At 39.4% G+C, this 72,089-nt stretch overlaps 3 protein-coding genes across 6 annotated transcripts; all 3 read right to left on the bottom strand.

Moving 5' to 3' along the window:
• Window positions 1–29,374: 29,374 nt before the first annotated feature.
• On the bottom strand, window positions 29,375–33,524 carry LOC109214073 (fructose-bisphosphate aldolase, cytoplasmic isozyme 1). The gene is made up of 4 exons (XM_019377954.1): window positions 33,411–33,524; window positions 31,223–31,603; window positions 30,714–31,015; window positions 29,375–29,914 (listed from the first exon to the last, which is right to left on the bottom strand). The coding sequence occupies exons 1-4, from the start codon at window positions 33,436–33,438 to the stop codon at window positions 29,552–29,554; spliced, it is 1,074 nt and encodes a 357-aa protein (XP_019233499.1). The 5' UTR covers window positions 33,439–33,524; the 3' UTR covers window positions 29,375–29,551.
• Window positions 33,525–34,336: 812 nt separating this feature from the next.
• LOC109214072 (uridine kinase-like protein 3) lies at window positions 34,337–43,917 on the bottom strand. 3 transcript variants are annotated; one of them, XM_019377951.1, is made up of 15 exons: window positions 43,759–43,917; window positions 41,790–41,953; window positions 40,329–40,420; window positions 39,709–39,778; window positions 39,123–39,241; window positions 38,426–38,522; window positions 37,705–37,784; window positions 37,081–37,275; window positions 36,860–36,943; window positions 36,683–36,743; window positions 36,129–36,189; window positions 35,278–35,371; window positions 35,084–35,156; window positions 34,855–34,937; window positions 34,337–34,707 (listed from the first exon to the last, which is right to left on the bottom strand). In XM_019377951.1, exons 2-15 carry the CDS (start codon window positions 41,935–41,937, stop codon window positions 34,558–34,560), a joined length of 1,407 nt encoding a protein of 468 aa, XP_019233496.1. In that variant the 5' UTR covers window positions 41,938–41,953; window positions 43,759–43,917; the 3' UTR covers window positions 34,337–34,557. The 3 variants fall into 3 exon arrangements, with proteins under 3 accessions (XP_019233496.1, XP_019233498.1, XP_019233497.1); XM_019377953.1 differs by lacking the exon at window positions 43,759–43,917 and adding an exon at window positions 43,609–43,737; XM_019377952.1 differs by lacking the exon at window positions 43,759–43,917 and adding an exon at window positions 43,605–43,737.
• A 17,138-nt stretch (window positions 43,918–61,055) lies between these two features.
• LOC109214071 lies at window positions 61,056–71,668 on the bottom strand. 2 transcript variants are annotated; one of them, XM_019377950.1, is made up of 15 exons: window positions 68,617–71,666; window positions 68,400–68,528; window positions 68,072–68,263; window positions 67,927–67,979; window positions 67,479–67,818; window positions 67,252–67,321; window positions 66,959–67,120; window positions 64,782–64,895; window positions 64,246–64,430; window positions 63,920–64,135; window positions 63,559–63,834; window positions 63,244–63,391; window positions 63,005–63,138; window positions 61,989–62,075; window positions 61,056–61,912 (listed from the first exon to the last, which is right to left on the bottom strand). In XM_019377950.1, exons 1-15 carry the CDS (start codon window positions 71,329–71,331, stop codon window positions 61,826–61,828), a joined length of 4,908 nt encoding a protein of 1,635 aa, XP_019233495.1. In that variant the 5' UTR covers window positions 71,332–71,666; the 3' UTR covers window positions 61,056–61,825. The 2 variants fall into 2 exon arrangements, 1 of the variants encoding a protein (XP_019233495.1); XR_002066105.1 differs by lacking the exon at window positions 61,056–61,912 and having other exon boundaries at window positions 61,997–62,075; window positions 63,527–63,834; window positions 68,617–71,668.
• Between the last annotated feature and the right edge of the window lie 421 nt (window positions 71,669–72,089).

Consider the following 72,089-nt stretch of genomic DNA (forward strand, 5'->3'; position numbering starts at 1 on the left):
GTCCACGCCCTTCATGATCGAGGGCGCTCCTGGAATTTGATCGACCTTGGAGTTGTAAGTCTCGACCTTCTTATCGTTGGCTTCTATCATTTTCTCGCCCGATTCGATCCTTCTAGTGAGGTCCTCGAGCATCTTTACGATGACGGGATTGGCTATCGACCCATTATTGCTCGATCTCTCTGGTACCTGTTCGGCCGGGGGAGCTGTCCCCGGTGCTATCATGCTAGGAGTTTTCTGGTGACTTTGCAGCTGAGCAATAGCCAGCTGTTGTGCCTGCAACATTTCAAAAATAACATGAAGGCTGACTTCCCGTTCTTCCCGAGCTGGGGTTTTTTGGGCTTCCTGCTGGTCGCCTTGATGTATGCTCATGTTAGTGTGGGAGCTTATTTCAACGTGTCGAGCGTCGCATGAGACTTCGTCCACCGGAATCGGTCTTTGTGTGTTCTCAAGGTTTTGTGGTGGTTCACCAACACCTGGAACAGCCATACCATTCTCTCCGTGATTCTCAATATTGTTGTTTACCGAATCAGACATTACGACCTGAAATCAAAGATCTTTGGACAACAAAAAGCGTGAAAGTTAACTTGCGTTGTGTAATGAAACCAGCAAGAAAATAATCACTATTATTTTTAGCCCTACGGTGAGCGCCAAACTGTTTACCGTGAAAATGGTAATGACAATTAAATTTGTTGATGGGACTCTAAAAATACGTGATCTATTTTTATGCTAGTTGTTAAGCAGATGATGCTATGTGTATGAAGTTTAGAGACGAAATAAGAGCTAAAGATGAGGTGATAATCAAACCGAGAGGCTAACAATCGAGGCCTCGAGCTTGTCGTATAGGGACCTCGGGTCAATTCAGTGGCTCGATAATGAGCTATCGGGGGCGATCAGGGTATGATTAACAGTTATATCGAAATTAATAAAGGCTCTTTATGGCCAATGATAAGCAATAAATGATGAACAAGTATGAAGATAATAAATGAAAGCAATAATAACAAGAAAGTATGTTAGAAAGCAGAGAGAATTTTCTTTGTATATTCGTGTGGAGTAACTGAAGCAACAGAGGTTACAAATATGACAAGGATCCCCTTTATATAGGAGAGGAATCCCAACATAATACAAAATGCATTAAGTACAAAGATATGGAGATGGGACAGCTGAATGACACCCCGACTCGGATTCGAAGTAGATCAGCAGAATCTGTCAGCCCTAGGCGCGTGCCTTGGGAACTTCCCATTTCTACCACTCCCGTGATCATTGCTACTATACCACTACCGTGATCATTGCTACTATGGGGTCGAGTGTCGATGACCCTCAAGGGAAGATGCTCGATCATGGCCTCGAGCCTTCGAGATAACTTTCCTGAGCGTTTTAATGACGAGAAATTGGACCCTCCGATTTTGCCGTATACAACTACGAGACCGATTTTATCCGTATACAGATAGTCCCCTCATTTTTCGGAGAATGAGTTGATGAGAAACGACATGAGATTCCTGGTTCCTTCTTTGGGACGTCGTATCAGAAACGACAAAAATGCGAAACGTCTCATCAGTCATATCATAATAGCATTAAATGCCTGCCAGCGCCGGTCGGCTACCCCTGAATGCGAAGCGTCGCTGAGTTCCTATAAATACCACCTCCTTTGTTCATTTTTACTTTACATCAAACCTTCTGCCTTCGAGCTTTAAAAATTTCTGCACTCCTCTAGCGTTTTTACCTCCGTTACCCAGGGTCCTTTGCAAAAAACATTCACGCATCTTCTTCCCAAGCCAACAAGTCTAATTCTTCAACTTTTTTTCTTTCTTCATCTTTCCCAGTTTTTCCTCAACTTTACTTTCCAAAGAAAAGGCAAAGACTTCCAAAACTGTCCCCCAGAAAGAGAATCCTTCTACTTCGCGGCCGGTCACTAGGGCCGAGGTGACCGCTCCGGGCATAACAATTTATGAACCGGTGGCTGAACCTCCCTTGAAAATGTTCATCCTCCGAGGTTGTTCGGTAAATAACGACTTCAAAGTTGAAAAAAATTCCTCCGTACTGGGTCGGTGCGAAGACTTCTCGAGATACATATGTTCGATCACTGAGGAGATCTTCCCTACGTTTTGGATAGATAGCAATTGGGCCAATAAAACTATAGTGGTCCCCGAACCCGAGGAGGCCATTACCACCTACGTCGAGGGATACCTGAGTGTTTACACTTATCCCTTCATATTGGGACCGATGGACCCGGTCATCATAGATTTCTGCAAGAGGTACGAAGTCTGCCTTGGTCAAATCCATCCTTCAATGTGGAGGATCGTGATCTTCCTTCGGTTCTTCGCGAGCAAAATTGATGGTTTTCGGCTCACCGTAGATCAGCTACTTCGTCTGTACAGTCCCCGACTATTCCGACAGGGGATGATAAAACTTGTGCATCAGGCCAGCAAAGCCTCATTCTCTAGTATCGATGAGGACCGGGATCGAGGCTGGCAAGGCCATTTTGTCCGAGTGAGGACTTCGGACCTGATTCCGACAGAATTCATGCCGTTCCACTAGAAGTGGAATACAAGAACTAAGTGGAACTTTCCTTCTAGTGTTGATTTTATGTTTACTTTTCTTTTTCTTATTGGTGTTTGTGGTGGTTCAGCCGTTGCTCGGGTTCCAAATGTTGTTCCTCGACTCAAGGAGTGGGTCGAGGGTATCATTTCTTAGATGCCCTACTCCGAGCGTTCATGGCGCAAACTCTCGAAGGGTCGTTGGGAGGCCCGTTCCCATGGTAAGATAACTTTTTCGATCAGGTCGTGTTAGGCCTCTCCTTTTACTATCAAGTTCTTATTCCCTTTACTTTCTTTCTCAGGTTTGCCTAAGGATGTCGAGCTTAGGCCTCTGGTTGTTGATGAGGAGTTGCCCGTTGAGTCTCCTGCTCCAGGGCAGGCCGGAGAGAAGAAGAGGAGGAGGGCTTCGAGCTCCCCGAGCTCAGAGAGAAGTAAACCAAGGAGGAGGCTGGACCGCAAGCCAAAAGAAACCTCCAGCTCCCGAGTACTTGATCGGACTCCCTCAACCGGCTTAGGGACGAGTCCGATGGGGATGAAAATTTAGTGGCTCGAGATCCATCGGTCCCTGAGGAACGAGCATCAGCCGAGGGGGGAACAATAGAGGCTAATCCCCTCCCAAACTCAAGAGGCCGATGCAAAAGTGAGGGTCAATAACCCTCAAGACGTCGGTTTTGCTCCACCCCATATTATTGACATAACGGGATCACCTTTGTTCATGGACTCGATGTTTGGTGAAGCTGAAACGAAGAAGGAGCGATCAAATGAGGGGGTCCAGGGAGCGAACGATCCCCTCCAATGCTTTTTTGATGGCGTGGATTCCACTGCCATGGAGGATGTCACCGGATTGATTGACTTGGACGTACCGAGGAAAAGTCTGCCCTCAGGGGCGGATAGGCCTAATTCAATCCAGACGCTGGTAAATTGCTTCCCTGCTTCGAGTGTTCATCCTGGTCAGAATCGGTCGATCATTATCACCATTCCAGAGGATGCCCGGGTTCTTTCCACACATGTTGAGGTAGCTAGTTACCTCTGGTTCTTAGTGGCCGAAGACGACCAGGCAAAAATGAACAAGGTGGATTCCCCATGCCTATTCAACGAAGCATAATAGGTGCTGAACCGGGTAAGGTGTCACCGAACCTTTTCATTATTCGATTTTGGTTAATGATGATATTAACATTTCTTCTCATAGTTGCAGGCCTTGGTGCTTCACCACGAGACCTTTATCCGATATAGAGAAGAGTTGAGCCAACTCGAGGCATGCCAGAGAGCTCACTAAGAAGAGAGACATGTACAAACTTCTCAGTGAGAAACATGAAAAAGTGGCTGAGATGCTTCGAGCCAAGTTGGACGTGGCTCAGAAAGAACACGCTGACCTGGTGGGAAAGGTAAAAAATTTTGAAGTTAGTGATGACGAGCTAGACACGGTGACTAATAGTCAGAACCCGCAGGTCCAACAGAAGCTTGATAGGATCGACCAGCTTCGAGCAGAGATGGACATGATAAAGGTCGAAGCCGAAGAATGGAAAAGCAAACTAGATCGTTGGCCTCGAAAAAGGAAACTGCCCGGGCACAATTGGCTCGGTGGAGGCCCAACTTCGAATGATGAGATAGAAAGCTGAGGCACAGTCTCAGAAAGTCGAGGAGCTCCAATCTCAACTGAGCTCGATTACTACCGATCGGGGGGCCCTCACAAAAGATCTTAAAGCGGCAAGTCGGTAGCTAAAATAACCAAGGTCGATGCCGACGAGATGGTGCCCCAATATAGAGCCGATGCCAAGGTAGCCCAAGACCACTTGAAAGACATTGTTGAGTATGAGAAGCGACAGTCCCGAAGGCAGGCCCACGAGGAGGTTCATGCTCAGGGTTTTGATTTGTCGACCAAGATCGAAAATGCTTAAGAGGCTCAAGGTCGAGGCCAAGAATTTGGCTTACCCCGAGGATGACAAAGAAGAAGATTCTGAGGGTTCCGGCGGATCCGGCGGTGGAGAAGACCCCGATGGTCCCGGTGATGAGGAGGGCTCCAGTGAAGACTAGTAGGGCTGGGCATATATCGGGTAAAACCGATAACCCGAACCGATAATTATTTATTGGGTTATCGGTATCGGGTTATTGAGTTAATGGTTCGGTAGTGGTTTAGAACTTTTTCACTATTGGATTATCGGTTCGAGCCTCGGTTTGCCAATTTTGTTAATAGTTAATCGATAACCCAATAAGAATTAATAAAATTGCGACTTTACCCTTAAGTATATACATATGCTAGGGTTTCAGTTGATTCTCTCCTATTCTTTCTCAGCCACACTTTTCAGTTGCTTCATCTTCATCTTCATAGACCTTACTAGTTATTCCCAGCGTAAGTCTTTAGTCTTATACATTAGGCTTTTAATTTCTATAACAAAATTCATCTTCATATAGGGACTGCTCTATGGTTTCTTTTTTCAGGCTAGGCATTTGACAAACAACATCCAGTTTATCTTTGACTGTTTGAGGGCTTCAACGCTTGTGGAAGTGCAGGTATTGTGTGAAATAAAAATTCTAAATTAACTATTGTTGTTATCATATGAGAGGAGGCAGCTAATGCCTTAGAACATTTTGTGGGAATTGGTGCAGTTTGATAAGTATTTATCCACTGATATTTTGGTGATGCCTATAAGGATTGAGTAGTTGTTAACTTGTTAACTTGAATTTGAACTGTTAGTACTATATGTTTGGACTTGTTAATTTTAAGGTGAAATTGCTACTACTTTGTATTATTATTATTAATGTATTTGGACAACTGTTGTTGAAGAATTAGTGCTATTCTAGTTGTGGCCACTAGACAGAACGCAGAAATGGGTAGTATACTATATGTGAATTCTTCTTTTTTTTTGCTTAACTCCAGTAAATTGTCTTCTCTCTTTTGCTTAGCTATAGATTGAGTTATCTTATCGGGTAAATCGATAACCGAACTGACAATGATCGATAACCGATTAACCGATACTCTATAACCGATATCTTATCGGTTCGGTTATCGGTTTATCAAATTTGTAAATCGATAACCAATATGATAAACCGATAATATTCATAACCGAACCGAACCGACCGATGCCCACCCCTAAAGACTAGGTCACTTAGATGCCTCGCAGATGTTTTTGCTTTTTTGCTTTTTTGTATTATCTTCCTTTATTTGTTGAGGCCGTTTGGCCTTTGTAAAAAAATTTATCGAGGCCGTTTGGCCCTTGTAAAAATCTTTTGATATATATATATATATATATATATATATATATATATATATAAGGATTTTCCCCTTCAACAATTTCCAAGCTCTTTTTTTCCTTTTACGATTACAAAGATATCGAATGCCTTAGCACGTTACAACTAGGTCTTCTTCGGAGATTCGAATAGGCCTTGTTCTCGATATTATTTCGCTTTAAAGCCCGTGGGCGGCTCGATATGACCGGGAGCTATCCCCAAAGTACTTAGAATATTTTGGATTATAGTTTGCCAGGGGTAGCCTTTTCGAATCGGTTTAGAAATCTTAAAGGGCTTATGTTTTGATTACGGTTCTCGGACATCTCCGAGCCGTTCTAGGACAATCGTAGCTTTTTGGTTCGGGTGTTGCCCAATGGGCTTATTACCCCAAGTCATCCGAGCTTACCTATGATATTGTTCCCGAATGATGATGGCCGTAGCCTTTAAAGTTCGAGCAGTACCTAATAGGCTTAGTGCCCCCGGGCTTTGTTATCCCGAGTCCTTCGATCTTATTTTGGACGACAGTCCCCGAGTGAGGCGGCCCTTGGGCTCGATGTTTTTAAGGGACAAAATGTAAGAAAAATTTTTTAAGGGAAAAGATATTTATCCGCAAGATAGAAACTTCCTTTCATTCCTGCGAGAAATATACGAGGTTACATATGTGTACAAGCTTTGGGTCAGGGCTCGGGCGGTCTATGCGGGCATGGTTCATTCGACCGTTTGGCCCTTACAGTGAATCCTATCGACCAATCCTAGACTATTCGAGCACAAAGTTTCTTCACTTACTAACATCATTATCCGAGGGTGATGCCCCTAGTGTACGAGGCCAATCGTAGGGAAGCCTCAGACACTATTGATGTGATCTTTGACACCGATTCATAACCGATCTTCGATTCTAAGTTAGCACGATCCACTGTTGCCTCATTAAAAACCTTGTCGGAAAACCCATTTGGGACAAAACTGGTTCAAGGGAAAAAGAGTGCAACGCGTGCTTTTAGGCCTAAAAATTATATCGTTCCTTGTCGGTTACCTGCAAGTGTTAGTTCAAAATATAAATAAAAGAAATGAATGGGGTCGTACCTTAGCAGTAATATCGTTTTAGGTGAGTTATATTCCAGTTGTTCGTCGTTTATCGCCCCGAATTATAGGATCCCTTTCCGGTGATCTCGATAATCTGATACGGACCTTCCCAGTTCGGCCCCAGCTTTCCATCGTTCGGGTTCCTTAGTGTAACCTTCCTTAATACCAAGTCCCTATTATTGAAGTGTCGAAGGTTGGCTCTTCGATTGTAATACCTCTCGATCCGTTGCTTTTGGGTGGCGAAGATGAGGGCGGCTTCACGCCTTTCATCTAACAATTCCAGGCTCGTACTCATGGCCTTGTTGTTTGACTCTTCGGTTGCACATCTGAACCTGAGACTCGGATCTCCTACTTTGACAAATATTAGAGCCTCGGTGCCATAAACCAGTGAGAACGGGTGGCCCCGGTACTGGACATCGAGGTCGTACGATAGGCTAAAAGGATTTCGGGCAAGATTTCTTTCCACTTTCCTTTGGCGTCGGTCAATCTCTTCATGAGGTTTTGGAGTATCGTTTTGTTCGTGGACTCCTACCTAATGTCGCCCAAAATCACACCACAAATATAGGTAGTGAGGCGGTCGAAGTAATAATAAAAACCCAACGCAAGTCGGGGTCGAATCCATAGGGAGTTAGAATTGGGATTAGGTATATATTTAGTGTAATTGGTTGATATGCCTCAAATTACACTTCCTCATTCTTGTTTGTTGTTTCTATTTCTACTTTAAGCTATTGATTGCAATTATAAAACTAGAAGACAATATTTTTGGTTTTGGTTGTTTTTCAAATGATAAAAGATCTAGAGTCGTGACTTCCACCTAGGTTGTTACCTAACGGGTTGTAAACTTAGGGCAAGTTTGATTGGTCGGGGTTGTAATATAGCAATCACACGCAATTATCCACTCTATACCTTAGTTTGAGTGATTTTGCCCAATTTGGATTTCTCAAGTCCAAATGGGTATTGCACCAAAACAAGTAATATATGCTCAAGTCGGGTCTTACTATCTCTAGATTTGACCCTTTGATTGGGGCTATCAATTTCTTGAGTTCACCTCAATTTCTTGTTAGCCAAGTTTTCCTAGACTCAATCTCTCTTTCTCAAGTAGAGACTAAGTCAATTAGGCATGAATCAATATTTGCAATCATTAATTCCTGAATTCAAGCAAGAACTAGGCTAAATATCACTAACCCAATCATAAACAAGCCCTAAATCAAACACCCATTAAGTACACACACTAGGGTTGGGCCACAACCCTAGCTAGAAATTTAGCTACTCATGAAAAAAGAAGAAATTAAGATAGAATGTACAATAATATATTAGGGAAAGAAAATCTAATGTTGAGAAGCTAATCTAGTACAATATTACTCAAAGCACTAAAGAAAAACGGCTCAGGTGCTCTACACTAATACAACTTAACCTAAAAATGATAAAAAGTTCTATTTATACTAAGCTGAAAATATCTGATAAAAATGCCCCTACGGAGGTTGTGCGGCCGCAAAATTTTGTGTGCGGTCCGCACACTTGAGCTTGATTGGTCAACTGGCCTTCTGCGGTCGCATAAAAGTGGGATGCGGCCGCACTTCATTTGATTGTGCGGACCGCATAATTTTGAGTGCAGCCACACACTTGAACCTGGATTGGAACATGGCTCTCTGATTCTTCTCTTCTGCGGACCGCATAACTGTGAGTGCGGCCGCACTAGTTATCCTGCGGCCGCACAATTATAGTGCGGTCCGCATAGCTTCAGCTTGCCCAAAAACTAACTCTCTGAATCTCCTCTTCTGCGGCTGCACAATAATTGCGCGGTCCGCATACTCTGAAGGACATCTGACAATGCTCTTTCATTGTTCTGCGGCCGCACACAATATTGTGGGGTCCGCACTGTGGGCCTTCTTGCCTTGTTTTGGTCATTGTCCACTTTTGACTCCTTTATGAGTTGATTTTGACTTCTTTGTCTTGTTTCCCAGTATTCCTGCACGAAAGCACATTTTATTAGTTCTCGGGAATACCTTTAAGCATTTTTTAGCTAAAACACAAGTAAAAGAGCATAAATAAGCGGTCAAAATCCCTACTTACCAACTCCCCCTAACTTAAGCTTTTGCTTGTCCTCAAGCAATTAAGGCAATTCCCACCTCTACTAGAAAAAGGGATATTTCAGCTGGCCTAAGGTGAATCTATCACACATCAATTGGGACCAACAATTACCCACAACACGTATGAATTATCAACAATGCAATGATTTGACTTTTTGAGTACAATAGTTCTAATGTGACACTAGAGCATCAAGAGTTGACTTTATTCATCAAGGAAGCTCGCTCTTTCACGTAGGTCATTGTGGATCCCAAACTCCTCCTCCTTTACTCTCTGTTAGCAAATCTCACTTTAGAATGTAACACTCGACGCAAGGATTGTGAAAAGTTCGCTCATCTCTCTCAAAAGAATGTCACAAGTCTGACTCTAAATACCATAAGCTTGCCCCTTATGTAAATCACCACTAATGCAAGCTCACTCAACTTGAAATCATGTAGAGCTATTTCGGAATGTAATGAAGGCTTTTTGGATCAAGGTAGGTCTTGATGAGATAGATTGGGTTCATCTTTCCTTAAGCACTCCATTTTCTCATTTTGGCTCATACTTTGTCGACTCTTTGAGTCATTTTTTTCCTCGGGGGAACTAGAAACACGTAACTTCACTCTTTCTCGGTCATGACATTCATTTTTCTCCTTTTCTATTCACTCTTCCCTTTGACTTTCTACCTTATTCACTTTCTTTTTGGCATTTTTCTTTTTGTTCTTTCTTTCTTTTCTTTGCCTTCCCTTTTCTTCATTTCTTTCTCTTCTTTGTACCTTTTATCATTTTCGAACTCTTCGTCTCTCCCCCAAACTTATGTTTCTGCAATTATTTCTCAAGAATGCTAAGGAAAGATCGGGTGCCAAGAGAGGGTCATTACAAAATGGATAAAGGCTTGTAACGTGGTTATTGAAAGAAAAAGGGCTTAGGCTCAAATGGGTTGACTAGGGATATCACATTGGTAGGCTATGGAAGATTTTAAACTTCAAATCGGATCAAGGAGAGCCTACATTCATTTCTCAAGCCAAGCTACACTTAGAATTTCGCCTAGAAAAACATTCGGGGCAAATTCTAGACTATAAGCACGGGTACTTGGACTTGCAATTCAATACCTCACCTCTCACGCTGTTGGATTTCTAAAGAGAACGGAGTCGAGGGCCGACAACAACCCTAGTTAAGATTGAGAATCACACATGGCTCGACTGAACCACTCGATGACTACTTAAGTAAACACAAGAGTCAAAAGCTCACAACTAGAACTATTTTCTGCCAACAGCTTTGTTTTTTACCATAAGGTCGTAGGTAAATGTGTTGATACCAAGTGAAGCATGCTTGAGACCCTTTTTATTCATTACTACTATATTTGCCTAAACATAAAGAAAACATACTCAATACCTTAAGAAGGTTGTCACGCCATCCATCGTTGGAAAGAGCCACCCGGTTCACACAAAATCCACCTTTGGAAAGAACCGTGGCATTAAGAAAACCAAAGGCTGATTGTTCACTAAAACGAAAAAGAAGCTAACAAATCAAAAAGAAGCTACTAAAGCAAATAAGAAGTACTACTAAGAAAAATAAACTAAAGAAGCTATAAAGTAAACTACAGAAAGTAAGACAAATGAATATACAAACCAGAAGGAAATGAATATATACATAAGGGGAATAAATATATACATCAAATGAGAGAGAAGAATATATACATAGCCAAAGAGAAAATAAAGATAAAATAAAAAGAGCATAAGAGTTATTACAGGCCAAATGCCAATGTCAATCAATCAAAATAGACCACCCCCGAAATGAAAATAAGCATGTCCCCAATGCTTAACAAAACTAAGAACAGGGAAAGGGTAGAGAGTTAAGAGAACTCCCTATATGGTCTCAGTCTGCATGGGATCAGCAGCACCCTCGGTCTCCTCTAGTTGTATCTCATCATCACCTGGCTGAGGGACAACAGGGTTGCTGAGCATCTGAATCATCTCCTCAGCGATGTGGGCAGTCGCAACCGGCTCCTCAGGCTGGCCGGCTGTTGCCTCTGGTGCCTCGGGTACTGTTGGTGCTGCCTGTGCTACTAACTCCATGAGCAGGTCCAATGGTAGATCTCTGGCAGATGTAATCTTAGAAATCTCTTTTCTCAACTTCTCCACTGACTTCTTTGACTCCTGAGACCTCCGCATCTTCTTTGTTTGCTTTCCCAACTCCTCAATGACCTCCTCATGAACCACTAGAGTCTCCATAATGGTCTTCCGGTTGTCCAGAATCTTCTTTAATATTTCCTCCACTGACGAAGGTACCTGTGGCTCTGCTGGGGCTACTGACTGTGCTGCAACAGCACTAGATATGTCAGACGGCTTTAAAGTAGCTGCCTGCATCCAGTTGTTGAGACTCGCCAATGTTTGGGAGACTCGCAGCGCAGTTTGTGGATAAGTGGATGAAGTTGGCACTGATAATGAAACTGGTGGTCTAGAAGACGAAGGTGGCATGGCTGCTGTCCTTGTGGAAGGATCAGCTGTTGTGGAAGGCATGGCAGCTGTGTCAGTAACTACTACCGTTGGCTCGTCAGACTGGCCAGCGGAGGTAGTTGCCTTACCCTTGAACTTCGGGTTGCCACTACCCTGTAGGTAGTACCATGAGAAAGGCTTCTTGGCCTTAACTTCTGTGTCATATTGCCTCGGCTCCACCTTTTGATCTTTGAAGTATTCTGTGAGGAAGTTCGGGTACGAGTAGGATCTTTCATCTTTTTAGACAACAAGAGTGATGTCGGTGGACATGATAGCACCCATATTAATCGGGTACCCAGCCATAATTGAGGCCACCAAGACTGCACGGGGAATTGGGAGGTTGTTCTCATTGAGGCACGGATTAATGCGGCTGCACACGAATGTCTGCCACCCTTTTGCTTCAAAGTTTAAGGTGGCCTGGACTATGGGAACCCCTGCTGTAAGCCATGGAGGTGTTGATCCTCGAATAGCCAAAATATCAGCTAGCCACGGGCGAGCTGCAACACCCATAGCCAGCTTTTCCAAGTATTGGACTGCCTCTACTTCTTCAAATCCCACATAAGAGTTCAAAGCACAGGAGTCGAATCGGATTTTCAGATTTCGCACTTTTGTCACTTTGGTACCCTTCTTAATGTGAGCCACATTGGCGTAAAATTCCTTAACCAAGTGCTCATTTGCATCGAGGACGCTTTGGGTGAACCATTTCCATCCTTTTCTCTCCTTGAACTGTCTGAGTACATTTGGGTTGTGCTTGTCCAAATCCTTCATCAAGAATTTTCTCTCAAGAGTGAGCGATCTCTAGGGCCACCACTCTCTAAATCTTTTGAAGGCTGCCAAGCTGACGAATCTGTCTTCCCACATCTCCCTTCTCCTCGACCTCTCTAAACCCCCACTGTAGTATTACCCCCTCTACCATCGTCTGGGACATCATCATCATCGTCAACATTGATTGGTGCGGCCGGGGAATGTGAGGAAGAGGGCTCAGAGTCTTGGCTACCCTCTTCCAAACCTTCCAAAGAGCTAGCAGCAGAAGATGACTCATCTACCAAGTGGAATCTATCCGGGACTTATTGTGATTGGGCTTCCAGCTGTGCTTGCAAGGAGTTACCCTCAGAAGCTTTCCCGGATGGGAGATACTCACTGGTCTTAGAGGGTTCAGGAGCTCTGTTAGCGGTTGCTTTCTTGCTTATGGCTCTTTGGATTGCTAGTGGTAGGTTACTTTTGCCTCGACCTCGGCCTCGGGAGGGTTCTGCCCTCCCTTTTGATGTATCTCCTCTACCACGTGATCTAACCATCGTCTGTAATTCATAACAATAAGAATCAGTTAGAGTACAGGTTCATAGGACACAACTATATGCATGACAGTTGCAGGCCAGTTATGGAAAACCAGTCCTAGAAGAGGCAGTGCGGACCGCACAAAAATGAGTGCGGCCGCAAACTGCCAAGTGCGGACCGCACAAAAGTGAGTGCGGCCGCACAATCAAAAGTGTGGACCTCACAATTATGAGTGCGGCCGCACAACCCCAGGTTCAGAATACCGGGTTCTCTGATCATTCATCAGTGCGGACCGCACAATTTTGCTACGAACCGCATAATTTTTACTGCGGACCGTATTTTTGAGTGTGGTCCTCATAATTCCAGCACACAAATGCCCTAAGTTAAAGGATTGCGGACAGTACAGAAATGTGTGCAGCCGCACAATTTGAATTTCAGAGGCAGTAAAGTAGGGTTCATCCAATTTTTCACAATTTAGACATGGTTTGCACAAATTGACAAGCTTAGTGGTCTACCCAATCCCTAATTAACACATACGAAGCTACCCACATGATTTTGAAGCACATATTAAGCACATTGGACATTTATAGGCCTAAAAATAAATAAACTAATCAAAGAAAGCAAGAACATAATTTAAGAAGAAAGAACAAAAATCTAACATGGATTGAACATACCAGTAGTGAATGATTCAGGTGAGAATCTAACTTGATGAAATGAGAGAAGATTTGAGAGAAGATATAGAGCTAATGGAGTGTGCATTGTAGTTGCTTAGGCCCGGGAGTTCAGAGGTCAAAAAGTGTGAATAGTGCATGAAATTCCTATTTATAGGTTGACCCAAGTGGGCCCAGACTTACTTGAGTGCGGCCGCACAATTTTGAGTGTGGTCCGCACTCCTTACCTGTACCTTTGAAGAATTGTTGCGGTCCGCACAAAAGTGAGTGTGGCCGCAGAATTTGTGCGGACCGCACAATTTTGTGTGCGGCCGCACTTTGTTAATGAACTTTGACAGGCCAAACTTCAGAGAGCATGCACTTTTGGTCTTTCAGATGTGCGACCGCATACAGAATTGTGCGGTCGCAGAGTGATTGTTCGGTCCGCATAATTCTGGTGCGGTCCTCACTTTTGTGACACTTAGCCAATTTTTCTTGCACAGTCCGTACAATACACACCCATTCCTGTATACACTTCAAAAATAGTTAGCCCAAAACAAATCCTATCTAATCTAAAAAAGAAAAACAAGAAAAAGAAAAAGACACATGGGTTGCCTCCCAAGAAGCGCCTGATTTAACGTCGCGGCACGATGCAGATTACCAATCACTTGAAATGAAGAACCGCCATAATGTGGCCATCATCAACCTTGCCATGATAATGTTTAACCCAGTGCCTATTAACTCTAAACACCTCATCATTCTTATTTTTCACATCTAGAGCACCAAAAGGGGTTACATTCACCACTTCAAAGGGGCCACTCCATTTTGATTTCAACTTGCCCAGAAACATCCTTAACCGGGAATTGAACAATAGCACAAGATCACCTTCTTTAAACTCCTTGTTGTGGATGCACTTGTCATGGAAGTACTTCATCTTCTCCTTGTAAAGGGACGAACTTGTGTAGGCATGATACCGGAATTAATCAAGCTCATTCAAATGTGCCACCCTTAAGTTTGCAGCGACATCCCACTCAAGGTTCAACTTCTTCAAAGCCCACATGGCCTTATGCTCAAGTTCTACCGGAAGATGACACGCCTTCCCAAATACCAATCGATATGGAGACATCCCAATCGGCATCTTGTAGGCCATCCTATAAGCCCAAAGAGCATCATCAAGTTTTCTTGACCAATCCGTCCGGTTGGCATTCACAGTCTTTGACAAAATACTCTTGATCTCCCGGTCGGAGAATTCAACTTGTCCGCTTGCTTGAGGATGGTAGGGGGTCGAGACTTTGTGAGTGACACCATACTTGGTGAGTAAGGTATCAAAAGCCCGGCTGCAAAAGTGCGAACCCCCATCACTAATAATGGCCCTTGGGGTACCAAACCTTGTGAAGATGTTCTTTTTCAAGAATGCCACCACACTTCGAGCTTCGTTGTTGGGTAAGCCACGGCTTCAACCCATTTTGACACATAGTCCACAGCTACCAAAATGTAAGTGTTCCCACAAGAGCTCACGAACGGTCCCATGAAATCAATACCCAAACATCAAAGATATCAATTTCCAAGATGGTGGTGAGGGGCATCTCGTTCTTCTTAGAAATCCCAGCGGCCCTTTGGCATTCATCACAACGCTTGACAAGCTCACTAGCGTCCTTGTAGAGAGTAGGCCAATAGAATCCACAAATCAACACTTTTGTTGTCATTCTCGCTCCACCATGGTGACCACCATATGGTGAAGAGTGAAAAGCCTCAAGAATTCCTATTTGTTCTTCCTTCGGCACACATCGTCGGATCAAACCATCGGTACATATCCGGAAAAGATACGGCTCATCGCAATAATTATAGTCAAGGAAATCCCGTTTGAGCTTCTTCCTTTGGTTCGAAGAGAACTCATTCGGTACAATGCCGCCCACAAGATAATTGGATAAATCGGCAAACCATGGCATCCCGGTCGTTTAAATGGCTAGGAGTTGCTCGTCGGGAAATGAATCATTGATCTCAAGGCCGTTATGTGGCCTCCCCTCCTCCTCCAATCGGGAAAAGTGGTCCGCCACTTGATTTTCACTACCCTTGCGGTCTTGAATCTCTAGATCAAACTCTTGCAATAGAAGCACCCACCACATTAACCTTGCCTTATAATCCTTCTTACTGATCAAATACCAAAGCGCTGCATGGTCGGTGTGAACAATCACCTCTTGTACCCATCAAATACGGGCGAAACTCCTTCATAGCAAAAACAATAGCAAGTAGCTCCTTTTCGGTCATTGTGTAGTTGACTTGGGAATCATTCATGGTCTTGCTAGCGTAGTAGACCGGGTGGAAGATTTTTTTGATTCTTTTCCCCAACACTGCTCCAACTGCCACTTCACTAGCGTCACATATGAGATCAAAAGGCAAGCTCCAATCCGGTACGGTAATAATAGGAGTAGTAGTCAACTTGAACTTAAGCAATTCGAATGCCTTCATACAATCTTCGTTGAAATGGAACTTGGCATCCTTTTCCAAAAGTTTACTCAAAGGGTTTACCACCTTGGAAAAGTCCTTGATGAATCGGCGATAGAAACCTGCATGAACCAAGAAGCTCCTCACTCCCTTCACAGATGTAGGGGGAGGGAGTTTGGAGATCACCTCAATTTTGGCCTTGTCGACCTCAATACCATGCATTGAAATTTTGTGGCCGAGGACAATTCCTTCCTCGACCATGAAGTGACAATTTTCCCAATTCAACATCAAATTTGTCTCCTCACATCTAGCCAATACCCTATCCAAATTCTTCAAGCAATCTTCAAAAGAATTCACAACCACGGAAAAATCATCCATGAAGACCTCACGAATATCCTCCACCATGTTGGTGAAAATAGCCATCATACACCGTTGAAAAGTCACCGGTGCATTACACAAACCAAATGGCATTCGCGAGAATGCGAAAGTACCATAGGGACAAGTGAAAGTGGTCTTCTCTTGGTCCTCAGAAGCAATAAGGATTTGATTGTAGTCGGAGTATCCATCAAGGAAGCAATAAAAAGCACGTCCGCCCAACCTATCAAGCATTTGATCAAGAAATAGAAGCGGGAAGTGGTCTTTCCGAGTGACTTTGTTGAGCTTCCTATAGTCCATGCACACTCTCCACCCGGTGACGGTTCTTGTGGGGATCAATTCATTCTTGTCATTTGTTACCACAGTCATTCGCCCTTTCTTTGGGACACATTGCACCGGAGAGGTCCACGAGCTATCGGAAATGGGGTAAACAACCCCGGCATCCAACCACTTGATTATCTCCTTCTTCACCACCTCTTGCATCGCTTCATTTAGCCTCTTTTGATGTTCAACGGAGGGTTTGGCACCCTCCTCCAAAATAATCTTGTGCATGCAAAAGGCGAGGCTTATGCCCTGGATATCTGCCAAAGTCCATCTGATTGCTCTTTTCCTCCTTTGTAGCACCTCCAATGTGGACTCTACCTGCATGTTAGTTAAGCAAGAAGAAAGGATAACCGGTAAAGTGGAAGAAGGGCCAAGGAATTCATACCTGAGATGTGGAGGCAATGGATTTAACTCCAAAGTGGGAGGCTCCTCCATTGAGGGCATTGTTGGAGGAGTCTTCCGGTTTTCAAGATCCAAAGATAGCTTGCATGGCTCATAAGTGTACAACCCCATGCCCTGCAATGCATTCACACACTCCACATAGCCTTCTTTCTCCTCAATATCATCAAGATTGACCAAAAAGGCTTCCAAATTATCCTCAACATTCATTGTGGCACTAGCATCGTCAATAATCACATCCGTCACCAAATCCACGAACGAACAAACTTCATTACTATTCGGTTGCCTCATAGATTTGCACACATGGAAGACCACCTTTTCGTCACCCACTTGGAAAGTGAGCATCGGCTTCCACATCAACAAGAGCCTTACCCGTAGCGAGGAAAGGTCTACCCAAAACGATAGGCACCTCATAGTCCACTTCATAATCAAGTATCACAAAGTCCGCCGGGAGGATGAACTTGTCAAATCGAACCAACACATCATCAATAATGCCCAAAGGTCTCTTCATTGTTCAATCCGCCATTTGCAACCTCATGGATGTGGGTCTTGGTTGCCCAATCCCCAAAGTTTTGAACACTAGGCATCAAGTTGACACTCCCCCCTAGATCACATAAAGCTTTGGCAATGTCAGCACTCCCAATAGTACAAGGGATTGTGAAAGCGCCCGGATCTTCCAATTTTGGAGTCATTAAGTGCACAATAGAACTCACTTGATGTGTCATCTTGATGGTCTCACAATTCATCGGTCGTTTCTTGGTTACCAAGTCCTTTATGAACTTTGCATATCTCGGCATTTGTTCCAAGGCCTCAACCAATGGCATATTAATAGACAAACTCTTCATCATATCAATAAACTTTTTAAATTGGTTCTCACTATTTTGCTTTGCAAGCCTTTGAGGATATGGAGGAGGAGGCCTTGGCATTGGTGCATTAGCCTTTGGCATTACCGGTTCCGGCATGTCAATCACATGTTCCCTAGACGGGTTAACTTCTTCTTGTGTCTCCTCCACACTTTCATCAATATCAATTCTCACTTATTCATTGGCTTGAACCACATTTCTTGGAATTTCATCTTCTTGAACCACAACATCTTCATCCACAATTCTTCTTTGATTTGAGGTTGTTGCATCTCCCAGTAGTCACAGCCAAAGAATGTCCCGTATTATTCCCACTCTTCGGATTCACCACCGTATCACTAGGTAGTGCCCCCTTAGCACGAGTGTTCCAAGCTTGCGAGATTTGGCCTAATTGAACCTTCAAATTGTGAATAGAAGTGTTGTGAGAGGCTAGTTGAGCATCGGAGTCAGCATTCTTCTCCATCATCGATTTAAACATATTCTCAATTCTAACCATCTCATTTTTAGAAGAGCTCGAACCTTCAGAAGGATAGGGAGGTGGATTTCTCGATTGTTGGAACATCGGGGGCCTTAGAAGACCCGGCCCCCGATTGTTGTTGTTGTTCCACCCTCCTTGGTTATTACCTCCTCAATTGCCTTGATTGTTGCCACCCCAATTGCCTTGATTATTACCTCCCCAATTGCCTTGGTTACCTTGATTATTCCAATTGCTTTGATTATTATTACCACCACTCCAATTGCCTTGGTGGCTTTGGTTGTTCTAATTTCCTTGTGACTGCCATTGTTGTTGATTTGGTCCTTGAGCATTGTTTCTCTGGCCTTGATAATTGTTGACATATTGAACTTCTTCTTCTTGCTCATTGAACGAATCACCTTGATCCTAACCACTTTCATCTTGCATGAATTGTTCCGGACGGCTTTGCATTTGTTGACCTTGTTGCCATCTCTTGTTCATCATCATATTTACACCTTCTATCGCATTCACTTATTTCGGCCCTTGAACTTGTTGAAGCTGAGCTTTGGCCAATTGGTTCATTGTAGTTGTCAACTCGGCAATAGTTTGCGCATGATCATGTAGTTCCTTGTGTAGGTGAATGACATTAGGGTCACCTTGAGGAACATTGGCTCTACTTTGCCATGTCGATGAGGTATCCGCCATGATTTGTTGTGTTGATCCCCCTGTAGAAGGTTTGTTGGATCATGGCCTCGGTCATATCATTATTCGGTCACTCTTTGACCATGGTATGATATCTTTCCCAAATCTCGTGCAATGGCTCATTGGGTTCTTGCTTGAATGCAAGAATCTCATCCTGCGTGTCGCCATGTGTCCTGGAGAGAAGAATTTGGCAATGAATTTCTCCGCCAACTCATCCCATGTATGGATGGAATGATTGGGCAATATCTCTAACCAGTCCAATGCCTACCGTAGAGAAAAGAGAAATAGCCTCAACCGTAGCGCATCCTCGGAGACATTTGTTTGCTTGGTCCCCCAACAAGTATCGACGAACCCTTTGAGATGCTTGTAAGCACTTTGACTCGGAGCCCCGGTGAAGAATCCCCGTTGCTCAAGTAGTGTAAGCATCACATTGGTGATTTGGAAGTTGCCCGCCCTAATACGGGGCGGGACTATAGCACTTGCATAACCCTCGTTCGGTAACTATCAGTGAGTTGCTGCTATTGGTGGAGGTGAGGGGGGGGGGGGACGGTAACATTATCATAAGGCGGGCGGCCTCATCTATTTGCTTGAGGTTCAAGAGGAACCTCATCAACTTGGTCATCGTTCACTTCCTCCCCCAATGGCACATTTTGATGGGCTCGTTGTTGAGAGCCATTCTCGTACCTATAATCAATTAATAAACAAAGTTAGTGACTCGGAAGGAAAAGAAGACAAAACACACAAAAATCTAGATATATAGCTAAATCCGTTTAACTCCCCGTCAATGGCGCCAAAAATTGATGTCGCCCAAACTCACACCACAAATATAGGTAGTGAGGTGGTCGAAGCAATAATAAAACCCCAACGCAAGTCGAGGTCAAATCCACGGGGAGTTAGAATTGGGATTAGGTATATATTTAGTGTAATTGTATGATGTGCCTCAAATTCCACTTCCACATTCTTGTTTGTTGTTTCTATTTCTAATTTAAGCTATTTATTGCAATTATAAAACTAGAAGACAATATTTTTGGTATGGTTATTTTTCAAATGATAAAGATCTAGGGTCGTGACTTCCACCTAGGTGGTTACCTAACGGGTTGTAAACTCAGGGCAAGTTTGATTGGTCGGGGTTGTAATATATCAATCACACGCAATTACCCATACCTCTCGGTAGTTTGAGTGATTTTGTCCAATTTGGCTTTCTCAAGTCCAAATGGGTATTGCACCAAAACGAGTTATATATGCTCAAATCGGGTCTTACTAACTAGGGGTGGGCATTCGGTATTTCGGTTCGGTATTTAAGAATTTCGATTTGGTATTTCGGTATTCGGTTTATCAACTATACATAACCAAATACCGTACCAAATTATTTCGGTACGGTTTGATATTTATTATTTTATTTCGGTACGGTTTCGGTACGGTTTCCGTTTAATATTTTCTAAATAAGCTAACACAAAGTTGGACAGTGTGTTCCCTAATCCATTCTGTGGTTCAACAATAATAGATGAGGATGAAGACCAGATGTTATATTCAGATGAGTTCAAATTGAAAGGCCTCAAGCTTTTAGAATAATTGGCATATTCACATTCTGGGATTAAATTGTATAAGGCTCTGTTGGATAAGGGAAGTCCCATTTTAAGTCTTTAACTAAAAGGGTACTATAAATGATACTTTTTCATCTTCATTTTATTGGATCAAGCTTTGCTTAACAATTTTTGTGTATCTCTCCTAGACGAAAAAATTGTGGAATTTTTAAATATCTTAGCTGAAAGTTGAAAAATAATTTTAATTTCAAACAAGTACCAAAAAAAAAGAAGAGGAAAAATCTACACTTCTTCTTTTCTTTCAGATTGTGCCAAATTTCAAAAATCTCGTGGTACATGGTCACGCTCTGAGTGGGTTTTAATGCCTTTGCATTGTTTTTTCTCTTCCTTTATTTAATATTCAAAACTTCACGGGCTTTATAGATTCAATTTTTTTTATTCACTTATTTAATTAAAAAAAAGTGAATCAAATATATTCCTATAGTCTAGTATTAGTATGTCTTTCCTAAGCAAATTGCAGGGGGAAAAAAGAAAAGAAAGATTTGATTTGTTGAATGTAAGAGTATAATAATCGGGCACTTCTCGATAACCAAAAAAAAACTCATTGCTCTTTCACAATTTCGTTTTTGGAGTTACTTCCTCTTTTAGGTTTAAAGAAGTGTGGGCTTGGGCAGTTGGGCTTGAGGTAGGGGTGGGGCGATGGGAAATTGGGAATTAAATTATAAAATTGGGCTTGGGGCTGGGCAGGGTCCAAAAAAAAGGCTTTAAAATTTCGGTATTTCGGTATACCGAAATTTCAAAATTCTAATACCGAGAACCGTACCGAAATACCGAAATACCGAAAATGCAATACCGAATTAGACCGAAACCGAAATACCGAATTAATCCGGTTCAGTTCGCAATTCGGTTTTTCGGATTTTATGCCCACCCCTATTACTAACTCTAGATTTGACCCTTCAATTTCTTGAGTTCACCCCAATTTCTTGTTAGCCAAGCTTTCCTAGACTCAGTCTCTCTTTTTCAAGTAGAGACTAAGTCAATTAGGCATGAATCAATGTTGACAACCATTAATTCTTGAATTCAAGCAAGAACTACGCTAAATATCACTAACCCAATCATAAACAAACCCTAAATCAAACACCCATTAAGTACCCATATTAGGGTTGGGCCACAACCCTAGCTAGAAATTTAGCTACTCATTAAAAATAAAGAAACTAAAGAAGAAATTAAGATAGAATGCATAATAATTGATTAGGTAAAGAAAATCTAATGTTTAGAAGCTAATCTAGTACAATATTACTCAAATAAGTAAAGAAAAACGGCTTAGGTGCTCTACACTGATACAACTTAACCTAAAAATGACAAAAAGTTCTATTTATACTAAGCTGAAAATATCTGACAAAAATTCCACTGCGGAGGTTGTGCGGCCGCACAATTCTGTGTGCGGTCCGCACATTTGAGCTTGACTGGTCAACTGGCCTTCTGCGGTCGCATAAAAGTGGGATGTGGCCGGACTTTATTTGATTGTGCAGACCGCATAATTCTGAGTGCGGCCGCACACTTGAACTTGGACTGGAATATGGCTCTCTGATTCTTCTCTTCTGCGAACCGCATAATTGTGAGTGCGGCCGCACTTGTCATCCTTCGGCCGCACAATTATAGTGCGGTCCGCATATCTTCAGCTTGCCCAGAAACTAACTCTCTGAATCTCCTCTTCTGCGGCCACATATTAATTGTGCGGTTTGCATACTCTGACGGACACATGATAGTGCTCTTTCATTGTTCTACGGCCGCACACAGTATTATACGGTCCGCACTATGGGCCTTCTTGCCTTGTTTTGGTCCTTGTCCGCTTTTGACTCATTTATGAGTTGATTTTGACTTCTTTGTCTCATTTTCCAATATTCTTGCACGAAAGCGCATTTTATTAGTTTTCGGGAATACCTTTAAGAATTTTTGAGCTAAAACGCAAGTAAAAAAGAGCAAATAAGCGGTCAAAATCCCTACTTATCATTACCCGTTCCCACTAGGGTGATAAGGTGTTGAGAGGATCCTTTTGATCTTATGATCTTCGTAAAACTTGCTTACTTTGCTGCCGATGAACTGTTTTCTATTGTCGCACACGATCTCGACCGGCATTCCGAACCGGCATATTATATGGTCCCAGATGAAATCGGTGACCTCCTTCTCCATGACTTTCTCAAACGCCTAGTTTTCCACCCATTTAGAAAAATATTCAGTCATAAACAATATAAATTGAGCCTTGCCGGGTGCCCATGGAAGGGGGCCAACGATGTTCATCCCTCGTTGCATGAACGGCCAGGGTGACAAGACCGAATGTAACATCTCCCCAGGCTAGTGAATCATCGGAGCATGCCTTTGACATCTATTGCATTTTCGTACGAACTCCTTCGCGTCCTTCTCCATGTCGACCCAATAGTAGCCGACTCTGATTATCTTCCGAACTAATTATTTGGCACCAGGTGCTTTTATGGACTTCCCTAACAACATACTCAGTGTCTCCCGGTCCTAGGCATATTGCGAGTGGACCATCGAACATTCTCGGGAACATAATACCGTCATCGGACAAGCTGAACCGGGTTACCTTCGTGCGCAGAGTTCTTGATTCTTTGGGATCCGAAGGCAGTTTTCCGGTCTTCATATACTCTTTATTTATTTCTCCAGTCCCAACTTAGGCTTGTTGAGTTTATCTCGGCGTGACCTTCTTCCACTACCGATCTCATGAGTGTTACGACCGCCCCCGAGCTGAACTCATCACCGTCGACCGATGATCCCAAGTTGGCGAGAGCATCAGCCTCACGGTTTTGGTCTCGAGGCACGTGTTGTAAAGTCCACTCCTTGAACCAATGTAATGTTACCTGGAGTTTATCCAAGTATCTTTGTTTTCGTTCCTCTCTGACTTCGAACATCCCATTAACTTGGTTCACCACAAGGAGGGAGTCACACTTGGCTTCGATCACTTCTGCCCCCAAGATTTTGGCCAGTTCGAGACTTGCAATCATGACCTCATACTCGGCCTCGTTGTTAGTCAATTTTACAATCCTAATAGATTGTCTAACTATATTACCTGTTGGTGGCTCTAATACAATGCCAAGTTCGGACCCCTTTGCGTTCGAGGCACCATCCGTAAAGAGGGTCCAGATTCCCAATGAAGTCCCCGAGTTTAACAGCAACTCTTTTTTGACCTGGGGTATAAAGGCTGGTGTAAAATCAGCCACAAAGTCCGCCAAAATTTGAGACTTGATGGCGGTGCCGAGCCGATATTCGATATCGTACCCACTGACTTCGAAGGCCCATTTGGCCAATCGTCCCGAGAGCTCGGGTTTATGCATTATGTTTCTCAATGGGTAAGTAGTTAATACACATATAGGGTGGCATTGAAAGTACGGTTTTAGCTTTCTAGAGGCGCTTAGCAAAGCGAGCACCAATTTCTCTAGGTAAGGATACCTAGTTTCGGCCTCGCCTAGAGTCCTGCTGACATAATGGATTGGAAATTATATACCTTCTTCTTCCCGAACCAGAACTCCACTTACCGCTACTTCGGATACTGCCAAGTACAGGTACAACTGTTCGCCCGTCGGAGTGTGAAGTAGAGGCGGGCTCGAGAGGTACCACTTGAGTTCCTCCAAGGCTTGTTGGCACTCCGGAGTCCATGAGAAGTTATTTTTCTTTTTCAATAGTGAGAAGAGTCGATGGCTTTTGTCGGAGGATCTCGAAATGAATTGACCCAAAGCAGCTATGCGTCCGGTTAACCTTTTTACGGCCTTGATGTTGTCCACTACGGTAATGTCTTCTATGGCGTTGCTTTTATCAGGGTTGATCTCGATACCTCAGTTAGACACCATGAATCCGAGGAATATCCCGGACGCAACTCCGAACGCGCATTTTTCTGGGTTCAGCTTCATATTGTACTTCTTCAATATGTTGAAGGTTTCCTGCAAATGTTTCAAATGGTCCTCTGCTTGCAGGGACTTAACTAATATGTCATCAACGTAAACCTCCATTGACTTTCCTATTTTTTCTTCAAACATACGATTTACTTTGCGTTGATAAGTGACACCAGTATTTTTTAGTCTGAATGGCATTCGCTATAGCAGTAGGTACCGTACTTAGTGATGAAGGATGTCTTTTCCTGATCATCCGGGTCCATCCGAATTTGGTTTTACCCCGAATAGGCATCGAGAAAACTGGGGATCTCGTGGCCGTCCGTCACATCGATATGCAATCGATATTGGGAAGAGGGAAAGAGTCCTTGGGGCATGCCTTATTCAAATCTTTATAGTCCACACACATTCTTAATTTATTCCCCTTCTTGGGGACTAACACTATGTTTGCTAACCAATCCGGGTATGTAACCTCCCGAATGGACCCTATTTTAAGGAGTTTAGATACCTCGTCCTTGATGAATGCATGCTTGACTTTAGATTGAGGCCTCCTTTCCTGTTTGACCGGACGAAAATTCGAGTCCGGGCTCAGCTTGTGAGTGGTTATTTCTAGCGGGATCCTTGTCATATCAAGGTGGGACCAAGCAAAACAATCTATGTTAGCAATAAGAAATTGAATGAGTTTTTTCCTGAGCTTGGGGCTTAACCTCGTGCCCAGGTATACCTTTTTATCGGGTAGATGCTCGATCAATATGACGTGTTCCAGCTCCTCGTCCGTCGATTTAGTGGCGTCAGAATCATCAGGGGCTATAAAAGACCTGGGAACCCAGTAATCACCGTCTTCATCAGCCCCCTGCTTCTCCGGTTGGGTCGGGCCGGTGTCGTTAATTGTTATTAGCTTCTTGCTTTGTGACCAAACTTGGCCCCTTTGTCGTTGCAAGTACGGATATCGAAATCGCCTCTTCGACCGCAAACATTTCCTTTGCGGCTGGCTGTTCTCTGTAGATTGTTTTATCCCTCCCGGTGTTGGGAATTTTAACACTTGGTGCAGAGTCGAGGGCATTGTAGATCCATGGCCTCCCGAATAGAGCGTTGTACCTCATATCTCCTTCGATCACATAAAACTTGGCTTCCTGGATGGTCCCCGCGGCATTCACCGATAATGTTATCTCCCCCTTAGTGGTTTCACATGACATTTTGAATCCGTTTAGAACTTGGACTGCAGGCACGATTTGATCTTGTAGACCGAACTGCTCTACGACCCTCGATCGGATGATGTTGGCCGAGCTACCTAGATAAATTAACACATGCTTAACTCGAGATTTATTTATGAGTACAGATATTACCAGTGCATCATTGTGGGGATGTACAATCTCTTCCGCGTCCTCGTTGTTGAAAGACAAGGTTCCTTCCGGTATGTAATCTCGAGTCCGTTTTCCCCTCGTGATGGATACTTTGGTGCGCTTCAACATCGGCCCCTGAGGGACATCGACCCATCTATGATCATATTGATGACGTGTTGAGGTTCTTCTTGTTTGGTTTGTTTATTAGAATGCCTATTCCTGAAATGATTCTTGGCTCGGTCGCTCAGGAATTCTCGAAGATGCCCGTCGTTGAATAACCAGGCTAATTCCTCTCTTAACTCTGTTCTGTGGCCGTGAGTGCCATGATATTTGCACATCTGGTTAGGATTTGGGCTGGATCGGATTGTAGAGGTCGAGGCCATTTGGTATCCTCGATGCGTCTGATAGATGATACAATGGTGGCAGCATCGACGTTAAAGTTGGATTCTGATAACCTCAGTGCTTCCTTAAGCTGATAGGCCAGTCGAAACCGTTCTTGCTCATGAGTCCTCAGTTACTGTGACCTCGATCACTTCTCCTTTCACTTCTTATGAGGTTTCTCCCGGATCCATTACCTCTTCAATTCCCATTGTATGGTTGATAACGATCCTTGCTTGATCTCGGTTCACGATCAATGTTCTCTTGGCTCTATCGACGGCTCTGACGGGATAAATGTACCTCGAAGGGGCCCCAAGTTGATCATGTTCGACTTTGAGTTTTGATTGATACCGGTTATGCACGTTGGCCCAAGTAACAGCCGGATATTCTATCAGATTTTGTTTTAACTGCTGTGAAGCCACCGAGCTTCGAACATTGAGTCCCTGGGTGAAATCTTGAATGGCCCAATCGTCCGGAATCGGTGGGTAAGTCCATTCTCTCCATTTAAAATCGGGACACAAACTCTCTGAGCATTTCATTATCCCTCTGTTTTACTTTGAAGAGGTCTGACTTCCTGGTCTCGACCTTGATAGCTCCGGCATGTGCTTTTAAGAAGGAATCTGCAAGCATAGCAAATGAGTCAATAGAATTAGGAGATAGGTTATGGTACCATATCATGGCTCCCTTGGATAGAGTTTCCCCGAACTTTTTCAGCGGGATAGACTCGATCTCATCATCTTCCAAATCATTCCCTTTGATGGCACATGTGTAGGAAGTCACGTGCCCGTTTGGATCGGTCATACCGTTGTACTTAGAAATCTCGGGCATGCGGAACTTCTTAGGAATTGGCTTTGGAGCGGCACTTAGAGGAAAAGGTTTCTGAACAAACTTCTTGGAGTCCGGGCCTTTCAATATCGGTAGTGCTCCTAGGATTTGATTAACCCTGGAATTGTAGGTTTCCACCTTCTTGTCATTTGCTTCGATTCTCTTCTCCCCCGATTCTATCCGTTTCGTTAGTTCTTCGAGCATCTTCATGGTCTCGGGGTTGGTCCCCGACTCCTTTTCATTCGGTCTCTCTGGGGTCGGTTCATTTCTGTGGACGTCTTCCCAGGATGGTTAGGGCTCAATCCTGCTCGGAGCACGGCTCTGGTTATGGAGTTGGGCTATCGCTGCCTGTTAAGCCTGTAACATTTTGAAGATTACCCGCAATTTGATCCCACTATCTTCGCCATTGTGCGTGCTTTGTGCAACCGATCGGACATCTCTGCGGATGTTGTTATTTGGATCGGTGGGCAAATTTGTATTGATGGCCACATGCAAGCTAACGTCGATCGGGTCTGCGACCGGGACTCCGCCGAGGTCGGCTGGGGGCACCTCGTTTCCGGGTGCCACGTTGTCATTTTTGCCATGGTGGCCGGATTCAGCGTCTACGTCTAGAGGGGCTGACTGGGAATACGACATTTTAGATTTTGGCCTGAAATCAGAGACACTTCAAAGAACAAGTGTAAAATAGGGTGTGTTATAGAAGTTTGTATCAAATAGCCACTATTATCCTTAGCCCCACGGTGGGCGCCAAACTGTTTACCCTCAAAATCGGATAACAATTAAATTTGTAAGTTGGTTTTAAGGATACGTAGTAAAATTCGACACAAAACAATTGATGAATTAAATTACAAATAAAGAAAGACAGAAATAATTCAAACCACACGAGTGAGATAGTTCCAATCTCAGTGAAATAATTGAACTCGATCCGAGCGCACTACGATCAGCAATAATGAACAAGAAAGATAGCTAATAGCATAGGAAATAATAATATATTGCCTTGAAGTGCGAGTTACCTTGTCTTTTACAAAAATCAGACCCCTTTTATATAGTAGGGGAATCCTACATTTGGTACAATTTTATAAAAGGTAAAAATCTCCTAATTAACTGATTGCCAATTTCTTCTCGGTACGTGCCGAGATCCCCGCCGTGATATTCGATCGGTCACAGATATCACGGTCTTCTATTGGCCGTGCTCGACCTCCTGACAATGTTCCTCGAAGTTAATCAAGACTAGAAACGATCCCGAATCACGACCCTAATATCCTTGAGGGTGGGTGTAATGGTCCAGACTCCGAATTGGTGAGATCTGTACCTCGGTCTAGGCCCCCCGTTACCGTATCTTTAGCTTGTCCTATCATGTCGGAGACCGGGATGTACTACGAGACCGATTTTATCTGTATACACTACTGAAGGAAGAATAACTTGAATATATGTGTGGAATTATACGTACCTTCTCCTCGGATATATGTCATAATCAATTGAACTCTACATTCAGCCATTCAGGTACATGTAGGTCGCGTCTTGAAACTAATTATCTAAGGGGAAAAAAATTCCACAACTAAATTATCTGAATCCTATGATTGAGAGAGGACCACATCCACAAGAGCAAAAGAGTTACATAAAATGATAATGCATGAAGTCCATCCTGTAACTCATATTGCAACAAATCATAAATCATCCTGTGGCTTTTAACCAAGCTCTTACCTTCAAACTCCTCGGTGGTAGGATTTCACATTAAAGTTTGTCACCCCATCATTCCCTCCAATACCTGCAGCTGCATCCTAATAAGATATATGGATTTAAGTAAAATATATTTATTTACGCTGTCAATAAATTTTAACATGTGGTAGTAGTTTAGTTATTATTTTTACTAGATTATCAGTTAATGCTTTCAAGAGATTTACTGACAATAACCTAATGAGTGATCTATAGTTGTGTAGATATTTTTACACCATTAGTGCGTAGAACTTGAACTCATTAGAAATATTTTAAAGTTCCAACTCAACAGGTCTCGGCTCCTTATGGAATCTACCCCCAAATTCTCATCCATTTATTCCCAAAGCACCAACATCAAGCATTTTTACTGAATCTCGATTATAATTGGAGAATACTTATTTTTAGTTTAGTGAAATGAAATTCTTTTCTATATGGGCTTAGTTTTTAACATGCATTGAATAATTACAATTTTTCTTTATACAAAAATCTTGCAATATATTCTTCTTGCTGAAGCTTCCCTACAAGGTATTATTCACTGAAAAATCCTCTAATATACTGTAGCTTCCTGGAAATTCAGAAAACTAATTTGCCTGATCAATAGTGAACTTTCTGGGCTTATTGAGTCACAAGTATAAATGTATAATATCCTCCTTATATAGCAAAAATAGTTACTCTTAAAACAGCGTCATTTTTTAAATTCTCATGCGTGCATTTACTTACAAACTTCACAATGTGTGTATCAAATAAACATGAAACAACTATAACCACAAAATGAGAGATCAGTGAAATATATAGCTTTTTTACTTTATTTTTCTGTTAAGTGAATATAAACTTTGAAAAGAAATTTACAGAGTGCCTTCCAAAGATGTCTGAATTAAAAGGACACAAAGAAGTTACTAATTTAACACATAAGAAAATAGTATAGGCTGTTATCAACTGCAATTTGCCCCTAATATTTGTAGCCAGAAACAAAGAGACTCTCAGAAGCAGCTCCAGTGGCACTTCCACCAGTGTACTTTCCAAGAGTGGCATCTGAATTGGCCTTGCACCTTGCCAAAAATGCCTGTTGGGCTTTGCCAACATTTTCCTGTTTTCCAGCCCAAGTCTTAAGTGTACTTTGCTGCAGAGCTCGACCAAAGGAAAATGACAGTGTCCAGGGCTTCAGCACTTCCAATTTGTTCATTGCATTTAGATTCACTGTTGCCTCTTCCTCACTCTGTCCTCCTGACAAGAACACTATCCCTGGCACTGCTGGTGGCACTGTCCGGCGCAGCGCTGTAACTGTGTATTCTGCTATTACCTCTGCTGCAACCTAAGACAAGTAACAAGGGTATATTATACTGTCAATTTATTCGGATTGATTGTACATATGGTCGTCCAACTTTAACAACTCAACTACGTCTACATATCACAGAAAATGAAAATGCTGAAAGATGTTAAATCTGTTTCGAAGCCTGTTACTGTGTTACATGCATAATACAATGTAGGCATAGTCATGTCATCAGCTAATTTTACATGATATCATGATACCATTTAAACACACAAAAAGAAAAAACTCATTTTCCGAACCACTTTAAAAGATAAAAATAAAAACTCGTGATCTGCCACAAGGTGACAGAGGTATTAGCTAGATGAGTCCGGATAAAAAAAGAGCAGTACGGTGCACTAAGCTCCCGCTATGTGCGGGGTCCTGGGAAGGGCCGTACCACAAGGGTATATTGTATGCAGCCTTACCCTGCATTTCTGCAAGAGGCTGTTTCCATGGCTCGAACCCGTAAGCTCCTGGTCACATGGCAGCAACTTTACCAGTTAAGCCAAGGCTCCCCTTCCAGATGAGTCCGAAAATAAATTTTAAAACTTTTTTTAATGCCATCACAAGGATATCATGTAATTGTGAGGTAACCGACTAAATTGAATAAGTGATAGGATAGTTGTGTTTCTGAAACCTGATTTAAATCCTTTTTTTTAACATTTTTTATATTTTGTAATATATAGAGTATCGACATACTTGAGTTATTTTTCCTTACTAAAGCTGGATAACCACCCAAGATACTAAACACATATATTTGACATGCAACATTAATGCAAGCTAGCACAGTAGAAATGCTTACCTTTGGGCTATCAGAGCCAGGAGTGACCATGTTGGGCTTCAAGAGAGTTCCTTCAAGAAGAACATGGTGGTCATTGAGAGCCTTGTAAACAGCTGCAAGAACAGTTTCAGTAGCAGCAGCACATTTCTTGATGTCATGGTTTCCATCAGTGAGGATCTCTGGCTCAACAATTGGCACAAGTCCATTCTCTTGGCAAATGATAGCATAACGAGCTAGTCCCTGAGCATTCTGCTGGATGGACAACTCAGAAGGCTCGGTGGGTCCAATTTTCAGCACAGCTCTCCACTTGGCAAATCGAGCACCTTGTTGAGACATAATATAATTAAATCATTAAAACTGATATCAGAGCAGACAAGAGGTCTCAAAAAATAGTTCCACGTGTTTGGCTCATGAAAAAGGAATCACGGCAACACTCATGAGGGGTATGTTGAGATGTAGTATAACTAAAAGTGTGGTTTTAGTAATAGCTTAAACTTTAAAATGATATGATTACAGAATTCAGCACATACCTGCTTTGTAGTACTGTGCGCAACGTGCGCCCAAAGAGTCAAAACCTTGAGTTGTAGTCTCACCATTGGTTCCTGCTAATTCCACTGTGCCCTTGTCCACCTTTATGCCGGGAACAACATTATTTTCTTGGAGAACTTCGACAAAAGGCTTGCCATCCGAAGTATTTTGGTAAAGGGTTTCCTCAAAGAGGATGACACCAGAGAGGTAAGTGAGAGCATTGGGAGAGGTGAAGAGAAGTTCACGAAGAGCTTGACGATTGGACTCAATGTTCTCAACGTTAATGCTAGCTAAACGTTTTCCAATAGTGCCGGTACTTTCATCAGCTGCCAAAATACCCTTCCCTGGTATTGCTATGTACTTGGCGTTCTTGATAAGTTCCTCTGCATATCATAATTAATGTGAGATCAACTATTGTAGGAAATATATAGCACACAGAAATAATATTCATGATAGTTAATAGGAACAAAAATGAACGCCAAAATACATGAGAATAAAAAGAAAAGAGATAATTTTATCCATGGTCATTGAACTTTTGTGTTTGTTACCCAAAAGTACTTTTCTTTTTTTTGTTACGTAAAAATCATTCAACTTTGTGTTCATTACACAAAAGTCACTTTTCTTTCTTTTGTTACACAAAAATCATTTTATTTTGCTCTAGTTATCACAAAAGTCACATTTTTACTTGAAAAGTCTATTATGCCCTTGATATTATATAAACATTCATATTTATGTAATACCTTCTATAGTATATATATACTATACAATATAATTTTAACTATGTATTTATTTATTATTTTTATAATATATTCGTATATTTAATTTTTTTTCTTAACTTTAATTTTCACGATATATTAGTAGCGTTAAAAAATAATTTTTTTCAGCAATTCTTTTTTTTGAATTTAATTGACCGACCGAAGTTGGTCGGTAATTTCTGACCAACTTTGGTCGGTATGCCTTCCAACCTTCAAATACCGACCACACGTTAATGGTCGCATTTTGGACGGTTATTGGCCATCACCGCCAACTTGGTCGATTTTTTGGACGGTTTTTCCCGAATTTCTAGTAGTGTAATTTTCTAAATACCAATTGCCCAGGTAAATCCCCAAGAAAATATCCCCAACTAAACTTTGCATGTAGTACCTAGGGATNTATATTAAAGTTACTGACAAATTTAATAATGCTACTAATATATTTTGAAAATTAACGTTAAGCAAAAATTAAATATATGAATATATTATAAAAATAATAAATAAAATAACATTAAGTTATTTTATTTATTAATAAACTACATAGTTAAAAATATATTATATAGTATATAATATAGAAGGTATTACATAAATATGAAGGTTTATATAATATCAAGAGCATAATAGACTTTTCAAGTACATGTGACTTGTGATAACTAGAGCAAAGTAAAATGATTTTTGTGTAACAAAAGAAAGAAAAATGACTTTTGTGTAATAAACACAAAGTTGAATGATTTTTATGTAACAAAAAAAAAAGATTGACTTTTGGTAAGAAACACAAAAGTTCAAGACCATGGATAAAATTAACTCAAAAGAAAAACAAGGATGCTTGGGATTTTGATATGGAAATCCCTTCTCAATAAGGAAAAACAACAGTAATATACTATTACTACAGTAGGAAATATTTACAATTAGTAGTCTAGAGTAAAGTAATCAAGAGACTATTACAAACTTGAAAGGCAAGCTCTCTTTGGAGATGCACACTTCTAACTTTAAATTATTTTTCTCACACTGTCTGTGAAGAGCGAAAGAGCTCCCCTAACTATACAGGTAGATTATCCAAACCACTTTTACGAGTAACGCAACCAAAACAGTTTGTTGCATTAGTGTTCGATATCGAGGATTGGATTATAAAGTGGACGCCTAAAGGAGACAGTACATGAATTGTTGAACAAATATAGCTAGATTCTACATGTTGAATACAACCAAACTTGCATGACAATCATTCACGTAATATCCTATCTTCTTTAATATATAATTGCATAAACAATGAAAACTATAGATAATAACGTATGTATGGCTTTGCATGCTAGCAAACTAATATAGTATATGTAATTATATGCTAGGCTAGTCTCTCTTATATATATATAGTTGTATATATACTGCTTAAATTACATTTTGGCATGGAATAAAAGTAAGAGAGAGTGAGAGAGGGGGTTACCAGCATATTTTCCAACAAAGGCAGACATGGTTGTGGATTAGTAGTGCTAAAAGGATAATACTTGGATAAAAAAGCCAACTGAGAACGGACGAGAACCCAAAAGCTAGGAACCAATCTATATAGATGACTTTGGAGTGGATATTTCTATATGATCCTTTCATGACACGTGTCAACAGATTAGCCCAGCAAAGATTATCGTCATGGTTTAGAGAAATGAGTGAACATCAATATAATCTCACTGCCAAACGTCGCCTTTCTGGCCCTTCTATCCTTATTGTGAGGCAAATTTTTGTGGGGAAGCTGCTGCCTCATCTCCAATATTTTGTTTCTTTCCAGATTAAGATACGGAGCCCAAAAGACCAACTTTATCCCCCGAGGGCTCTCGAAACACTGTCATATGTAAGAAGCTGTTTACTTTCTATTTTGAATTCTTCAATTTTGTTGCAGCACAAGGAAATCGGAAGAGGTGAAGAAGATGGGAAATAGTGAAAGTCGAATGCATATAGAAGAAGCTTCCAAGTTCCACCATAGGCTATTAAGTCTCCATAAGAAGCTTGTTCATTAATAATCATCCATATGTTGTAGCCTCTCAAATCCCTCCAGTCTCATCAAGCAAGGGGGTCGATACACACTTGTATTAATATTAAATTGCACGAATTCCTCACCAACAACAAGTACTTCATATCAAATCCATCTTTAATGCATCTCCTGATTCAGAGATAGCAAAAAGGGTTGCGCCATAGGGATACATACATAAGGCCACCCTTTTTTGTAAACTGTGTTCATTGACTAATAAAAAGCTTGCCTTATGAAAAAAAATTACACTTGTTTAGACCATACCCCTGAAAAATGTTACCTTAAGTCGACTTTGTGATAGATCAGGCCACACTAGGTTTAATGGCCTAATATGTGTAGTAAGCTAGGTGTCGATGTGCAAAAATTACTGTAAATCACATTTATAATGCCTGTATAGTCAAAAATGTTCCAAAATGTCCATTACCCGGTACATAGTGGTTCGTCGTGCTCACCTTGACTCTCTTCTTTTTAATGATTGTCAAAAAAGAAAAAGAAAAAGGGAAAATTGAATTGGAACTGAAAGTACATCTCTCATGTGATTGCGGGGCATGGAAGGGCCACAACTTTTGGTTCAGTCGTCGTCTGTGCCAAAATATCGATCACCGAACTCGCCCATCCCAGGAATAACACGAAAGTCATCATTTAAACCAATTTCAATCTCAGATGTCACAATCTTTATTCTTGGGAATCGCTTACAGACCACATGCACTCCTTGGGGTGCCTAGTTAAAAAAAAATAACAGCAGTTATTATTCCACAGAAGCGTTGCAGTAGGGTAGTCCACAAATTGAACACTACAAGAGTCAATTGTTGACGAAAGGTGGCTTCGAAGAGGTGCAAATCCTAACTGGATAATTCAGTGAACTTACAGAAATGAGATTGAGGAATAAAATGTTGGGCTCTGGGACACCCTTCTTTAGCAGTAAAGAAATAGCTTGAACTGCTGAATTCCCTGTTGATATAGACACATAATAGTCCTTGCTTACACAATCTTTTGTAAAGAGATCATCATAAAATTCTTGATCATGTAGATCAACCATGTTTTAATGGGCTCGTGGTCAGTTATCTGATATCCCAGGCATTCTTAAAAAGACTAACCTGTTCCGAGGATCGGATCCAACAACAGGACATGTCTTTCTGCAATATCTAGTGGCAGTTTCTCATAGATCAGCTGCATCATTATTAAGGAAATGACATTATTTTTATAAATAAAAATAAAAGAGAGCAAAAGCCAATATCTCAGGAGGGCGTAAAAGATGTAACGACTCAGGAGGACCCTGCAGATTGCTAACCTGCTGACCATTGTCACCTTCTCTGTGAATAAGGATCTTGCCAATCTTAATACCTTTACAACATGCTCGCAAGGCATTCTCCATGCTCTCCCCACTGTGCATAATTAGAAAATTTTATGGTTAACAAACAGAATCCAGCAATCCGATCACTTTGGTGAAGGCAGAGAAGACAAGAAAACAAACACTTGTTAAACCAGACCATGGGATGATGATTAGGGAATTGTCCTGGACGCATTTCACAATATTATGAACCAGTTAATTCGTGATGAATAGCAAGCATCCCCAGTGAATGACAATAATTTGACATTAAGTTTAAGACAAATTTAAACTGCAAGCCTTCTCTGGGGTATATTTTTGCCACTTGAAGAAAATGAAACCCCCATTAATATAGACCTTTACGAAGGCGCTAACTCTTAGCATCAGAAATCTTGATCCTGTCAGCGTAACAAGTATTTATCCTAAAAATGCAAAATGAAGCTTTGCCATCTTGAATATCTCAAGTTTCCGATCTGTCATTTGTTATCTTCAGTCTTAATCACTAACAAGATGCCATGATGTTCCATGTGACAGCTTTAAACATATGTATCGGAGTCTCGCACATGCATGGACCCTTGCATTTCCCTTCACTAAACAGCCCAGTTTGGAACAAAAGTACACCAAATAGAATAAGTGAACAACATAGCATTGAGGACATGGTCAACCAGACAATCGATTAAACAATGAAATACATTTGAGAAGAGTTCCCAAACTACATGCACCAACATATGGTAAAAAGCATATCGTACAAAACAAATTGTTACTACCATCTAAGAAATAAAGGAAAATGCTAATTACAAATTACAAATTATTACCTTCTAATTACTGAAACACCACATAACCTCTTACAAAAATCAACACCGCTGTATACAGATCCTGCACTCACAAGAAATATATTTAATTAAGAATTTATTTCCGCTCATTGAGGCAGTTCCTCACTCAATTGGGTATATAGAAAAACATAAAGTCCAACAATATAGCAATAGTGCCATATCTTGACCAATACAATAAATGAGCTGTAATGCACTGACAATATGGCTGATGCTCTTCCGGATACAGATCAAAGATGTATTGCGTCATAAATCCTAGTCTCTTTCAGTTACAATTCAAACAATATTTTTTATAACAAATACTAAGAACGATTGGCTGAATTGTAACCGAAAGCGACTAGCCATTATGAGTCAAATTTCATAGTTGTATCCAGAATCCCATCTGTCCTAAAAAGGATAACCATCAAGCCTGATCTTTTGGCCTAATGTCAGTAACCCAACTATTTAAACTGGAGTACTCAAAGAAGCTACTTCAGAGCCCTATGAATAAGATTTTTAAATACAAGGCCATGAATTTCCCAATCGCAGTAGCAGCTTACCAGTTGGAGTGATCACCTGCTTTTCTGTAAATGGAAGATGGCCCAAACCATGTTCAACGACCTGGTTCAGGTGAAGATGAATCTAGTTGATAAGCTAAAGAAAGATTGACTTTCCCTGATGGGCCGAGAAAGATAGGCTAACCAGTCAAGCAATGAACTGTGCAGCAATGTACTTACCAATCGAATCAATCTATCAGCATAAAACACAAAATCATGTTTAGTTGTCTGAGCATCCCGTATAAGTGTATGCATGCCACGTATCTGAATGAAAAAGTACCGATCTTTAGGAGCATATAGGAGATGGATCTTGAACAACGAAAAGGCGGCTTCAAGATAAATAGAGAAATGGATAAAAAGGGTCAAGATAATATCTTAAATTCTTAAGATAAAAGTGGTACCTGGAAAGTTGATTGAATGACATATAAGTTAGGATATATTTTACAGAGATCATGTTGACCAAGTTTTGTCCGAAGATGTTGCACAATCAAATCGATAGCAACATGATTGTCTCCACCTCGGGGAATGATAATGTCAGCATACTTCTTTGTAGGAAGAATGAAGTCATCAAATGCCGGTTTCACAAACTTAGAGTACTGCATCAAGATTAAATCAAATTAATGTGAAAACCAAAAACTTAACCATAAAAATTGTGCTAAATTTCAGTCTTCAGATAATGTTCAATTTCAAAACAGTTTAGAAACTTAACGGAAGTTTGAACAGTCAGTTTTGGGAAGGCAATTTAAGTTGAGATGGAAGTTGTATCGTCACTTTAAGAAAAATTGGTTTTTATTGAGCTTATTAGCAAAAAGGCAATTTTAGAAACTTATAATGGAAGTTTCAGACGTGACTTGAGAAAGGAAGAAGTGAGAAAGAAACTTAGTCATCAACTCACTGATCTGCGTCATAAAGAAATTGTTGGAAATTGGAAGAGCAAAAACCTCAAGAAATGCTTTGTCAAAATATCTGTCAAATTGGGTGAAAGATTACCAATAATTTCAAATAAGCCTGAAAGTTTTCCTAACCTGATCAAGCACTGTAGCAATATCTCTTCCCTTTTCAGCTGTGTCACGTCTTATTCTCCTTGCAAGACGTACATCAGCATCTGCACTGAAAACTTAAGATGATGAAACCACACTAGTAGAAGACCCAACAGGAAGCAATTTCCAAGTAGACATGGAAGGATACAACATATAGAGGTTATATGCTCATGTATCAAGACCTAAAGTAGGGCATCAATCTTAAGGAGCTAAAAACAGCTCTAAGGAAAAGATTTTAAAAAATAAACACAAGAAACCATAATATTACAGAAGTTTGAGTGGAAGCACTCCTTAAGAAGAGTTTGAGCGAAATTGTGGTTCGGTCTTTCATGATATCTGTTTCAGTGAAGACCTTGACTCTTACATAGGATGGATATTCATGCATTACAGCGTGTTCTAATCACTGGCAGTCCTATTTCAAGAATCATATTAGGTTTTTAGGCCAACAAAGGGACTAGCTCCGTATTTTTATACTTATTCCTTATTATTTGGTTTTATTTTAGAGGGAACACCATTGAAATTTTTTATCCATAGGGGAGAAACCTTAGAAGGGAAAATATCCATGTAGAAAGAATAATATATGAGATAACTGCTAGGACACTGTATTGATCTTTCTCTTGTACATCATGGTCACGAGTCAATAAGACGGCACAACTCAGGCCATAAGGACAATAAAGAAACGTCAAAAGAAAGGAGATGAAAGAACCTGTATCAACAAATATCTTCATATTCATCAGATCTCGGACACGTGGATCGTGAAAGATGAGTATGCCTTCCAAAATTATAACATCTGAAGGATTGACCTACCAAGTAATTAAAATAAAGGTGGTGAATTGACACTATAGAGAATTCTGAACAAAGAAAGCTACAACTCCAAATGCAGGAAATTGCTTGTTTCTCCACTTATGGATCCCCAGTTGTCTATCAAGAAAAGTAAGTGTTTTTTGCGTCATCGGAATGCAATCTCCTTCTCCCATTTTAATCTTTCAGATAGGTATTCAATTGGAGGAAAGAAATAGTCGATAAAGACAAGGGAGGTCAAAAGTTGAGTAAGATATGTGGGGCGCATAAATTGATGTACTCCCTCTGTTTCAGTTTATGTGAACCTATTTCCTTTTTGGTCTGTTTCAAAAAGAACGACCCCTTTCTAAATTTGGTAACAATTTAGCTTAAACTTACAATTCTACCCTTAATGAGAAGCTTTTATAACCACACAAATACTCTGGGCCCCTTTTTGACTTGTTTAGGACCACAAATTATAAAAGTCTTTATTTTTTCTTAAACTCCGTGCCCAGTCAAACAAGTTCACATAAATTGGAACGGAGGGAGTATTCTTTAAAAAAATTGGATGACGAAGCTGCAGTGAAATGAAACAAAGATAAAATCATGCTATAAAGAATTACCCTTCGAAGGGGGAATACGTCATTTTTGTAACTCTTAAAATCATATTTTGGAATATCTACCGCTTGTCCATGCTTCAATTTCTCCACCACACGCAACAATTGTTCGGTGTCAAATGCATCTGAACAATAAGAGAAAGAAGCATGAAAATTACACAAGACATTATCCTATAACGTGTATCTGATATTTAAATAATTCCTAGACTAACATATCAATCAAGATTAAGAGATTTCAAAGAGTTTATACATGTGTGAACACTATAAATCAAAATTCAAACACCAAAAATTATCATTCGTTGGTTAAAGAAGGATTTCCAATAAGATTGAGGCGTTAAAGAAGGATTTCCAATAAGGTTGAGGACAGTATAAGTCATAGGTCTCGAACAAATAAACAGAGTTCTTTGAAGTCACATCAAGTCTAGTACAAGAGAGTCCAATTTAAATTTGTGTATACTGTATGGGCAACTGCAAGAATGATTTTGAGATTCCAGAAAAAAAAACACACACATTTAGTGATGCTTTTTCCTATAAATGATATCATTTTCCCATATGAGAAATTAAACCAACTCAAAAAATGGACTAGACTAACCAGGATGGTCAAAGTTGTACTCATGAACTTTTGTTAGTTCTTCAAGAGTCAAAGTATGATAAAAGGAATCCTGCAAATTCAAACCCGAGTCAGACAAATCAGATAATGAATTTTGGTAGGCCCCACATAAGTTTTCGGCAAACAAAAAGACAGAAATGTAGAGTATTTTCCGAATCCTCTTAAATCATCTTTTTTACCGAACTTCTGTTACAGAACATCTCAGATGAAGCACAATGGAATTAAAATTAGTGATTCATCAAAAAATCCCTCTTATTGATCGTTAAAGGTAGAAGCAAAATGAAATATGATTTAAGTTTATAGTTCACATCTATCATAAATTGAAGGGATATTGTAGAAACCCACCAGAAGAAAGTTGAGGTATAGGAGAGCCTAGCTAACCAATCATCTCATCAAGAGGAAAAGCATAGCAGGTGATATAAACACATTAAATAGTTATACATTTAATAGGAAGAGATAAGGGAACAGAGGCCAGCGTTAAAAAGACTGCATTGGAGAAGACTACGATACTATCTATTCATGCGAAGGATGACGTGGCTGTAAACTTACACTTGTTCATCAAAATTACGTAAAGCTTTTTATCCCACTCAGAAAAAACCCACCTGGTTAACTAGTACGACACGCTGATCACGAAGCTGCTCCATAATTAAATCACAAACTGTTGTCTTGCCTGATGCAGCACCTCCAGCAACGCCTGCAGGGGAACATATTTTATGAGCATGGATTAAAAAAATACGTAGCAAGAGTATGGAAGATTCATAAAGGATAAAAGTTTCAAATTAGTCATAATTAGCATTTACAGCCTTGAATCTGATTGGGGGGGGGGGGGGGGTAGGGAATAGTTGCACGAAAAATTAATTTCGAACATTGTTTGAAGTTACATGAATCGGTTGAAAAGCCAGATAACCAATTTTCATAGCAACCATATTACTGACACACTCGCTGAGAGGAAAATTCATAAACTGCTCCATCGAGCAACAATAGATAGATGCCTGACAGAACCTGTAAAGTTTTCCCAGCCCATTATCAACCTATCTGTCGATTACAACAACAACAACAACAAACCCAGTGTAATCCCACAAGTGGCGTCTGGGAGGGTAATGTTAGATATTTATTCCAGCAATCGACAGATAAGACAGATAGATATCAACCTATCTGTTGATTGCAGGAATAAATACCAAGGAACAAATTTTGGAGAAGCAAGGTTCAAATTTCGACCTGTACATGCTACATCATTTTAAACTAACTCCACTGAGACATAATTCACATTCTGATCAGCAGGGAAAAAGCAGGATTAGTCCCAAAATCCGTATTGAGTATTTTCTTAACATATACCCAGCATAATCAGAAAAGAATTGGTTTAACATCATGGTGGAATCTAGCATATCTTAACCAAACCCTTCGCATGGGCTCGACGCGCACTTATATGGTCTGGAGAGGCTTACTTATCTTATAGTTTAGGGGCTTGATCCGTCTTTGGTTTCATTGCTTGTTGTTTTGTCTGAAAAGCAGCCAAAATCCAAAGCCAAAGAAAGACTCCAAAAGAGTTCTAGATCAAGCCAGATAGCCAACTAAATCATTTCTAAGCAGGCAAGATGGCTTCCTAACTTTCATGGCCCCTCAAGATTTTAGCCCTTTTCATCTCTTCATTTTGTGCATCCATGAATAGCTTTACCATGTGTTGAAACATACATATTGAAGCCAACATCCATCCAAAAGAGTGATGAATTATAAGTGGAACTAATCATTCGTCGTGTGCACATGACTAAAGCTTGAGTAACTATGGGTTAGTTTATTGAGCTAACACTAGCCTTTGATGTACACATGACATAAAGCTTAAGTAACTATAGTCAATTTCTTGAGCTTACACTATAAGCTGCTCTGGAAATCATCAAAAATAAAGATCACGAAAATATTCCAAAAATAGTGGTAGAGAACAATAACTAAGTGGTTATTGAGATAAACAGTCCCTTTTTAAAACAAAAAATTGCAATTGTAAATGTGAAGTTTGTTGAGACAATGCTCAAGTGACAAAAAAGAGAGATATCACTGCCGATACATACCAATGATGAAAGGTTGCTTATGAAAACTATCATCTATAGAGGTAGTTGGTTGCTCAATTTCTGGAGTACGTGGCTGCTCCATATGGAATCCAGAATAATGAACTCCTGATGATGCTTCTATCAAATCTTCAACTGCATTTGAACCCATTTGTTGATTTTAAACTCTGCATTTAAGTACCAACAATCAGCGGTGGGCTACTAGCTTCTATAAAAGATAAATACTAAATCATAAAATTGTCATTCATATGGTTAACAATAATGGAGAATATCAGAAAATTTTGCTTCTCTTTCAAACTTAAAGCATGATCGAGATGGTTAGCAAGACTGATTAGTGGCCCTAGGCTGTTGCCTAGGCATTTTGTTTGAGAATGAGATAAAAAGTAAAAGGGAAAATGACACTGTATAGTCGCTCTCAAAATAACAGCCAAACAAATGCATATTTTTTTGTATATTTTCTATATATATATACACTCTGTGTGTTATATACAAAAATTATACAAATTTTATACACTTTTTCAGCTACTGAATGTAAATAGTTCCTGGCGCGGGCTAGAAGTCATAATACCCCAAAGTTAAAAGTGGCAGTAGAATAAATATCACATCTTTATCAAAGTGCTATCTCATCACAACTGTGTTTACTCTCTGTAAAGTTCATTTAGCTTTATATTATTATATTCTCTTAAATACCTACAGCATAAGCTGTAACTAAGATTTTCTAATATATATAGAATAGCACTAGTAGTTAATGCTTCTATTATACATATATGTCTGAGTAATGCTTCTATGTGAAAGAGAGGGGAAGCTAAGAATCAATGAGAGATCAAAGTTTGGCAGATGCATTGGCTTTATAATGAGTTGGCTCGTCTTGGTACCTAGGCAAACACCTTCAAAAGTTATGGCCTTAACGTGAAAATGGATTGGTTTATTTCTGCGAGTGAGCTAATTCTACAGAAGAACCCACTCATATCAGCCTACTTTGGTATCTTGTGAGTAATTTGAATATCAAGAACTGAAGTTCATAATTCATGATTCCTTGATATTTGAATATGCATAAGACAATACGTATAGGAAAATTGCTAAGTTTTGTACTCCATTGCTGGAGTCAAAACTATGTCCAAATACAGAAGTATACAATGTTGCGAGTTTAGCTCTTCTGCTAACATCAGCTTAACAAATCTAACTCTAATCCACAAACTGTCACCCCTGCACCATCAGTTTTCTGTTCTTCAACTCAAACCTCTAGGTCAGCAGTCAGCTGATTTGATTTGGCCACTCCACAATCCGGTGAAACAGTCTAGCAATTCAAGTACTACAAAAGTTCCTAACAAACTTATAGATGACAATCTGAATGCTAAATGGATATGCATAAAGACGCAGCAATCCGCTAAGACCCTAGTATATACGATATAGAATGTGATCTGCTACTCTAGTTGAGTAATTACCCCGTATCAGTGGCATCTAATTCATTGATCTTAAGAGTCCAGATGATAGCAAGTTAGCACTAGCAGCACCATTGCTAGTATATCTCCTCGTAAAGTGACACTTATCTCTAGCCTAAATAGGTACATGTGGCGTTGCTCTATCCTACTTCAAACTTATAAAAGATCACAATGAAACTCAGAGCAGCGTCAGCCTCAGCTCACTCATCAACGATCACAACAAAGAATTGGTAGCTTCATGTGACCAAAAAAGTATTAATTTCATTCCAATCACATCCATAATAAAGCTCAACAGCAAATAAAATTATTCTAGAAAAAAAAACCACAGGCAACAGATAAACAATCTAATAACAAACAAATACGGATTCTACAGGACCAACACAAAATCAGTAGACATTTCAGAGATCGGAGAGGAAACTTCTAGATTCAAAATCCAACTGAACAATTAACAAACACTCGTAAGAACAGAGAGGCGAGTGAAAGCAAGTGTTCAACGTGAATGCAGATTTGATTGATGAACTTTTAGATACCTTTTATAGATTGATGTTCCAATTTTCAAAGCTTATTTGAGATTCGGAATCAGTTACAGAGAGGAGAGGTAGATACAATGAACAATGAACAGTGGTGTCATCTATCAGTAGAGTGTGTTGTAGGCTTCGTTACGGACATGATGAATTTATAGAGAGAGCGGAAAGTGTGATTTGCTCTCTAGTTAGACTATGGGCTTGATATTTTGTTGAAATTACATGTACGGCCACTGATTCTTTTTTTCCTTTTTTCCTTTTTTATATTGGGGTTATAAATGTGCAGTGAAAGGTAAGTTAAATGATCGAGGTTACACCTAGGCACCGATTCGGATGTGGGACCAGCTGACCCCACTCGCCCATAGCAATGTCGACGCTGGACCAAAAGTCTCACCTTATTGTAGTTCCGTGAATCTACCAAAAAGGCCTTAGAAAAACTTAATATATCTGGGGCGATTTTTTTTTAGAGATAACGTTATGTAAGACTAGTAATGAAAATTTGATATAACATTGATTAATATTGCATAAGATATTTCTTGTTAGATGTTGATTTAATGTATCTTATTCGATTTGATGGACCGACTGAAATAATTATGGTATAAATTTGGTATTATTTTATTTGATATATGGTAATTGCCTTTGGAATTATATATAATTAATCCTGTAATAATTTAATACACCAATTGGTATATGTTTTATACTAAAACCAATATGATATAACAATGTCATGATTAAAGTATACATAGATAAAGTCTTTCAAAATGCCACAACTATCCTTGTGGGCCTCCTCAAACCCAGTTTAAAGTCTTATACAGTTTCAAATCAAACGCAAGTTTAAGTTATACGATGTATATTTAATTTTTAATAAAATAAATCAAACTACTGATAAAAAAATTTATGTATTACGATCAATCAATTATCAATCCCGACATCATTAATTTTTGTATTACAATACTCGCATAATTTGTTTTTAAACCAAACAAAAAATTGGTATATTGTAACGATCCGACCGGTCGTTTTGCTTTCTAGATCCCCGTTGCCCTAATTGATACTTTTCGTATGTGCTTTTATTATTTTATGACTTGCGGGAATGGTTGGTTTAGGTTTGGAAGGGTTCGGGTTGAAATCGGAATACTAGTTCCTAAATAGTGACTTATGATGGCCAAGTTTGACTTGAGTCAACGTTTTGAGTAAACGACCTCGGAACATGGATTTGATGGTTCCAATAGGTTCATATGATGATTTTGGACTTGCGCATGTATTCGAATCGGGTTTCAGATGATCCGGGAGCATTTCGGCACTTAATGTTGAAAGTTGATTCATTGAAGGTTTTTCTAGTTCTTTAAATTTGGGTTGGAGTAAACTTTGGCGTTGTCGAGGTCCTTTGGGATTCCGAGCCTGGGAATAGGTCTATATGATAATTTATTACTTGTACGCAAATTTCGGTGTCATTCTGAGTAGTCTAAGTATAATTCGGCGCATCCAAAGCTAGTTATGAAGTTGAAGTTCATAAGTTGATTCAATTTGGTTTTAGGGTGCGATTCGTAGTTTCGATGATGTTTTATGTGTTCCGAGCGTTCGAGAAGGTCTGTATTACGGTTATAGACTTGTTGGTACATTTGGATGGGGTCCCGGAGGGCTCGGGTGTATTTCGAACTACTCGGAGCTAAGTCCAAAAACTACTGGTGCGCTCTTCTGGTTTCCTTCTTCGCGAACGCGTAGGGACCCTCGCGATCGCGAAGAAGGAATTGGGGACTGGGTGATGTTGTTCTTCGCGTTCACGAAATTTGGGCCGCAAACACGGAGGCTTGGGACCAATGGCCTTCGCATTCACGATTGACTCGTCGAGTTCGTGTAGAAGACATAGACATGGGAAACCTAGTTGCCTTTCGTGTTTGCGGGTGGGGGCACGCGTTCGCGATGAGAGGGCGGCTGAGTGCATCGCATTTGTGAGTCGCGAAGAGGACTTTTCTGGGTTCATGACTTTTTCCTTCGCGATCGGGAGGGCTTGCCTGCGATCGCGAAGAAAGCAGACATGGGCAGTGACTTAATAAAAATCGGGATTTTGGCCTTTTTATTCATTTCTCTCTATTTGTTATCGATTATGGAGCTTTGTAGAGAGGGATTATCACCTAGCTATTGGAGGTAAGTGATTTCTATATATGTGAGCTTAATACATAAATTATGAGTAGATTTTAATATAAAAAGTATGGAAATATTAGGATTTTGATTGAAAAACCTAGATTTTGATAAAAATGAGATTAGACCACGAAAATGATTATGGAATTGGGTAAAAATTATATATTTATATTCGTGAAATTATGGGTAATATTTGTTTATAAAATTTTTTGAAATCTGGGCATGTGGGCCCGGGGTTGAATTTTAGGAACCTTCTAAATTGGGTTGGATATTCACTCTAATAGTTAAATTATGAACTTTTGAGTAATTATTGATTAGTTTGTATAACCTTTGGCTAGTTTCGGATTGTTCGGTACCAACTTGAGGCTTTTAGAGCGATTTGTGGAACGGAAAGTGGACTTGAAACGAGGTAGGTCTCTTGCCTAACCTTGTAAGAGGGAATTAACATCATAGGTGTTTAAATTGTTATTTGCTACTAATTGTGGTGCTACGTACACACGAAGTGGCGAGAGCCCGTGCGTAGCTAAAATTCATATTATGTCCCGGTAGACATAGGCTTTTATTATGCTATTACTTGCACTATTTGGACTCAACTTGCTAATTTAATTGCTTATATTAACACGTAAAACTTGGCTAAAGATTATGTTAAATCGAGCTTCATTACTTAGAGATTTGGCGGAATGTTTAACTATTGATGAAAATTATATTCTTTCATGGGCTTACTCGGAGTTGTAAATATGAAATTCGAAATCCAAAGAGTTTCCATATTCCCGTAGATCGGGCCAAACGCCTCGGCGATATTTATATATATTTATGGGATGCATACATGGATCGGATCATACGATCTCCATAATGTATATGTACGATTATTATGGACCGGGTCGTATGACCTCAGCATAACTCGTACATGTTGTCACTCGGAGTCCGATTACACTAGATATGTCTTTCATGACTTGAGTATTTCTAAATACATATTGAGCCCTTACTTTTTAAGATTAGTATATGATATTTGGGAATTTATAATTGTTATTTTGATAAATGGTAATTTAGTTATTGCCTCTTATTCCAATTGATGTTGTATTTCATGTCTATTAAGTAATCTTGTACATTATATATACTGCCCACTAGTAAGTGTTGAAGTTGACCACTCGTCACTACTTCTTCAAGGTTAGATTAGATACTTACTGGGTACATGTTGTTTATGTACTCACGCTACACTTCTGCACATATTGTGCAGGTTCTGAGGCAGGTGCATCTGGAGTTCGTCCGGGCGCGTATCCGCATTACCCAGAGACTTAGTGGTGAGTTGCTTTCCCATGCTCCGTTCTGCGGCACCCGGAGCCTCCTCTTATTATGTTTTATCATTACTATCTATTTTGTTTCAAACAGTAGTTCTTGATCACGCCCAACTCTAGTCCTAAAAAGGATAAGCGGTCGCTGCAAATATAATCCGGTCTAAAAGTCCGGAGTCGAATCCCACAGAGAACTAAGGCTTAGCTATATCTGTTTAATATCACTAAGAAGACAAGTTTGAACAATTTCCTAAATTATAAAGATTGAGATTTATATTTCTAACTAATTAACCAGCAAATACTACAAAGCGGTAAAATTATCAACTAACAATACAAAGGATTGGAGACTAATTAAGGAGGTCTAGAGTTATGATTTTCCCAATTGTCGAAATCCTTACAGCTATGTTCCCTACAATTTCGTCGATGTATTCTCTACTGATCGTGAGCTCTTTAGGTGTCGTAATTCTCCCTCGAGCAACTACAACAATTTACTAGACATATTCTCTCGAACTACGCTACTTGGCTTCATCTAACCGCTCACTATGACCACGTCAAGGCTTTGTTATTTCTAAACCTACCTTTAAACCCAATGTATTGATTTCTCACATACGTTAGGAGTGACGTTGTTCAACAACTACCTAAATATGTACTTTATCTCGAGTAATACACCCTAAATAGGCACAGTCAATTGATGGCCACTCAATCAACAACAACAATCACGTAGTCGAACAAGTAGAGAGATCCAATGGCTTAATTATATAAAAATATAACAAGGATTCATCCTACAAAAGGTTCTATCAAAACTCTTGATAACAAATTAGCTATTCATAATAGTATGCAAAAATACAATACTAGAATTCATAACCAATAAAGAAAATAGGAAGAAGGAAGTGAAAAACTTGTGAAAAAATTCTCCGCCTTGATCCCAGTGTGTTCTTGCCTCTTTAGGTCGAATCTCCGGTCTCCTTAGCCTCCTTAGGTCTAAATTATGTCAAAAGTGTGTCCAACCTCCTCAAAATACCGTTTTCCATGTATATATACCAAGTAGGGTCGTGCCCAAACAATTATACCTTCTCCTACGCGAAAAAAGGACAATTTTTTAGGTCTGGACGCTCGCGGTCGCGGTCCGGGCGCGGTATTTTCCCAGTGCACTGCCTCAGTTCGCGTCCAGGTCCCCTGTCGCAGTTTCGACCGCGTTGTTCACCCTGTTCCATTTGGAATTGGAAAAACGTTAAACATGAAAGTTGTAGTCCTTTGAGTTAGCTTTCCAACCATATATTATATAGCCCAAATGGAGTCCGGAGAAAAAAGTTACGTCTATTTTACTAGACAGTATGCAATATGCCCATTCGAGTCTTCGTTTGTTCTTAACTATCAAATTTGACTCCTGAACACGATCCCGGCTTAATTACTTGGGCTTTTACTCAGACTTCAAAGCTCCAAATCACTTGAATTCATTCCATAACATCTATATAGTTCAGAATCACACCTACAAGGCATAAACACATAATTAGTGCAAAACACTAGCGATTAAAGCGCAAACTCAACTAAAGTGCAGTAAATTAGAGTGTAATAATCGACTAAAATATGTAATTATAGCCTATCATCAACACCCCACACTTAAACCATTGCTCGTCCTCTAGCAATCAAACTACACTTTATATATATTAGACCTTTTTAAACAATTCTCCTAACTCATCACACCAAGAATATTTAAAATAGACTAAGCACAAAAGCGTAACATCTTCACCTCAAGATTTGACTCACAAGTACCACGCATTATTCACAACTCACCCACTTACTCTAACATAGAGGTCACTGATATTTCCTTTCTTTCATGAATCAAGTGCCCTCACACAACAAAAGAGAGCAGTTCCACACACAATAAAGTTTAAGAACAATTAGGAACTCAAGATAGAAAGAATTCACTCACTCTCAGAAATAACATTCATATGCTACAAAAGATGCACCATAGGCTTGCCCGTAGTGTACTACTCTACTAATCGAGCTCATTCAATCTAGGATCAAGTAGGACTTTAATTGGTTGTAATGTAGGTTGAGGGACGGGTAGGATACATTTAGATATAAGAGTGACTACACCTCCCTAAGCACTTTAATACATACACTTTAACATTTAAAACCTCACACGTATGTCAAACCATAACTCCACCTTCACATCACTATATATTAACTCCATTCTTCTTTAAGCACGCCTACATCAAGAGCCACCACTTATCAAGTAATATTGTTCACAACAATCCAACTATTTTTTTTTCTTTATTTTTTTTCGAATTCAAGTGGCTCTTATTTTTTTTCAAAACAGTGCACCTTTCTCCTTATTAATTAGTTCCACTCAAAAGCCAAACCAACCACCCCAAACTTTAACTTTTACAAAGTTCATAACAATTCAAGTGCTCATGAGAGGTGAAAAGGTTCAAGTAGATGGTTAATTCAAACAAAGGTGTAAGGCTTGTAATGTGGTTGCCAAAGAAATAGGATTACATGCTCAAAGGGGTTAACTACGTTACATAACAATTAGGCGGGTAAAATATACATATCTGCTCAACAAAGAAACGCCTATATCACTTCCAAGACTGAACAAAACTACTATTTCGCATTGTAAACACACGAGGCAAGTTCTAGGCATCAATTCAATGCACAAAATACAACATACCTCACACGCACATGGCACATGACTCACTTAAGATTGGATCATCAAGACACTCTAGTCAAAGCAGTTAAGCAAAGTTAAGCTCATACAATTTAAGGTACTTACACTAGAGTCAAGAACTGAGCCTAAGCGTCACAGCCAAAGTACTCACTATTCTCAAGGCATAACAAAGTCAAAATATATCTCTTCAATTCAATTCATCTCACACTAGCTCCTACTCCTAAAGAAATAAAACTAACTACACCCGGTTCAAATAAAACCCTTGCAAAAGAACCGCGGCACAAAGAAAAAACAAGGGGGAATTGCTACACTACCTAACAAAAGAAAATCTTTTTGTCCTTTTTCTTTAGACTTAAATCCCTCAAGAAAATTGTCTAATAGATCCATCGTCGGGAAAAGTCCAATCTTTTAAAAAAAATATTATTCAATTAAACTAACACAGTTAAAGTAGCATAGAAAGTCACCCAGAAAATTTCGTCACCCCACACTTAAAATTGTGTATTGTCCCCAATGCACATCATAAGTATAAGAGGGTAAAAGGAACTCCCTGGTAGGCCAAAGGCCGAAGCACTAGCAGCTCATGGGGTACTCAGACTTCTCCCGGGCTTGGTCCTTTGTGCGGGTAACTCACACTTAGTTCCAACCATCTGGTTTGTTGTTGCATTCTTCCAATAGCTTTGCTTTCCATGCTCCTGGAAAATAAAAAATCGACACTACAAACATATTACAATTAGAGAAACAAAAAAAAAGCAATAAAGCTGGGTTGCCTCCCAACAAGCGCTTGATTTAACGTCGCGGCACGACGCGAATCACTTTTTGCCTCCACCTCGAGCTTATGAATTGAACCCCAAGTTTTGATTCAAGCTTATGATTATGGTCATGGGGCGGTGGAACGATTCTAACTGGCCCAAGGAAATAATGTAGTATTCTGCATTCCTTGGCCTTTGTATGAGGTATGTAATCCTGACTTTCTGGCAAGAAGAATTCCAGAATATATGCACCCTGTTCCTCATTCCTTGACTCTTCAATTGGTTCGGATGACTCTATTTCCATATCATCATCCAAACATAATGTGGAAAAATACTTGGAGTGTAGACCAATGCGCTCAAACACATGAACTTCAGGACTTTCAACATCCTCAACATCAATGATACTAGAGTCAGCAAAATTTATATCCTCAAAGTCCTTGGCTGGCTCTAGTCTCACTTCTTCAACATTGACATCCTCAAATTGTAGTTGGCTAGGTTGTTGATGTTCTACTCTGACCTCCCCAATTAACACCTCAAATTCATGCTCTTCTTGGCTACTATCCTCAATATTGGCTTGTTGAGCATTAAAAGCTCCAACCACTTGACTCAATTGAGCCTCCAACTTGTGAATAGTTGCCTCTTGCCTTTCTATCTGCAATTGTTTTTCATTATTTTGTTTCAGAAGGCACTTTAACATATCCTTGATCTCCTTCAGGTCTGCAACCCCAGGTTCTTTGTTCTTGTTAACTTCAGAAGAAAAGGTAGAACCATCATAGTAAAGGGTTGGGGGAAGTTAAGAAATATAAGCACAACCATAAAAGTGATCATTTTTACCACCACACACATCACACACATTCCACAAATAAGATTGAGTTGGTGCACATAACTCGCTCTCACGAACGTTTTGACAATTTTGCCACGGGTGGTTTCCTTCACAATATGTATGGAGATCAATAGTAGAATTATCTACACCTAAATTCCCATAATTCCAAGATGTCATGTTTCTCAAATCAACAGTTATAAAAAAAATAGAAAAAAGAACAAAACAAAATAAAAGTTCAAACTTGAACCCTAGCAATATATACAGCTACAACTACACCGTTAGTTCCCCGGCAACGGCGCTAAAATTTGATCACGGCCAACTCTAGTCCTAAAAAGGATAAGCGGTCGCTGCAAATATAATCCGGTCTAAAAGTTCGGAGTCGAATCCCACAGAGAACTAAGGCTTAGCTATATCTGTTTAAAATCACTAAGAAGACAAGTTTGAACAATTTCCTAAATTATAAAGATTGAGATTTGTATTTCTAACTAATTAACTAGCAAATACTACAAAGCGGTAAAATTATCAACTAACGAGACAAAGGGTTGGAGACTAAATTAAGGAGGTCTAGAGTTATGATTTCCCCAATTGTCGGAATCCTTACAGCTATGTTCCCTACAATTTTGCCGATGTATTCTCTACTGATCGTGAGCTCTTTAGGTGTCGTAATTCTCTCTCGAGCAACTACAATAATTTACTAGACATATTCTCTCGAACTACGCTAGTTGGCTTCATCTAACCGCTCACTATGACCACGTCAAGGCTTTGTTATTTCTAAACCTACCTTTAAACTCAATGTATTGATTTCTCATATACGTTAGGAGTGACGTTGTTCAACAACTACCTAAATATGTACTCTCTCTCGAGCAGTATACACTAAATAAGCACAGTCAATTTATGGCCATTCAATCAACAACGACAAACACGTAGTTTAACAAGTAGAGAGATCCAACGGCTTAATTATATAAAAATATAACAAGAATTCATCCTACAAAAGGTTCTATCAAAACTCTAGATAACAAATTAGCTATTCATAATAGTATGCAAAAATACAATACTAGAATTCATAACCAATAAAGGAAATAGGAAGAAGGAAGTGAAAAACTTGTGGAAGAATTCTCCGCCTTGATCCCAGTGTGTTCTTGCCTCCTTAGGTCGAATCTCCGGTCTCCTTAGCCTTCTTAGGTCTAAATTATGTCAAAAGTGTGTTCAATCTCCTCAAAATACCGTTTTTCCATGTATATATATCAAGTAGGGTCGGGCCCAAACAATTATACCTTCTCCTACGCAAAAAAGGATAAATTTTCAGGTCTGGACGCTCGCGGTCCGGGCGCGGTATTTTCCCAGTGCACTGCCTCAGTCCGCTTCCAGGTCCGCTGTCGCGGTTTCGACCGTATTTTTCACCCTGTTCCATTTGAAATTTGGAAAAATATCAAATATGAAAGTTGTAGCCCTTTGAGTTATCTTTCCAATCATATATTATATAGCCCAAATGGTGTTCGGAGAAAAAAGTTATATCTATTTTACTAGATAGTGCGCAATATACCTACTCGAGTCTTCGTTTGTTCTTAACTATCAAATTTGACCCCTGAACACGATCCTGGCTTAATTCCTTGGGCTTTTACTTAGATTTCAAAGCTCCAAATCACTTGAATTCATTCCATAACATCTATATAGCTCGAAATCACACATACAAGGCATAAAATATACAATTAGTGCAAAACACTAGCGATTAAAGCGCAAACTCAACTAAAGTGCCGTAAATTAGAGTGTAATAATCGACTAAAATACGTAATTATAGCCTATCGTCAGTTCTTAGAGAGTTTTGTATATTCTACTAGATGCTCGCGTACTTGTGACACCGGATTTTGGGGATTCTAGTAGACACTCATGGTTTTGATTATTTAATTCACTATCTTACTTTTTCGTTTAGTTTATGCTTTACATTACTACGCTCACTTACTATTTTCTTCCGCATTAAATAAAAATCAAATAATTTAAAAACATTAAATTGAGAAATTAAATGGGTAGTTCTGCATTGGCTTGCCTAGCGACGACGTTGGGCGCCATCAGAACCTATAGTGAAAATTGGGTCGTGACATATATCTTGTGTGATAAAAATATGTTAGTTCTTAAGCACAATAAAAGTTTGTTGGCTATTGGATGGGCTAGTTTTATTATTTTAATCCACGTATCATTAATACTTGCAATCTTTGAAATTTTACTTTATATTCTATTATGCATAAAATAATACATAAAATTTTAGCATAATTTATACCAAAAGAAACATAGTAACCATACATTCTCATAATAATCTTGAGTTTATGTGGAGAATCATTATCCTTATGAAACAAGTCGAATTTATTTAATGGATCGTTAGCTTTAGAGACAAATTATATATGATGCATAACTTACAATGTAAAGATTAGTAAAATAAAAATTATTTATTGTTTGATGTTTAGTTTAATGTATTGCAACTTAGTACACAATGTATTATTTAAAATATATATATTCAATTTAAAATAAAATAAATGTTTGTTTATTGTCATGAAGGTTAACTTTGTATTTTAGTGTTTTAGTCCGTATATTACAAATAGTACACTCTTATTCTACATCTTATTTTGTGTAAAATAATACATACATTTTCGACTTATGTAGGTACTAGTATTATTAATGAGGAAAATAAAAGCAATGAGTAAAAATCAAATAATAGTGTGTATGAGATAAAATTGGTTTACAATGGATGAACGAATGGTAACATGACACGTGGAACCAAAGATAGGCAAAGGGTAAGTCATGAAATAACCAATACCGGATACAACGAATGTAATCGATACAGGGTAAATTTCGAAGGGAGTGCAGTCGGTGATAGAAGTTCAAAGGTCCGTCGTCATAAAACATACCATTGGATCTCCGCTGCGCGAATTTCCTGAGAAACAAAGTCATAGGCACGTAGGTTCAAGGCTAGACCGACTACTCCAAGAGCGCTCATCCATAAACCGGTTACTGGTACAAATAACATAAAGAAATGTAACCAACGTTTATTGGAAAAAGCAACCCCAAAGATTTGGGACCAAAAGCGGTTAGCGGTGACCATTGAATAAGTTTCTTCGGCTTGAGTTGGGTTAAAAGCACGGAATGTATTTGCACCATCACCGTCTTCAAATAAAGTATTTTCTACGGTAGCACCATGAATGGCGCATAGCAAAGCAGCGCCCAATACACCGGCAACTCCCATCATATGAAACGGGTTCAAGGTCTAATTATGAAACCCTCGAAAAAAGAGGATGAATCGAAATATAGCTGCTACACCAAAACTAGGTGCAAAGAACCAACCAGACTGACCCAGTGGATAAATCAGAAATACAGAAACAAAAAACAGCAATTGGACCAGAGAATGCGATTGCATTATAAGGTCTCAATTGAACAGATCGAGCAAGCTCGAATTGACGTAACATGAAACCTATTAGGCCAAATGGGAGAATAATCGTTAACAATAAATGAGCAACCGTCGCAGAGAATATTTGTATTCAAGGTCGATCGTTACATGCGCATCAATGACTCTTTTTACCATTTAAGAGGGTTTGGTCCTAGGATCTTGTTTCCGTAGATAGAGCTATAATAGCAGGATCAGCAGCCATTGTAAAGACAAGAAACATTATTTACAAAAAGGCTATATTTTACTATTTTGCTATGAAATTAACAGCTTTCTTTCACTTTGTCATTATTGTCATTTGTGCTCTCGAAAATGCTGAATTCGGAGCCAGGCTTGTTATCTTCTCTGATTTCAATCGTTAAATCTTAATTTTAATCTTTTCTCTATCTCATTTTTGGATCAAATCAATTTGCTTGTCTATAAACCACATAATGTGTTGCTCTCTTTTTCCCTTCGTCTAATTTTTGTCCCAATCAGATTTTTCTAGCAAGATTTTTAACGAGTCAGCGATGGAAATCATACTACCAAGGAAGCGTCATCGGCAAAGGAAAGACCTTTAAATATCAAAGCACTAAAATTTTCACATCGATGGCAAACGGCTATGTGGGTGATTAAATAATCTTTGGTACGATCACAAGCTTTATCTTTACGATGACAAGCCTGGCTCCGAATTAAGTACGATGACAACTACTACATCTTTGGTGCTCTCGAAAATGCTGAATTCGGAGCCAGGCTTGTTATATTCTCCAATTTCAATCGTTAAATCTTAATTTTAATCTTATCTCTTTATTATTTTTGGATCAATCGATTCGCTTGTCTAAAAACCATGTAACAAATTTAGTTGTATCATTTTACGGATAAATATAGCGATATTGAATTTTATGTGGAGATTAAAGCTTATTACACCAACTAAACCATCCGTAAATGTAAGACATTAAAAGGAAAAGGCCAAAATCATAAAATAATAATTTTTTCCTTTCCAATTTATGTGAGGGGTATTTTGACTAGCCATGAACTTTAACCAAAAAAAGGAAAAAGAAAATTAAAACTTATGATCTAAAATACATTATTGATATTTTTGTAGTCAGGAAATAAACCATACGACTGGGAATAAAATGAGATGTTTAAATTAAATTAAAATTAAAAATTAAAAATATCTTTAAAATAGATTAAAACGTACTAATTAATAATATAAAATACGATAGATGAAATGCTAAATAAATAGATTCGTTTGTTCGTACACGACGTTGCAGCTTCATCACCGTTTATATTTTCCCGAGGCTCTACACAAAGGTGCTTCAAATATTTAAAAATTTGAATAAAATTTTACAAAAAGGACAGAAGGATTAGTCAAGCAGCTATAAAATAATGTTGCTCGATCAACGGAATGGGAAAATGACGTGGCCCTGCATGTTCTTCAGGGACAGTTTTTAGCTGCGCCGCATCTAGGTATTAAGAAAGTAAGGTGGCACCTTTCTCAGGCCAAGAAGCATATTTATCATTTTTTTCCTTTTTGGGGGATTTTTCATCATTCTTTTAATTTATTTTTTAATAAGAAAAACAAAATATTTTCATAACTCACAACTCTTTATCTTCATAACTTATACTTTTAATAGTCTCAATAACTCCAATCTCAATAACTCCAATCTCTTTCATATTCATAACCTCCAAATGTTTAATGTGTAAGTTTATGATAATTTATCTTTCTTTTTTTAATCTTCCACTTCATGTCTCTCATTTAATCTAGAGTAAATGAGTAATAAAGAACCTATGTTGTAGTTTTCTAGAACAAAGCTCACGTAGCATTAGCAATTGAATACCATTTCTATTTATTTTTGTTGTCCTTTATTTACTTTAAAATTTAAAATTTAAAATTTCATTTTCATAACTCATACTACCTTAACTTCTACTCTTAATAATATCCATAACACTCATGCTTTTCATATTCATAACCCCCACATATTTAATTTAAAAATTAAAATAACTTATGGTACTCATCTATTTTTTAATATATGTCACGACCCAAAATCCACTAAGGGTCGTGATGGCGCCGGACACCATTGTCAGGCAAGCCAACAACAAATAACTAGTAACTTCTCGTTTTAAATATTTCTGAAATCACTTCTTTTATATGTTTAAACAATACATAATAAATTCCACTGAATAAATAATGAAACATTTAACAATTTTAAATTTCTGAATAAACCAATAGACATCCCAGAACCCGGTGTCACAAGTGCATGAGCATTTACTAGGGAATGAAATGAAATACAGTAATTGTCCGGTATACAAAGTGGACAGAAATGAAAACACAGTACAGTATTCTGAAGGAGACTCTGCTGGCTGCGGGTCGTCTCGATAAGTGCAGCTCACCTAAGTCTCCGTATCAACCATGTCACTATGCCACTAAGCCACTAATCGCACATAATCCTGTGCAACAAAAATGCACAGCAAGTGTGGTATGAGTACGAAAACAACGTGTACTCAGTAAGTATCCCGCCTAATCTCGAAGAAGTAGAGACGAGATGGCAACTTCGACACTTACTAAAGGTCCAATAATAATATTATTAATGCGATGACTCACGGATTTATTAAGGACAACAGTAGATTCAAATGAGTCACTAAACAGGTGAAAGTTCCTTTTTATTTAAAGTCTCCGGATTCATAATCCATTAAATAACAATTATCTCAAGTCGGGAGAGCAGATAGCAATATCAATAAATCTCAAGGCAAGCAATACAAGCATGCGCAACTCATGCCGAGGTCGTATGGTCCGATCCAACATAAATGTAAAATGTGCACTGCCGAGGGTCGAGCAGCACGAACCATAGATGCATCTATTACCCCGCTCGCAAATCATACATGCGACGCGGTCAAATTTAACTAAACAGTCACCCTGCTCACGAATCATACATGCGACGCAGGTACACATAGAAATACATGCTCAAACAGCAATTTAAGAATTTATCGGGGAACATTTATCCAAATAAAAGCCAATTCTCTTTTAATGATTTAAGAAAATGAAGTTTAATCCTCTTAGAAATTTATTTACCAATTCGATAGGATTTAAGAAATTCAACTGTCAATAAGATCACAGATATTCCAAGTATAGCATGCTTTTGGGTCCTAGACTACCCGGGCTTACACATATTAGTAGCTACGCACGGACTCTCGTCACCTCGTGCATACGTAGCCTCCACAAATAGGAGCACATAACTAATTATTTCACCTATGGGGACAATTCCCTCTTACAAGGTTAGAAAGGAGACTCACCTCGCTCCGAAGATCCATAACCGGCATTCCACGCCCTTCCGAAGACTTGAATCGATGCTAAATGCTCCAAAGCTTATCATTGATGATGAAAACCCCCCTCTTGAAACCCTTCAAGAATCGTCCAAGCCAAGAGAAAACTGAGAGAAATGGCTAAATCCCGATTTTTAAAACACTCACTGCCTCCAGCACTTCCGCACCTGCGGTCCCATGACCGCTTCTGCGGTTTTGCAGGTGCAGCCTTTCTACCGCTCCTGTGTTTCTCACCAGGCCCCCATTTCCGCTTCTGCGCCTCGACCACCGCAGGTGCGGTCCCGCTCCTGCGGCTGCTTGACCGCATTTGCGATCTCTTCACTTCTGGTCCAAAAACCACATCTGCGGCTCCTCCGGTCGCTTCTACGGCTCTGCACCTGCGGCCCTAGTCTCGCAGGTGCGATTATACCAGCAACCAGCAACTTCAGCCTTTCCAAAATTCCATTTTCGATCCGTTAACCACCCGGAATCCACCCGAGGCCCCCGGGACCCCAACCAATCATCCCAACCAGTCCCAAAACACATTACGGACTTGCTCGAGGCCTCAAATCACATCAAACAACGCTAAAACCACGAATCGACCTCCAATCCAAGCTTTATGAACTTTAGAATTTCAAACTTCTACTTTCGATGTTAAAACCCATCAAATCACGTCCGATTGACTTTAAATTTTACACGCAAGTCATATTCGACATTACGGACCTACTCAAACTTTTGAAATCGGATTCCGACCCCGATATCAAAAAGTCCACCTCCGGTCAAACTTCTCAAAAACCTTCAAATTCTATCCTTAGCCAAATGGCTCCAAAATGCTCCACGGACATCCAAATTCACTTCCGATCGCACTCCTAACTCCAGAATCACCATACGGAGCTACTTCCAGACTCGAAATCCCAAACGGACATCGATAACACTGAAATGTACTTCAACTCAAACTTATGAAATTTCTTCCAAAATGCTAACTTCCACAATAGGCGCCAAAACGCTCCCCGGTCACCCAAAACCCGATCCGGGCATACGCCCACGTCCGAAATCATCATACAAATCTATGGGAACCTTCAGATCCTGATTCCGAGGTCGTTTATTCTGAAATCCAATCCTAGTCAATTCTCTCAACTTAAAGCTTCCGAAATGAGAATTTCCTCTCCAAGTCAACTCCGAACTTCCCGAAATTTAATTCCGACCACGCGTACAAGTCAAAATGCCTGAATTGAAGCTGCTCATGGCCTCAAACTGGTGAACGGCCCGCTAGAGCTCAAAACGACCGGTCGGATCGTTACACTATATAAATTCATAACTTTGTTTCATGAGACTCCTACCCAAGACTATCCTTTCTATTCTTTTACCTGAAATAGTAACGTTGTCATATTTACTACAACATTTGATTCATGTTTTAGTTTGGCTTGAGGAAGAAGGCTCTTGAATAATGGTCGATATTGCGGGAAGGGGTGTCGACAAGAACTCGAAAAATTATATAGTGATTTTGCATTTCTATTTCCTTCTATTTTCTTATGATTAAGGTCTCAAGTTGTATCTTTTCTTCTCTATTTACTTTCTCGTGTGTTCTCTTTCGCTTTATTTTCTATGAACATTTGTTTGTCGCAAGTTTGTATTTCGTTTGGACTCAAACTAATTACTTATGAGTTAAACGTTGTTGGAAGTATGCTAACTACTAACCAATAACAGCTCATTGTGTAAAAGGGATAAATTTTAAACATTCAAATACGCCCTTCATTGGATATTTCGGCAACACTTCTTATTTCTTTTAGTTAGTAAAAAGTGTTAGGGCTAAAAGTCACAGAGCAGGCGCAAGTTCTTCTTTGCTGAGCCATCGGCATGTTTGTTTCTTGTAAAATAGAAATTATTTTCTACTTCATTTCTACTTGTAATTTTTACAAAGTAAGTGGTAGTTATCTTTCATTGTATTCGTATGATTGTATCATGTATTATATGTACGACAAAATAAAATAAAGTATTTGATTTACTTTGTAACATTTGATTCTTTTTGAAGTATTGTGATAATTATCTTTCTTTTTGAAAGTTATGTTTTGATTTACTTCTTTGAATTGCCTATTATTTGTGAGACAAAAAAAAAATTTTGCTGATAGGATACAAATAATTGAGCAAGTATTCTGAAGTGAAGTACTCTATTCTCCTTGGAATGGAGAATTTGAGAGGGAAACTAATGAATAGAAAAGAAAAGACAAAGACGAAGGCTAAGAAGGGAATAACGAGAAGGAATATAAAAAAGAATACGCCGCAATTTCCACATATTTCTTTTGTTTTGTTTTATTTTCTTTTCATTATTAGTTTCTTTACTTTTATTTCATATTTCTTTTATTTGAATAGGAGAAATTTTAGCAAAGCCGATGTTTTACTATCTAATGAAAAAATTATCTATTTACATGCCTCTAATATATAATTGTACTTAAAGAGTCATGTATTAACCTCTCACTTCCTCCTCATTAATTATAATATATGTAAGTGAAATTTTTTTCTTGAAAAACCTTTCTTTTATCTCCTTTTAAAAAAGAAAATCAGAAAAAAATGCAGTTACCTAAAATCTAATTCTAATTAAAATGCTAAGTATATGATTTATCAATATGTAGATTCATCTTTTATATCCATGTTAATTTAAAAAAAATTCTCTCTCTCATCCGCTATTTGTCGTTATTTTTTTTTATTTTTTTTAAATTTAGTGATAATGGAGGTGCACGCAAACGGAGATATTGAGTGCTAGCTATCTTTTCCGTGGTGTCCAAGTATGTTAACTCATTTAGTCCATTCACCATAGTTGACTCCTTTTCACAAATCGGGAAAGTTTGAGTTACTATTCGGGAAACTTGCAATATGCCAAAAAAAGTAAAACGGGAAAGTTTGAGTTAGTGAGGGCTTGAAGAAAAAATATAGTGTCTTCCCTTTCATTAATTTATCGTAGACATCCGTAATACAAAGTTCCCATAACCTCTGGGCACTCAAAATTCTTTTTTCCTCAAAGAGGGAAAAACAAAATAAATGAAGAAAGAGTTACTATTCGCTGCATCACTTGAAAGACTAAATACCAAAGACCAATCTATACAGACTTGCTTACATTGCAAAAGGAAGATGTATGATCATTACCTAGAAGTTCCTGTCTACAGAAGCAATATCTGGCAATAGCAGGTTAAGTTACCAATGTGAAATCAAACATCTATACATTCCTCAATGCCAGGTATAACTGGTGGCTAGTACTTCTTTCTTCAACCACGCCACCTTATTATTGTAAGGATTCCAAAATTTCCGGATGCTGCAAAAACTTGACTCCACCAATGCAACCAGGTATCAAGCGCACCAAAACTTACACTTATCTTTCCTATCCTCTGAAAAATCCCATCGTAATACACAAGTTCAAAGAAGTTTTCCTTGGTAGCAGGCCAATTGCTTTGCTTTTCTCTTCGTCCTGACAAACTTCTGACAGTATAGTACAGTTTCTCACATGATTTTGTAATTTTGCAGGTCAATTGAATAACATCAGTGCACAAGTATCATCTTGCCTTTAACGATTGAATGGAGAAGCCCAATGGCACATCTTCATTGCAGTATATGGAGGTGTATTTTCTAAGCTGAAATAGATTACAGCTTCAAAGAAACCAGCGAAAATCCAGATCCATCTTTTGAGCTGGACTAGTTTACAGCTTCGAAGAAAAGGACCTGCGGTTGCAAATGCCCTCTTTCACACATAACTAGAACATCATCCCAGCCACCAATTACCTGTATATAAAATATCCATAATAACAGAATCTTATTACAAAATAAGAAGGAAAAGTGAGAAGAAACAGAATATTACCTTCACGGTTTTGTCATCATACATGATCCACTGTCCACGATCACGACTGTAGGCAAAACAGTGATAGTGCTGTCCATAGTAGCAAACCTGAAATAAATATCAAGCAATAAGATCATCCATCTTTAGACACATCCCACACCAGAATTAAATACACTTATTAGAATACAAACGGAAGATGGTTCAATATCCAAAAGTACCTCACGTAGTAAGTATTCCTACTCTACTTGTTTGGTACAACAAAGTAATTCTTATACTCAGCAACATGAAAGATATACCTTAGCTTAAGCATATGCAGATGAAGATAAGCAAAGAATAAAGCTCAAGCATATTAGGATTAGTACAGAAAATATCTGCATAGGAGACCCCCAAAAAGAAAAGCTTTATCTTTGAGATCTGTAACTGGCCCAAGTTCAGACTGGAGAACCATATAGACAATGTTCTTGAAACAAACAAGATAATACCCAAACCAAAAAAGAAGCTTTATATTTGAGATCTGTAACTGGCTCCAGCTCAGACTGGAGAACAATACAGACAATGTTCTTGAACCAAACAAGATAATACCGAAAAATGGAATAAAATGTACTCGGCCTGATCAAATAGTCACCTTTACTCATCATTCATGAGTATAAGGCTTTATGTACAAAAAAGATACAATCACAAAAGTACTTCTCTTCATGAAAGATGACAGAAAGTACTCATCAATTAGTTGAAATGGTAAAAAAGAAGGATGAACCGGCTTGCACATGATATTTTAAAAGCAATTAACAATTGACATGGTTTTATGAACCAAGTAAACGAGCTGAAACTACAATATAACATTTACAAGAAACATGGGAGAGTTATCAAAATAAGAGCAGGAAATTGAGTATCTGAAATATGGATGGAGTTGAATATTGAGTTCCAGTGACTTGATTATATTTTGTTTCGAGCTAGTACAGAGAAATTTAAATACTTTAATGCCCCTAGAAATACATAGAAGGAAAAGAACAGCAGACAAAAGAATACAAAACATTTACCACAGAAACTAAGTAATGCTTGTTTTTCGGATCAAGACCGCGATAAAGGACGCCAATGTCCACTTCAGTAGATAAAGCTGATAATGTTGCTTTTATGTCATCTACACTCTCACAAGTATTCTGCCAACCTAAAACTGCAAGGGGGGAAAACAAATATCATGAGAAACAAATATGATTCTCCGAAGATTCTTCCATCACCCATGGCAACCAAAATGGAGGGGGGCAGAAAATATAGTTACCCGTTGTGAAAACATGTGGCGGAGCAGAGAGAATGTGATGAATATAGTTAAGCTTCTCGCATCCACCAACCTCGGGATCGCAAGCCAACTGATGGTTCATCTCAACAAGATTCAGAAGCTCATCAAACGAGCTTTCTGGACACATAACCTGAAAGAAAGAACAAAAAACTCGGTAAGCTGTTGAGAAAGCAAATAACCCACAATAACAGTAAAGCAAATTGCGCATTATCCAAACAATGTCTTGCTGAACTTCAAAAGATTAATTTACTGAACGGAAACTAACGTGCCATCACAAAATTGCCTCAAAGAACATGCCTTCATTGTTCGGAGAGCGCTGGCATTAATATTATGAAAAAACGATGTGTACTTCAGATGTCTGGACTCCAATCCACAATTGTAGCAGTTCATCTGCTCAAAAATATCCATTCCGAAAAGAGAATGCACAGTACAAGCACTACTTGAGCAATCCCAAGAGCCCATACAGCTGCTATCTGCAGATTCAGTATCCGAAACACCTGGGGTTGATATAAATGACCGATGTAGGCAATCAAATATCACACTCAGTACTTCAGAAGCATCATTCATTTGAGCCTGTAAGTCAATATTTTGTTAATTGAATTCAAAGAAGCCGTCTCCTAGAAATATATGAGGGTGCTCGACAGAGTTTCATATTTACCTCCTGGAAGAAATTACTATCGGGATAAAGGTTGCTGAGGGCAATTCTCAAAGTAGTAGGAGCAACAGCCTCTCTTCGCATCTCGGTAGAAGCCACGCTCAGAGCAGTAAATATGTCATATAGCGCACATACCACACATGGGTCACCAACATGATCATGCTCTAATGGTGTTCTTCTCAAAAATTCATCTCGAAATTGTCTTAGATGCCACAATGACTAAAACGGGGAAAAGAGAACACACTTGATATTCAAGAAATTTTGAAACACGATAAACAAAGTTAACTTTTTTATTATAAAACAAAAGACTAGCACTTGTAAATGCTAACCTGTATAATGACATTTAGAAAGCAATTGTATTCTCCAACTTCATTCTTTAGCCCAGTGCCATATACATCCATTTCATTGACATTCCCAACGCTTATTTCATCACCCATATCCCCGGTTTCAGAGAACATCCTCTGTGCCCCTGAACTTGCCTTCAAGGGTAATTTCTGATGTGCATTGAATGCGTCTGACATAATAAGAGAGAATGAGGGAGAAGTCACTTGAAAATTCAGGAGAGGGAAAATATAAAGCAATTAACTCTTCAAGACAAATGGAAAAACAGAAGCCGCTGCCGCCACTTCTCAAGACTCAAACTAGCATGTCACTTTCCTTCAGAATTCATAACCATTTGAGAGAAGATAGGAGAAACAGAGGGTAGATAAGTAGTCCTTCTCATCATCAAGGTTAAGCAGTGAATTTGATACAGATAGCGAACATCCTAGACTACTAATAAAACAAAATAGAGACAGCCTAAGTTAACAAAAATTAAAACTATCTTGGGGAGCTTGTTATCAGAGAAGAAAGATAATAGACATACCAAGACTTTGGCGTACAGCTCTCTTAAGGTCAGCTTGGAACCTTTCTTCATCATCTTCCTCCACATGTAGCTGTCTCAATGTCTTTGTTCCACTATCTCTGGTACCATTCTTTTCTAGATCGAAATTAAATGGTAGTGAATTTAGTTCACTTGAACAGAGAAGAGCATAAAACTGTTTTGTAGTTGAATTTTTAAGGGAAAATATTGGCAAAGCACATATTGCCACCCACCAGCTTGGCTCTTTTTCTTCTAATTTCTATAGAGGAGGGCAGTAAAGGGGATAGGATCTCAACTTGGCCCAAATAACTCCAAATGTTTTTCTTTTATAAAACTGACTCCAAAGATTTTTTAGCCAAAGGATCATAGAGCTGGTACTAAATTTGTTCTCACAGTTTAGCAACAGCATAACATGCCAACTTGAGTATATGGTCAAGTAATGCCACAATTACAGTATCATTCATCTGTAACCAAGATGACTAACTCCTCTAAAGTTTAAAACAATGAAGAAATGGAAGAGATGACTGGGTTGACCAATCACTGTTCTGATACCAACAGTAAATAGCTTGGACGTTGATTTGTTTGTTTCAAATATTCAATTAATGTATGTGGTCCAACTTTACAAAAGACAGCTTATAAGTATGAATCGACCAATAAAGTACCAATCCTAGAAGCCCTCATAACATTTAAACCAAAGCAATCTATCTTTGATGAGCTGAACAATGAACTGACTCTCTGTTTCAATATTAAAAAAAAATTAGTTGTGTTTCAAGTCAATGGGTCAACAAAACGACCCTCCTCCTTTCTCCGGGCTTGGGACCGGCTGTGTTATAGAGAAGACACTAACTACGACACAGGCGGAGTTATCATGAGAATATCATTCTTCAACAATCCCGAAGCTTTTTCCAAAGTAATAGGCACTGCCATTGAGCCCACATTCTTTTGTGCATTTAGCAAACAACTAAACACCAAGTGATAAAAAAAGCAAGAAGGAATTTAAACTATAAAGCAGACCCTTCCTGAATGCAGTCACGCATGGGGTACGTTAAAGTCACCGACCATGTATGAAATCCCCTTTAACATGCAGCAACAACAACTATTACGCCTCAGTCCCGTTGGGGCCGGCTATATGAGTCCTCACATCTTTTTTTAAGCTTATCTTACATCACCGTCATACCAAAATAAAATAAAAGTGAAAGTAAAAAAGAGGTTAACACACACACACACACACACTATAATAGTAATACAATAATAATAGTAGTAGAATTTCTTTACAAGTATAAGACCTATTCTCAACTGGTAAGTATCACCTATATGGATCTTTTTCTTCCATTGTGCCCTATCTTGAGCTAATTCTTCATTGATTCAAACCCCGTCAAAATGCAACTGTTCATTTTCATTTGGCAAACTGTCACCTAAGGGCCACGGTACATTTAGATTACTGGATATTTTCTGGAATACAGGAGAGTCAATAAGGACTACTAGAATTCTAACTGAATCCAAAAAGATCATCATTTTTATACACGTATACTAGAAGCTTTCCCTAAACTCTGAAGTAACTACTAAAGCATGTTAAAAGGTAGAAGACCAACAAGCCAGCGACAAACCTACACAAATAAAAGCCAGAGAAATAAAAATTAATCAAGTATTGCTGCCCTCTGCATACGCCTGTCCTCTGTTTCTAGCAGTTTCTGGATGCTAAAGCAAAAACTAAACTCAAGCAAGCGTGGAGGATGAAACCCAAAAATTTCCAGAGAAACTGCCAACAGACTAAATGCACCAAGACATGGATTAAATTTTTTGGTAAATAGGGATATACATATAGTGCCAGGCATTGCTCAGCCCCTCTCTAACTTCAAAACTTGGCAAGGATTCGACCACAAAATGTTCCACTTTTATTATAGGTAAAAAGGAACCAAAAAATGAATGCAAGGAAAATAAGGTGCACTGAGACTTTTTAAGTGCATAGTTCCTATTTTACAACAATAAATGCTTTCTGAGACTACCAGCTTTTTTTAACAACCAGGAAATCTGTGATTCTGACACTACGAACTTTCCTTTACAGGTAAAAATAACAGCGACTAGCAGAAAACTGCAAAAGCATCAACCACCCATTCAAGTTGGAGAAGTAAAAGAGAAGTCACCATACAGAAACAAGAAGCGGCTAAATACATACTCACCATGTGAAGAATCCAGAGCTCTTGATTCACTAACTGCAGTATTTTCCCTTTCAGAAGAACCAGATTGATACTTCCCCTCACTAAATTTAGTCGAACCTTTCTGGCGCCTGCCTTTTCTTGCAGATCGTTTATCAGATATCAATACACCATCCTCTGGACTCTCTTTGTTTGACAATCCAGAATAAGAGAAAAAATGATAGTATGTTCAGATGACATCATCCTAACTCTGGAACCTTGCAGTACAGATTACTTTGGAAGTATAAATTATTCCAGTCACTAGTCAAGAGCCATACCATCTCTTTGCGCCATTACTTCTGGAAAGTTCTTTGAAGGACCTTCTAAACTGTTTGGAAGCACATTGTTCTGCATCAAGGAAAGTCATATGTTACAATCACTTCATAGAAATAAATTATATTAGCAGCATCGTCGAGGTGTACCATCAAGGTCTTAGTTCTAACAGCATGAGAAATCAACATGTCAAAGGTTCTAACAGAAGAAAGCCTAAAATCAGAGTGTTAACCTTCTCGCTACTCTTCAATTGCTCATTGATTTTCTGATCAATATCACAACAATTCAAGTAAGTGTCAGGATACATTTTTTGATAAAGGCAAGTTTCAAGATTCATAGCTGCATCCATATTCTCTTGAATTGTTCTTGCAGATTTCTTATGTTGCTCAGCCAGATGCTTCAGCTTAGCCTCATTCTCAATTCTTCTTTGATACTCTAAAGTCTCTTCAAGCTTCCTTTCCTCGGCTTCAAGCTCAATCATACGTCTGTACTCCTCCTCCTGTAGATTTAAGGAGTTACCAGTTTGAGGAATTTCACTCTCTTGATCATCGCCATCATGAGCAGCAAATGAGCTGCACCAAAACATACCAGCGAAAAGAGTTGAAGGTTGTAGAGGTTTGCTCAGAAGCATAACTAGAGTGTATGTCAATGGAGAAATAGGTCTTTAGAAAGAGACATACGCATCTTCCACAGTCTCATGGTGAAGCACATGGGATTCGTTACCACTGTTAGGCTGCACAAGAAAGAGGAAACATGTTATACCTCCCCCCAGCATTATACATAAACAACTGCTTCAGATACAAAAGTTTGACCCACAGCTCAAACCTTTGAATCCTTTGCTCTTCGATACTCTTTGTTTTTTTTCTTGTCCTTTGTCTTTTCATGGGCATGTTTAGACTTCTCATTTCCCCCACTTGAACTCTTCTCAGAATCACGAGCAAGTTCAGCCAGAAAAGCATCCCTTGCAGCATCAGACTTCTCAGTTGCATCCTTCTCAGCCAGGTCCTCCAAGTGTGCCTAAAAAATGAGAAAACCAATCATCCTAGTCAGAATTCAGAAGAAGAAAGACAAAGGCTAAACGACAAGAGGATAGGAAGGCAAACAGCAGTAAAAGATCCTAAGAGCAACATAGGTGCTTCAAAACAGTAGATACCCGCATAAATGACTTCAATAGAGGCACTAAAATCTGCCGATAATCTTGGGCAGATGCAGGCTCAAGCTTCACTTCCAACTGTTGCATCCCGGTAACCATCCTCATGATTCGAGCATCAATTTTGCTCAACTGCACCCATGAAATTGTAAGTTCAAAAGGCAAGAAAGCAACACAGAAAATCGAAAAAGGAACACTAGACGGTAACTGATGCACCAACCTCAATGGAAACATGTTCCTTCTGTCTCTGTATTGCAACTTCCACGCTGGAGTCCACCTGATGAAGATAGTCTTTCAGTCTCCAATCATCCTCTTCGCCAGACTCCAAGTCACAAAATTGAGATGTTCCACCACCGTAAGTTTCCTCGAATCCGAATTGATTTACATTGAGAGATTCTGCTTCCTTCAGAACATTTGATATAGCATCCAACTCAAACCTACTGATAATCGTAACTTCGTTGTCACTTTCTATGAGCTCCTCTCGTCGCTTCTGCAAGACAGAATCATAGCTTTGCCGGACAAATTCTATTTCATGTTCTCTTTTTTTACCCTCTTCTAAGCAAAGATCTTCTACTGCCTGCAGTGCTTCCTCGTAACTTAGGTGCTCAGATTTTCTCTCACACAAACCCTGTAGGTCGTAATACTCCTTCTCAAGCAATCGAAGAATTTCCATACCCTGTTGAGCTTTCTCTTCTCTTGCACGTGTCCATGATGCCAGTGCTTCCACACTTGATGGACCAGTGAATAACCAGGACAGTAATGCATCTGAATCAATAATAACTCCATTTTGGTACTGATTACCAGACAAAATTGCTGCAGGTCTATCATTAGAAACTGCATTAGGACACGAGCTGGGAGAAAGATTGTGTTGCAGGAACTGCTTATCAAACAACAAACATGTGTCATCCCCACTGAAAACTATTTTCTCTAGATCGTCAAATCCATGACAACCATTGCTTGTTTCGTCCAGAAAACCAGTTCTCTCAGGATATCTACCTAAGCCACAAGAATGAGAAAGTTCTTGCAAGTATTTTAGTATTTTTTTCAGTTCTTCGGAACCCAAAAAGCATATGCACAAAGGACTCTGATCAATATTGTAGTTAAGAAGTTTAGAGCCAAAAGCAAGACCCTGAAGCTCTTCCACTGCAAAGTGCATAACCTTGCTGAGGTGACTTGAAGCAAGATATTTATTCTTAATAAGAATCTCAAACACAGCATGGATTCTTTCAAGAAGCTTTACTCGCTCAGGGTCATCAGACAGCGGCAAGCCTTCAGGAAGTAAATGAATCTTCGGACCACCATCTCCATCACAATCCATATAGTCAATGTCTGAGATCTTATCATTTTTTCTGCTCTCAACCATATCTCTGTTCGGTCTATCCCCTAATTTCTTCCTTCTAGGTGATGTGCCCCACTCGTCTTCATGGCAGAAAGCCTCCAAAAAGTCATCCTTTGACCCCTCTCCATCATCTCTTCCATAGGACTCATCTAGAAAACCATGGCCCTGAGATCTTGATTGTTTATTAAGTATTTCCACTGCTGCATTAACATCTAATGGTTTCCAAGAGCAGTTCAGAAGCATCTCAGCCCACTCATTCTCCACACTTTGAGGCAAAACTGACTGCATTTTAGGCAGCAAAGCACCCATATGATCATGCACAACATGATGAATGTGTGATTCTGAGTTTGCAAATTTTTCACTGCAGCGGCAACATGTCCAGAACTTCCAAGTTTTATTTGTCTTGGCAAATGCAAGAGCCTGAGATAGCACTTCAATAGCAAAACGATCCTTAGACGAACTAAAATGTGCCTTAAGATCTGATATTCTAATACTAAGCAATTCTTTCTTCACATCCAAACTCATGGAATTCCAATATGATTGCACCAAATTCCTTCTCTCCGTGGAAGAAGCAGTCTTCCTTGCATTTCCACTCTTCCTCCTCTCACCTGCTCTCTGCCCAGATCCTGCTGTTGAGTCCAAAGCTTTATCTCCCTCATTCTGTGATTTGACAGTTCCTGACTTCTGCTGTAACAGCCTCGCGGCAGCTACCCGAACCTCAATCTCCTTCCTCCTCTCTTCAGGTGTCTTAGTTGCCTTCTTAATTTCATTAGGCCTTCTAGCCTGAACCAACCTCAATTCCATTGGGTCCTCAGACACCCTCCTAATTGGAATTAACCTGAACTTCTCCTCCCCAGTTCCTATATTCTTCATCCAAGAAGAAATGGAAGCAAAATTTGACTTCTGAATCAAATTTTGAAGCTCACCGCGTATATGAGATATTCGAGCTTCAGCAGGGGAGATCTTCTGTTGACTCTCCTCCTGTAAGCTCTCCTTCGCAGGATCAATGGGATTTTCAATTGCCAATGCTCTTTCACACTCCTGCACGACTTCCTCGTACTCCTTCCCGTCATTCGCTGCTTCATACAACAAATTAGCATAGAAATGCGCAAACTCAATCGAGTACGGAGACAGCGACACTGCTCTCCTAGCACTCTCAATCGCATTCCTCAAATGCCTCTGCTTCGCATTAGGATCATCAATAATAGAGGCAACCTTCACACAAACTGTGCCCTGGACACGGTGAATCAAGGCCGAATAGGACGAACTTTCGTGCTTAGTGGACAAGTCCTTCATCAATCTTAGGGCTTTTGTATGGTTCCCGCGTCTCAGGGACGTTAGGGCACGCTCGCATTCAAGCTTAATCGAAGCATAAGAAGCAGCCGACGACGATGAGCCGTTTTTCTCACAATCAAATACCACTACGGCATCGTTTTTACTCAACGATCCGTTCGAAATTGAAGGATTTATTAAAACTAGCTTTTGCTCAGCATCAAGCGCCGACGGCGGCGACCCATCGTCGGAGACAGACGGAACCGCCGCCGGTGAAATTGAGGGTTTGGACCGAGGAGCGACGGTTCGCTTCTTGTGCCCCATAGAAGATCTCTCCTAGGGCGAATTAACCGAAGGCATATACCTTATTTCATGCCCCTAAATACGTGTAATAATATACATATATAAAATCCTCCAATTACACAGATTATATATATACTGTAATATGTTCAACAGACAGCAATAGAGAAACTTACCGATGAAAAGCACAATCGATCGGCGTTAAAGAGTGTGTTCTATATAAATAATAATATATGTATGTATAGGTAAGTAAACAGTGTCACTCTCTTTCTCTCTCTCTCTAAATCTATGTAAAAACGTATTGGGGGGTTGGGGGAACGAAGAATGAAGATATGGGGGGTGGGTAGGTTTGGGAAGATAGAGAACTGGACTATAGTCTATAGTAACAGTGGGATGAGGAGAAAAAATGGAGATTAATTAAGGTGGCAATTTTTAGGACACCTTATTTGGTGTTATAATTACTACTCCTATCATTCTTTTTCTTTCTCGTCATGTAATTTCTTTAAAGATTTTATTACCTTTATGCTGATGATTTTTCACTTTATGGAAATGCAATGCAACTGGTTTAAATAAGGAGCAGGAAAAGTTTTAAGAAAAATTGAAGCTATATATAACTTTTATACTAATAATGTAGTTTAAGCAATTCTAGCCGTTTAATTTATTTTACATAATTAATGAATATCAATTATAGATAATTATTTTATAATTTAACTTTAACTTATGTGATAATACAAAACGATTTGCACGGTTGACTTCTGAAAATTGAACTAAAATTTTCCAAT

Source organism: Nicotiana attenuata, unplaced genomic scaffold, assembly GCF_001879085.1.
Source record: "Nicotiana attenuata strain UT unplaced genomic scaffold, NIATTr2, whole genome shotgun sequence".
In the NCBI taxonomy this organism is placed as follows: domain Eukaryota; kingdom Viridiplantae; phylum Streptophyta; class Magnoliopsida; order Solanales; family Solanaceae; genus Nicotiana; species Nicotiana attenuata.

Excerpts from the sequence above, each read along its gene's own strand:
- LOC109214072 (XM_019377951.1), bottom strand. The coding sequence starts at position 41,937 with ATGGGTTCAAATGCAGTTGAAGATTTGATAGAAGCATCATCAGGAGTT. Across the intron at positions 39,779-40,328 it reads GTGTCGTACTAGTTAACCAG|GATTCCTTTTATCATACTTT; the intron begins GTGGGTTTTTTC and ends TTGAATTTGCAG. Across the intron at positions 35,372-36,128 it reads GGTGTTTCAGTAATTAGAAG|TGGGGAGAGCATGGAGAATG; the intron begins GTAATAATTTGT and ends AATTATGCACAG.
- LOC109214071 (XM_019377950.1), bottom strand. The coding sequence starts at position 71,331 with ATGGGGCACAAGAAGCGAACCGTCGCTCCTCGGTCCAAACCCTCAATT. Across the intron at positions 68,529-68,616 it reads AGGAACATGTTTCCATTGAG|TTGAGCAAAATTGATGCTCG; the intron begins GTTGGTGCATCA and ends TCATGGGTGCAG. Across the intron at positions 67,322-67,478 it reads AATTGAAGAGTAGCGAGAAG|AACAATGTGCTTCCAAACAG; the intron begins GTTAACACTCTG and ends TCCTTGATGCAG.
- LOC109214073 (XM_019377954.1), bottom strand. The coding sequence starts at position 33,438 with ATGTCTGCCTTTGTTGGAAAATATGCTG. Across the intron at positions 31,604-33,410 it reads CTTTGTTGGAAAATATGCTG|AGGAACTTATCAAGAACGCC; the intron begins GTAACCCCCTCT and ends TATGATATGCAG. Across the intron at positions 29,915-30,713 it reads CTGGCTCTGATAGCCCAAAG|GTTGCAGCAGAGGTAATAGC; the intron begins GTAAGCATTTCT and ends TACTTGTCTTAG.